General features: G+C 32.0%; 4 protein-coding genes across 5 annotated transcripts; all 4 read left to right on the top strand.

The window, feature by feature from the left end:
• The first annotated feature begins 823 nt into the window (after positions 1–823).
• On the top strand, positions 824–16745 carry LOC148277531 (alpha-tocopherol transfer protein-like). Its single transcript, XM_088232780.1, has 7 exons — positions 824–942; positions 5088–5240; positions 5375–5534; positions 6552–6807; positions 8343–8453; positions 13651–13753; positions 16375–16745. The coding sequence occupies exons 2-7, from the start codon at positions 5096–5098 to the stop codon at positions 16521–16523; spliced, it is 924 nt and encodes a 307-aa protein (XP_088088906.1). The 5' UTR covers positions 824–942; positions 5088–5095; the 3' UTR covers positions 16524–16745.
• Positions 16746–19221: 2476 nt separating this feature from the next.
• LOC148277530 (retinol-binding protein pinta-like) lies at positions 19222–32634 on the top strand. Its single transcript, XM_088232776.1, has 7 exons — positions 19222–19356; positions 25815–25969; positions 26038–26197; positions 27467–27728; positions 30729–30839; positions 31698–31806; positions 32364–32634. Exons 2-7 carry the CDS (start codon positions 25831–25833, stop codon positions 32513–32515), a joined length of 933 nt encoding a protein of 310 aa, XP_088088902.1. The 5' UTR covers positions 19222–19356; positions 25815–25830; the 3' UTR covers positions 32516–32634.
• Positions 32635–35136: 2502 nt separating this feature from the next.
• On the top strand, positions 35137–38534 carry LOC148277529 (alpha-tocopherol transfer protein-like). The gene is made up of 6 exons (XM_088232777.1): positions 35137–35483; positions 36471–36630; positions 36789–37050; positions 37135–37245; positions 37334–37439; positions 38208–38534. Exons 1-6 carry the CDS (start codon positions 35345–35347, stop codon positions 38357–38359), a joined length of 930 nt encoding a protein of 309 aa, XP_088088903.1. The 5' UTR covers positions 35137–35344; the 3' UTR covers positions 38360–38534.
• A 1780-nt stretch (positions 38535–40314) lies between these two features.
• On the top strand, positions 40315–57475 carry LOC148277528 (retinol-binding protein pinta-like). Of its 2 annotated transcripts, none has more exons than XM_088232779.1 (7): positions 40315–40402; positions 43384–43530; positions 45511–45670; positions 48840–49101; positions 51310–51420; positions 53474–53579; positions 56459–57475. In XM_088232779.1, the coding sequence occupies exons 2-7, from the start codon at positions 43392–43394 to the stop codon at positions 56608–56610; spliced, it is 930 nt and encodes a 309-aa protein (XP_088088905.1). In that variant the 5' UTR covers positions 40315–40402; positions 43384–43391; the 3' UTR covers positions 56611–57475. The 2 variants fall into 2 exon arrangements, with proteins under 2 accessions (XP_088088905.1, XP_088088904.1); XM_088232778.1 differs by having other exon boundaries at positions 40318–40402; positions 43379–43530.
• Positions 57476–60948: the final 3473 nt, after the last annotated feature.

Here is a 60948-nt window from a genome sequence, read left to right as displayed (position 1 = left end):
AGTGCGGCGAGTCCGTATCGTGTTTTGTTTTATAAAGATAGTTTACTATGGGAACTAGAACCATCCAAACCCGTAAAAAGTACAGTTTAATCTGCTGTCTTCGGGCGCTCGGTATACCGACGTATTTGTATACAAATACAACTATTTTTGAAAACCGCAAAATGTACCGATACAAAAGAAAAATCTGATATTCTGTCAAAAAAATAACAAAATCGGTTCAGTTTTAAGGGAAAAGCGAAACGTTTTATTATGTGTTCTAACAAAAGGCCTTACATGCAGTTATCTTTTTCGCATAGTATCTGGGAGGCATCTGCCAGACAGTGACCGGAAACTATATTCAAATACCTATTTATCAAAATCTTCTGTCCTCACAATTTATGTAAACCGAAACACAAAAATAAAAATGTGTTCGTGTATCGAATTTGGAGGAAATACAATAATTGACATCAAACCATCGATTTAATCTATTATATATGCAAAAAAGTACTCAAATTTAGCAAAAACAATAGCTAAGCCAGTTCAGCTCGTAAATAATAAAAAAAAATAAAAATCCCCTGAACTTCCTCATTGGCCTGAATACAGTGACCTATATCAGATAATTCACATTTGAAAATCAGATTAAATTATTGTGATTTCATCGGGAATTGAACCTAGAATCTCCAGACATGAAGTAAGCATTTAAATTCTGACATCGACTCTTACCTGCACCGATCCAGTATTCCATTTTGTATAAACAGTTGGAAAAAAAGGTCGATTAAAGTTTGAAACTTTGTTTTATGAAATGTTAATTATTGTATTCCACGTTCTTACACGTTAAAGAATTAAAATGTATTAATTATGTGCATACATTTTTCCTCAGTACAAAGTTCTTCATATAAATAAAATTATCACTACTTCTAGTACCGTTTTAGGTTTCTTGGTAGGAGGTGCGTGGATATAATTGTAAGTATATTGATTAATAAAAATACATTATTTGCACTGTCTAAGTAAAGCATATGGCTAGCACACATTGTTTCCAGGCTTGTTTGTTGGCAACATTTGGTATGCTTCTTGTAGTTAAGTCCAGGACAAGAAAGCCTTGCCTTGTGAAGTAGGAAAGTGTGGTCAAGGTTCTAAGTAGACATATTAATATATGCCCAACCCAACCAAATCACTTTTACTGAAAGACAGTTAATAACTAAGGTCTGTTGCTTTACATAGTTTCAATTCTAATTATTTATTTACAAATATTTCGTTCACAAGTACATTTATTGAGACAAAAACCTCAACTCCATGGAACTTAAGTTCTGTTTTGAGTGCTCATCATCTGTGACATTAACCCATATCTGGAGGAAAAAATACTAAATATTGTATGAAATTTAGTGAAAATATATATTTTCAAAACGATATAAAGTGTGAGATTGTTGATTAAGAGAAATTTTATATTATTTTTGTTCAGGTAGATTTCTAATAAAATATACTATATTATCATTTTATGTTTATTTAACTAGAATCTGTCGGACATTATTAATTTCATATTTAAAATTCATAAATAAAGTTATAGAAATTTGTTGCAACAAGGAGGAAAAACACCTTTGAGAAGGGATATGGAAGTCTAGGCATTTACAGGGCTTATGACCTGGGACTCCTTAGAGAGGAAATCTATCCAGTTACTTCCTAGGGAGAAAATCCAGCTAGTTTGCAAGCATTTGGACATACTCAAAACATTTTTGAATTGACTACATGGTAAAAAAAGAAGTATAAAAATTGGAGTTGCCTAGTGGGTGAATTGGTTGAACCGGATGAATCTTACCCACATGATAAAGGTTTAAGTTCTTTTACTTCTTAAGAGTCAACATAGTTGAGGTAATGTGGATGTTCAAACAAAGGCGGAATGGTGAATGTTACACAGTGTCTGTAGTGGCCACTTAAACCAGCTAATGACAGGTCATAAGCCTTGTAAATGCCTAGACTTCCATTACCCCTTCTTAAAAGTGTTTTCCCTCTGTGTTGCAACAAATTTAAATATGAACAACTTCCTAGGAATGGAATCCAGCCAGTCTGCAAGCATTTGAACATACTCAAAACATTGTTGAAGTTATAGAAAGACCAACGTTTTGTAGCGGTGACAGGGCCAGTAGTTACATTGAAAATTTATTTTGATATATTATTTAGTCTCCGTTTTTTTCCAAATTATTTTACAATCTCCGTCACCGTCACCGCCATCGTCACCGTCGCTGTTACTGTCACTCTCATCGTCATCATAAACGTCATCACCATCATATTCGACGTCATTCGTTGTTACCGCTGAATCTCCGTTTCTGAGAAATGTCGCCATTAGCATTTGTCTCCAGATTCTTCTTATGGAGAGGCATCAAGCATCTGTTTTGTGATAAAGAGATATATATTGTCCACGCCCATTTGTGTCTTGAATAATATGCCTCTGTCTTGTGACATACCTCCCGATTCTTGGAAAACTTATATCGGGCCAATTTTTAAGTCTCGTAATAAGTCAAATGTCAAAAACTATAGACCCATATCAATGTTATATATTGTTCTGTTAATACTTGAATCTTTTATTACAAAAAAATAACAGCGGTTTTTAAAAATGTATTGATTTTTTTAATTGAATCGGCATTCACTTCGTAACACTTCATTATAAATTTATTTATTTTTACACTAATAATAATATTGCCAAATCACTATTTAATTCTAAGTCAAAAACAGAGCTGCTAAACAAGAGTGGCATTTACCAGATATCATGCGAATGCAAAAAAGTCTATATTGGACAAACAGCGCGAAATCTTAAAACTAGGCTAAACGAACACCGCCGTTGCCTGACCAATAATAATTTCTCGGAATTCGCGAATCATATAATAGACAGTAACCACTCATTTCATAATCACACCTTAAAACTCCTGCACCAAGTAAATAACAAAGGCAGTAACATGAATAATTTAGAAATTATAGAAATTCACAAAAATTTAAATTCTGAAAACAATCTAATTAATAATCACACATTCAACCACCCCTCGCCTTTATTGACTATGTTCCCTTTGCGACCACCCTCACCGCACTCACCCTCTTAGACCCGCGTCTGTTAACACTCTCTTAGCCGAGCGATGTCTTCCCACACATTAAATCTTAGACTTACTTATTGCAACTTCCACTTATGTGCTAAATTTTAAGAAATAAATTCGACTTAATGTTTTGTCCATGTTTTCATATCTGTACTTAAGATAACCATCCATTCATATGCCAACACCTTAGATAAGAATAAAAACCCCCTGCTCTAAGTTTCACTGATTAATATGTTTATTTTTTGTTTAGATTCGATGACATTGTGAACAATATTCTGTGTTTATTATGTTAGTTTTATATCACCCGTCGATGGGAGGAGTGCTCTCCCGAAACTATAGTTGTGTTCTTGTAAAAGAATAAAATTGTGTAACACTGATAAAAAAGTTTTATTTTCATAATAATTTATGTATTGATTTGATCAGCAATTTGGATTTCGAGCTTCCAAATCCCCTTCAACCAATTTTCTATCTTTTACTATTGCTATAACTAACGCTTTTGAAGACAATCATCAGGCTGATGTATCTTATACATACTTCTCTAGATCTTTTGATAAAGTCAATAACACAATTCATCTGGCTAAATGTCAAACTATTGGTGTAAGATATCCTTTATTATCATTTTTCAGGTCTGACCTATGTGAGAGAAAACAGTTTATTAAAATCAATAGTTTCTTGTCTTCTCCAATCACTGTTATTTCTGAAGTACCTCAAAGAGCCCACCTTGCTCGATTATTTTTTAATATTTTTATAAATTACGTTAACAATAAAATAATAACACAACTCGGTTTTTAACCACTTTTTTTTTCTACCCACCGGTTTCAAAGCTATACAAGCTTCTTTATCGAGGTATACTTAACTAATGAATTCTATCAATATTGTGCTTCACATGGAACAAAAAATCAAGTTTTTTTGTCTTGTAAGGATGAGTAGCGTAATTTGAGATGCATACGCTCAAAACTAGACAGGAGTGTACATTATGAATGTTTTTCAAAATATAAAATTCTGGCTTTTTGCTGATGACAACACGATACTTAAACTTATTGAATTTGTAAAATAAATGGTAGGACATTAAATGTCTTTTAATAAACATTGACCAATGTAAAATAATATCTTTCTTGCGACGAAAAAACCTATACAATTCAACTATAAAGTTTTTTTTTCTCCTTTACAATGGTTTCTTCAATAAAGCATCTTGCAATAACTTTAGATAGTAAACTCTCCTATCGTGGACACATTTATTATATTGTAAACAAACCTTTCAAATTTATCAATAAAATGAAGACGGACATAAAAAATAGTAATACCATCAAAACTCTTTATTACTCACTAGTTTGACCCCATCTAGAATACGCTTCTTCAAAATCGAGTTTGTCCATCACCGTGTTTTAAGAAAAGTGGTATGGTTGCTCTGATTGCAAAGACGTTATTATTCTTATTATAGAACAGAACAATTATTCAATCTTTTAATCTTTTAACATTGGAGAAACGAAGAACTGAGATGGACCTTGCATGCATTTTCAAAATCCTTAATGCTATAAGTGATGTCCCATATCTGTTGCAATAAATTTATTTTCATGTTCCTAATCGTGTCACCAGAAGTCGAAATCTGCTGTTTATCAAATCTTTTAAAAGCAACTCTTGTTTTTATGCCTCAATGTACAGAATGTGTAGATTAGTCAATTAGTCACATAACTTGGAATTCTTTGGGATAGATCTTCCGGATTTTCTCAGATCTCCTCTCAATTAATTCAATGTGGGATGAAGATGGATTGGCATCGAGTTCGTATATATTGATCGTGTTTTTTAATATATTGTATACCAAAGTTATATATTCATTTTGTTCAATTTCATGTGCATATATTTACATTGTTGTAATTGGTTTAGGACATATATGTAATAAATAAATAATTATCAAAAAAGTTTAATGCTTGGTAGGTAGAATATGGTAGTTTAAAGGTGTGTCAAAATATTATTTTAAACGATGATAAAGTTGTGATTCTTTTAATTCCGTGTTTTTTTTTCTAATAGCGATTAAAATGGCAGTCAGAGAATTGAATAGTGTTTTAGCAAAGATAGCTAAGGAACAACTAGGCGAGGGGGTAAATGGAAGTATCGAAGATGACATTGCGAGTATTAGAGAATGGATGTCTAAGCAACCTCACCTACAACATATAAAACTAAGTAAGTCATTCGGCATTGTGTCATATTAAAATATTTTATAGAAACAATTCTAAGTAAACGAAATTACAAAATTAAGTACATTATTTCCTCATGTTTTTTGAAACAATTTGAATAATGTTAAATTATTGTTTCAGGTGATCAATGGATATTATCTTTCATCAGGGGGTGTAAATTTAGCCTTGAAAAAGCAAAAAGTAAATTAGATACTTTCTATTTATTAAAATCCACCTTTCCAGAAGTTTCTAATTTGCTCGATCCACTCTCACCAAAAATGCAGAAACTTTTGAGTTTGGGGTATGCTAATTTGAACCATTTTAAAAACACCTATCAAACTCAGATTATTATTATTTCATTGTAGTCTTAACTACGTTTAAGAGTTGTACATGTTTTATAAAACATATTACCGGGAGATTAGAAATATATTGTAGTATTACCAACAATGTATTTAAGAAACAAATATAAGATTACATTGAATTGATTGACCTCAGTAATATCAAAAATTTCATGTAATTTAATTAACTGCTACCGACCGACATTATACTTTAAAAAAAATATATAATTAGTAAGCGTTCTTTTTGAGAAACAAATTACTAAATTTGAAATGGATTTTAATAAAGTTTTGTAGTTTATAAGTCCAGAGAACCAAATATATCAGTCTTATTCTCATTTTGATTACTCTATCACTGGAACCTGAGGACAGGCAAGTGCATGTGATAGTTGGTTCTAGAACTCACAAAATAAAAAGATCTATGGCAGGTATGTCGATCAGGAGCACGGGTACACACCAACTCTAATAAAAATGGATCCAATAAATAAGTTGATCACTTTATCTTCTTCTTGTGGTGCCTTGACAGGTCTTCCCGACGCTGGCGATCACTACAGCGAAAGCATCTCGGTCCTGCGCTACTCTTATATTCCGCAGCCAGGACAACTGCTTATTGGATGTACTCGCCATAGTGATTCCCGGGAAAAGATGATCAGAGTGGTTTCCCGTTGCTTAATCTCGTGGATTTTTCTGTTGGAGTTACCTTCCCTTAGCTGGTGAGCTCTGGTTTGGAGGCGCCAGTAACTCGCCTTTCATCCTCTCGTTATCTGCTGTGATCACACCGTTATGTGTATTATCCTATTGCTCAGGGTTCGCGACGTGGATGCTAACTAGTAGGACTAGTCAGAAGTGTTGCCCGTGGAATGCAACTGGTTATTCACAGCATTTTATAGAATCACATCCTCCAGCAAGATGTGACTCACTGCGACCCTACTGACAGTTTGAACCCTACTTTATAAGAAAGTAAAATGTATACATTTTTTCAGAGTAATTTTAATGCTTCCAAAAACGGGAACATCAGATTCTCCCAGAGTGAAGTTGTTAAGAATAGAAAAGATAAGTGGAATACCCGTGGATGATTTGATAGGCCTAAATCATATGATAACAACATACACCATTATGAATGATGACCACACAGTGATCTGTGGGCAATATAACATGGTAGATTTTGCTCAGAAGTTCACAGACTTGTTACCACATTTGACGGTCAATAGCGCTAAGAAATTGAGTGTGTATTCTGTGGTGAGTATTTGTATTTAAATGCGATTTCAATATCACTTAAAAAAATAAATTATCAAGTAATTAAGGTCTAAGATTTTTTTGTTACTTATAAGTAGCATAAAAAATATTTTTAAATTTGTCATTTTGAATTCCCGCTAAAACAGCCATTCCATTGGACACGCCCCCAATACGCCACGATTCATTTTATTTGTTCCCGGCCATTCAAACTTGTTTAAAACATTGTCACAAATCTTCAACTTCAACTATCGACTCCAAACGTGTCGCGTTTTTCTAGTGACATATTTAAAAAAAAAAATCTTAAATTTATCTTTAAAAATATTTCTCCACAATATCCACATTGACTTTGAAAATACAATTAATTATTCTAAATACATTTCATATATATTTATCGGTATTCGTAGGATGTGATGTTTCCCCGTTATGCCGCATTCCAATAAATTATTGTTTCAGTATTCTCTTTAATCATTATCATCATAACCATTACCTTTCGGCACCTGATGGTGCATAGGGCACTGCATTGGTACGCTAATCACGGCGTATTATGATATTTTTTGTTACATGAATGTAAGATGATCAGTCTTACGCTTCAGGTACCTACCAGTCTTTGTCTAAAAAATTCTAGTGTAAAAACACCCTTTTAAATAAATGTCAACCATGTCGGGAATCGAACCCGAGACCTCTCGCATGGTAGGCGAACGCGCTGACCTTTACACCGCGAGACCGACATTCTCTTTCTGAGCACTAAAAATCAATACGTCATGCAGAAAGCTCACAATGGGGAAGGGAGAAGATATTGAGTTGTAGTAGATATACAAAGATTTGACATATATTATCGTCGCTTCAGTTCGTATTTGTTCAACTGACAAAAACCAGCTAAAATAGGGATACAAAAAAAACAGGATACTCAGAACAATCTGTATCATAAAAGACTTAAGATGTTATTCTGTTGCCAAAAAACACAAGGGTTGCTGGGTGCTGAGTCAATCGCATTGTTTCGGGGATGGCGATGGTTTTTGTTAAAAACAAACAACATATGGGTAGATAGAAGAGATAGTCCGGTGAAAGCGTCTAGATGTTTCGTTTTTTGCATTACTTTTGTATATGTATGTTAAGTTTATTAGTTAACTAGATGTTCAAATTTTATTTGTACAACTTTCTTAAAATAAAAACGTGGCATATGATTTTTTCATTAAAAAAGAGAAATACGTCAATTTCCTAGAAGTCGTAAATGACTTGTGCTGGAAAAATGGAAACCAAGTTGGGGTATAGGAGCATTTGTACAATACAACCATGGGACCACAATTTGGTTATTACATTACACGTGAAAAAAAAATTATTAATACATTATAAAACTATCCGAATTGGTAAATGTTTCATTAAATTCAGTGTTTTTCATTGTTATTTGAGATAAATTAAATTTATAATGTTTCATGATGTGTAATTTATAATTTTCAATGATGGTCTCTTTTAAGATAATTTTTCAATTTTTGTAATATGTATATTTATATTTGTATAATTGAAACGAACATTTTTAGGAAGCTTTACCGCTGAGGAACAAGGGTGGCCAATTTCTTAATTGCACTCCTGGGGTGGAATCTGCGTTAGCCCTGCTGAATCAAATAATTCCCAAAAAAAGTCAAGAACGTGTAAGTTCATAATTACATTTTATTTCAAATCTTTTAATTATGTATTTTTGTGACTCAAAATTTAAATATGTATTTTTTTCTTCATTTTAATGTGTGTGTTTACACTTCTCTCTTTCTTTATTTTTATTTTTTCTTTCGCGTTGAAATCTATTGGCATCGAATGCAGTGGCGTCATTGATAACATATTTCTAATGAAGCTCAGATTAAGAGATAATATATAGTGTGAGTTTACAATACTCCAATCCTACTATATACTCGTACTTCTATCCATATGTTTAGTGAAGCTCAGATTAAGAGATAATATAAAGTGTGAGTTTACAATACTCCAATCCTACTATATACTCGTACTTCTATCCATATTTCTAGTGAAGCCCAGATTAAGAGATAATATATAGTGTGAGTTTACAATACTCCAATCCTACTATATACTCGTACTTCTATCCATATTTCTAGTGAAGCTCTGATTAAGAGATAATATATAGTGTGAGTTAACAATACTCCAATCCTACTATATACTCGTACTTCTATCCATATTTCTAGTGAAGCCCATATTAAGAGATAATATAAAGTGTGAGTTTACAATACTCCAATCCTACTTTATACTCGTACTTCTATCCATACCAACCGAAAAATTATATTTCGGCAATTTGTTCAGCGCCTCTAACGTGAAAAATCCCTTAAAGGGCACTTGTATTCACAAACAAACAAACAACAAACAAACCATCACGCCATGTAAGCAGAGAGGATAGAACGCCATATCACTCTATCTTGGCATACGGACCTCGCTTCCTCTACATTCATACATCTTCTTATGCACGCTCGCCGATTATTTCTACTTTTGACATGTCCATCTACAAGTATTTGATGGACTTGCTAGTGCCATGTCTTTCTCGTCCTTCCTTGTTTTCTGCATCCATCGACATTCGCATAGTAAATCCTTTTAGCCGTTCTTTCGTTGTCCATTCGCTCTACATGTCCAAATCAACGCAGCACCCCTTTCTTGATTCTGTCGATATGGCATATCTCAGCCTTACACAGTTCACGGATCTCGACATTTGTGCACCTATCATACACCGTTTTGCCACATATTTGCTCAAGGGATCGCATTTTGACAGCATTTAACCTACTTTCATCATCATTTTTCCAATTCCATACTTCGCTCCCATACATTAGAGTTGGCACTAGAACTCCGTTGTGAACTGCTAGTTTAGCCTCCTGCGATAAACGTTTGTTTGCCAAAGTAGGTTTCAGTGCACCGTTCACCCTGTTCCCGGCACTCACACTCCATTCAATATCTTTCTCGGTCTTTCCATCCCTAGTAAACATACTTCCAGATACACAAATTCTTCTACCTGATTCAGAATATCTCCGTTCACACTGATCTCACATTTAGTTATATTTTCATCCCTTTCAAAAACCATCACTTTCGATTTATCAACATTCATAAGAAAATCACTTTTATAAGTTACATGTCATATTAATGACAAAAATGTTTTTACGTGTCATAATAGACAAAAATATTTAATTTTAATAAAATAAACTTGAAATTTCTGTCTTCCCATTCCTTTCTATATTTTAGGGAGTAAAATTTCTGACAGTTGACAATTGACAGCTCGCTTAAAAGTCGCCAGAATTTATTTGTCGCTAAAAAAAGTCGTTTTCAATGTCAAAATGTCAATTAATCTAGCGACAAAGTCGCTGGTGGACGGTTGACCAGGGACCCACGCTCTTCTTCCTTCCACAAGATTATTGAGGCAAAGAAATCTTTGTATTCAGTTCAAATTTCTTGTTTGGATGTGTGATAAACAAAACTCACTTACACTCACAAACATGACGCCATTGAGTAATACGTATACACAAACTAGAAGCTCTCAAAAACATCGCTTCAGTTGGCTTAATATTTACGTGTGTCATCCCACGTATTCAAAAATTAACCTTATGCAATCGCAGTAAAGATGTATTTAGCATGTTTCAAAAACTGTAATTACGTATTTCGTGTTATATTATCCTCTGTTCGTTATTTTCAAGCAAAATTCAACCGTATCGTTAATTGAAATAATGATGTTTTTACTAACGACGTTTTTAATTGATATAGTGCGAGTTGATTGCATTGATACAGTACTGGGGAATAGCAATGATTTTTTGGTGAGGCTCTGCCTCACTTGTTTCACAGAGTCCTCCGCCTCTGATCGAATGTATTTATTGATAAACGAATGTATAGGAATAATGCTACTTCTATTTGAGTATCTATATTATTTTGTTTTTTTCGCTTAGGTACGTATTGAAGCTAAAAAAATGAATTATCATTTTTTTTATTAACTAGAAGAAGGAAATCACCTTATGGCGTACAAATAAAATAATACAAGAAAGAAAACTGCTAAATAATGGTTCTTACATGAATATTCTAACAGTAATAATTGTCAAGACAAACACATGTTTCCTAAATAATTTATTCATGAAATTTAGATTACTAAAAATATTATTGAAATATCAGACTTTTTCAGTCGTTATTTTTATTACATGTGGATATGCTAAGAGGTTTTTAAATTATATTTTTTTCCTGAGTAAAGGTCCATTGTAAGACTTGCGTCAGAACAAAATCTCAGTACGTAATAATAGGTAGATACTGCAGACGGATACATTTTTATCCGTGTCAGGGCGGGTCGAAGAATGCTATTCGGTAGATGAAATAAAAACGTAATCTGTGATAACGTTATTAATGATAGCAACCGAAAATCCTGAAAAGGGAAACATAGTGAATATAAGTTTGCCTCATAATGTAGTTGTTGGCGCATTCATGCAAGAGGTTCTATTCGTGAAAAGATCGACAAAAAATATTGATGTGATATGTGGTTTTTGACAGCAGTATTTTATGGAATTAATATTTTTGTGACTGGGTGTCGGAATTAAGTAATTTTTAAAAATAATGAAATCCATAGTTATTAAATTTATATAAAATACCCATAGAATTAAGAATAGTTCAGAACGAGCGTTGAAACATATTTAAATACATCAGACTGTGTCCAAAAAACCTCCCACTTTGCCCCACTTTCACCGCGCAATGTTGCCAGACCACGAAAAATATAATCACACTACAAAAAATATAAGATAATTATATTTTTAAAAAAGCAATTTATTAATTTATCTAAAATTTTATTGTACACGAGGAAAGATTGATTGACACAACATACTCGTAGAACATAAGTAAACGGTCATTTAATAAAAGTGATTTAATTTATGAACTTTAATATTCTTCAGAGACTTTTTGCCGAACTTTGTTGACAGAAATTTCGATACATGTTGGTTTTTTAGTTTCGTCTATTGTAGCGGTCGATATCAATGCATATTTGAAATTTGTTTGAGCAGAAAGGTTTATAATATTTGAAATAGTGTTTGTGATATTATGCAATGCTATTACCTTGAAAGGAAGTATTTTTGCCTGACAGTAAATATTCTTGACATAGGAATCCCATTTCAGACGAAAAATGCTTCTCATAGCTCTGTTCTAAAAAAAATGAATATTTTTGTTGGCACGTTGATATTTAGTACATCATACTAATGATTTCTTGTTCAATACGGAGAAACAACAAAGTGCGTGCGTGATAGTTTTGTTAGTTTTCATAAGTTTTATCAGAATCAATAATTAAGGTAACTTTTTACAGTGAATCTTTAGTATTTTTTTCGTAGTTCGTTTTAGTTTTGAAAGCTTTATTCTTCTGTTTTAGTATTTTCTCTTTAGCTTTTCCGATTTATTTAATGAAAACAATAATAATTATGTTTTTTTTAAAGTTTATTTTATTTAATTTAAATATGTCAGTATGCATGTGAAAGGAATAAATATGATCACGAATTTAACAATGTGAATAAGTTGGTGGAACTCACTTGGACAACATAATTTTTAGAACTTAGATATTATTAAAATTTCCATTTATTGTAGTTTCTGAAAAATAAATAAAACGTTTGAAAGTTTTACAATTATTAAATTATTGGTAATTGAAACTAGGTATACATTTAAGGCCCACCCTATACAACTCGGTTAGGTTACGAAACCGTCGGAGATAACGTTTCTTTTTACAAACCATAATCGATTTTAATTGTGTTTAGTTGATATTTTTTATTTATTTGACACTTTATATTACATATACAATAAATATACATATAAGGGCGGGCATATTGCCTTAAGGCAATTTCTTCCTACCTACCCAAACCGTTTAGTTTGAGAAAATTATAAATACATGGACATATTGAATCTTACAATTTTATACAACAATTAAAAGCAAAGATTAATAAAAATAAATATACATATAAAACAAAATAACACAATACTATGAAGAGAGGCGAGGGGATGGGAAGGAAAAAAGAAGGATAAAGGAACAATTTAAATATTTAGATGGTGACATTTCAATATTGACTTAAATGTAAATAAAGAAGGGGCCTCTCTAACATTAGTGGGTAGATTATTCCACAATCAAGCGGCTACTTCTCTGAAAGAGGAGGCAAAAAAATTAGAGCGATGACAGGGTATTAAAAGGATTCTCTCGTTACTAGAACGAAGAGATAGTCCGTGTTGTGTAAGATGTTGGATGAGCTCTCTCAGATAAACATGAGAAGTGGGATTATTTAAAATATTGTGAAGAAGTGATAGAATGTGAATTTTTTATCTTGTTGATAGGATACCCATCTAATTGAATATAAAATCTTGGATTCTCACTTCGATATTTCGAATATAAACGGTTTTTAACGCAGTAAAAATGAGATATTTCATGTCATAATGATAACACAGGCGACGCCATTTTTAAATTTTCTTCAAACAGAGAAAATACCTTTAGTTAACTTTAGCGACTATTTAAATGAGATTTATAATTTTATTTGCGATAATCAGCTAAAATGTCCTAATAAACGTGATTTAGTAGGACATATAAGCTAATCAGGATTTACAAGGAGAATGTGAAATACCCCCGAAATGGTATTCTTTATCAAAAAATAAAGGAAAAACAATGGTTTCAGCTCTTTTACTTCACAAACATTAACGGATAAAAGAATTGAAGGAATATAGATGTTCAAATATGAGAAATATGGTGAATGTTACACAGTGTGTCAAGTGGCCACTTAAACCAGCCATTGACAGGTCATAAGCCCTGTAGATGCCTAGACTTCTATATTACCTTCTCTTCAATGGTATTCTTTATGTTTTCAGCTACGCTATCACCGAACTTTGGATGAGTTGCACCAAGTTATACCAAAATCTGAATTGCCTGTCGAATATGGAGGAGAAAACTACACAATACAGGAATTGATTGGTAAAAATTGTAGTATTTCCTTCATTAAAAAATTGAAAATCTTTATAATTTTTCATAAATCTATTACTTGTCTGTAAAGATTCGCATGAATATTATCTTGAAATAGCTCTTCATTATCAGCCCTCTATTTTTCAACGGTGAGCATAGGTCTCTCTTAAATATCCACATCTTCCTGTCCTGAGCCAACCGCATCCAACAATTTCCTGCTATCCGTATTATGTCATCAGACCACCTTGCCGAGGCCTGCTGGCACTTCTTCTGCCTGTTCTGGGTCGCTATTCCGGGACTAAAGCCCATCTAGTCTAGAGTTTGCGGTTCTGGCTGTATGACCAGCCCAGCTGCATTTCTGATTGGCAACCCTGTGAAACAAACCGATGACCTTGAATCTCGCTTTTAACCATGTATCGGTGCTTCTGTCTTTTGATGAAATACCCAGCATTCTCGTTTCCATAGTCCTTTGTGTCACTGATAATTATCAAATTAAAATTTGTATAATTAATTTTGTATTAATACGAAAGTTCCACAGCCATACATATTATGTACAGGGAGAACTCAAGCATTATCAAGCATGAAGTTATTTGAATATTAAAAGGCTTTTACGAATATTCACGTTTTTTTTCAGATATTTCTTGATAAAGCTCCATAGTTAATTAATGTAAAAATCACCCCAAAGGCGCTGTATAATATACATCCTAACACATCTTGCAGCTACCAAGCGCATAGGCTATAGGTATCATATAATTAGATTTTAGAAACATACAGAAGCTAGATTGCAACATGTCTTGCAGCTACAAAGCACGCGGACGGTAAGAAATCTAGCCCCCATTTTCATTTTACAAATATGTGACTGGTGTGGTTTTAACAAAATCACAGATAAATTCTAGATTACGACAAATCCTGCAGCTACAGAGCGCATGGACAGTTAGAAATCTAAACCCTATTTTCTACAATTGAAGTTTATGTTAGTTGTAAGTGGTTTATGTTATTAAGTAAAAAAAATTACATAAAATCTAGGTTTTCATTATCAAGCGTCTTGCAGTTACAAAGCGCATGAACAGATGAAATTCTAGAAACTAATAATGTTTTTTTTAAGTTACCATTAAAAAAAAAAAAATACATCGAGCAAATAAGCAAATAAGTTCGGCAATTGTAAATATACATCGGCACAAAATGTTAAAACAGTAAAATAAACTAGAAAAAATGAGCATTCCTTGGTACCTACATACATTGTTTTATTAGACTAACAGGCGCAGTTGCCTAAATTTGCATTTTTGGGACTGGTAAATTGTTTATAACATTTCAATATTTTATACTGTTTTTTTAAAAGGTTTTTTTGGGACATAAGAACATTTTTTTAGATCCAGTACTTAGGGAGAGAACATTTAATTACACTTGTCTGAAAAACAATAAATTTTTATAGAACAAAATTTTTTATTGAACTGAAATTGAGATTAAGCAATATTAATTATTAAAAATAAACAAATACATGTTGGTGGCAAGAGGTAAAATTAGTAGTTCACAATGAAGTCCTGGTCCCGATTCTAATGGCCCGACTCAATAGGCTTGAAAAAACAGGGATGAAAGTAGGATTGATTCTATCGGAATGCGACCTCTCAGGTGAATGTGTGGTAAAACGATGTACGATAGATGCACAAATGTCAAGATCCGCATATAATGTATAGCTGGGATAGGCACTTTCGACAAAATCAAGAAAGAAACTCAGCGCTGATTTGGACATGTAGAGCAAATGGACAGCGAGATAACGGCTCAAAATATTTACAGTGCAAGTGTTGATGGATGCAAAAATAGAGAAAGACCGAGAAAGACATGGCATAATTAAATCTTACAAATACTTGAAGATGGACATGTCAACGGTCGGAATAATCGAGAAAGCGAGATCTGCATGCAAAGATAGAGTAATGTGGCGTTTTACCTTCTCTGCCTACTCTTACGGAGAAACGGCGTGATGGTTTGTTGTTGTTGTTGCATTATTTAAAACCTGTAAAAAAAACATTTTCCGTATTTTTTAGTTTGTAAATTTACAATGTTAAATTATATATCTTGGAAAATAAAACGGAATGACAGATTATTAGAATCATGTAGTGATCCCGTGGCTTTTATTTGTTGCGGACTCACGGATCATAGATCCGAGGTTCGAACCCCACTCAAAAATGACCCAAAATTTAAATATTTGGGTAAACCATAAGAACGCAAATATTTATTTAAAAAAAATTAAGACAAAAGTTTTGGGAAATACAACTAGTAACACATTAAGTAAGCACAATATCTTATATTTTATAATAGGAATGTTTAAATATATGCAGATCCGTGACAAAGTGTTTAAGGATACATACATAAATATTATATTTCTGTTTTGCCATTAAAAGGTCTAATAAAACTAACTGAAATTTTACCAAGAAGTTTTATTGATATTTTTATTTTCTCTTACGAAACTCCTGCGAATGTATAATTCATCGTGTTTTTTTATTTTATCTTTCATTTCATAACTAAATAATTTGTTTCACTACATTATAATTAAGATTTCGTGCCGACGTTTTTTATTACAAAATGACACTTTGCAAAGAATGAAATATATTTTTAAAAGTTTTTTAATATTTCAGATGAGACAAAGAAGAAGATGGAAGACGCGAGAGACTTCTTTCTCCAAGAACTTGAAAATTATTCAGATGAGAGTAGAAGACCTGGAAAGCCAAAAACAATGGAATCATTCGGACTTGAGGGTTCCTTTAGGAAACTTAACATAGATTAGAATCAGAATTTTAAGAAAATAATTTATAAACATGATTTTATTTTTCAAAAAAAAAGTAATTTTACTTAAACCGTATGCTGATATTTGTCGGGAAAATATTAAAACTATTTTTAACAAAGAATAAACAATCAAGAGTGTCCTTCGGTATTTGTTGTATTTTATATAAATGTTTTGGGTCAATTGAAAGTAAAACAATAAAACTATTTTTTTTAAAGAAAAGGGTAGCTAAAAGTTTTTTATTCAATTCTTGCGTTGGCTATGGTGTAAAATGAGTCAACAGAGTAAACAAGACTTGGTATATCTCTCTTATTTTTTTTAAGATTAAGTTTTTTTTTCTTAATCTGCAAATGGACATTTTTACATCGGATTTGGAAAGTTAAATTTGTATGAATTTGTACGGACTTTAGTCTGTTGCGAGCTACTTGTCTCGTTCACCGGCTACTTGTCTCCCCGCAATTACTAAAATGCCTAGATGTACGCTGACATACTGCACAAATCGATCTGGAAAAGCGATGGTTTAACCTTTCAGAGGTAAGTTATGTTTTTATTTTAATCAATACATGTTTTGAATATCTCTTTTAATGTAAAAAAACGTTGTATTAATATGTTACCAGCTATCTCCTGTCTCTGTTTTGCTCAGTTTGTCTGGCGTATAGTGAAACGATAAGCAAAGGTGACGCGTATGCGGAAGGGATTGACATACTGAATAGAACTTAGAGTAGACCGATGTCAACAGTCTGTGCTTTTTACTGTACTACTTGTTTTGCTTGTCAAAGTCGACGTAACATGACGTGATGATACTTGCTCCCTCCACGTAAAGAACTTGAAACAAGGAAGACAGAGACGCTGTTTGTGTGATAGAGACAACAGCATCCAGATAGCATGATATATACATTAACCACGCATAAGACAAGGTATATATCGTGAGGGTTTTTCTGTTTTGTTTAATTTAGTCAGTTATTGGCAGTGCGCGGGAGCGCACATTAGTTAAATGGCCGACAAAATTATGATTTTTCATATATTTTACCATAACAAGCCCGTTGAAATTATTAATTGTATATTAATTGTCAGTAGTAATACTTAACAGTACGTCTCTTTGTTTTTTTAAAAGATTATCAGCTATAAGTTTTAGCACGGTCTTTTAAGAGTTAAGTTAAACTATTTTTTTTGTTTGTTTTTAAGGCGTAACAATAATACTACCTTTTTATTATCAACCCCTTTCCGCACCTAGTGGTGCATAGGGCACTGCATTGGTACACCAATCGCAGTGTATCTTGACAATTTTTTTTTTACATGTAGATAAGATGATCAGTCTTACGCTTTAAATACCAGTCCAGGGAATATGCAATATTTTAGTGTAAAAACACATTTTTAAATAAATATTTTATATCAACCATATCGGGAATCGAACCCGAGACCTCTTGCATGGTAGACAAACCCGTTAACCATTACACTACGAGGCCGACCAATATTATCTTTATATATATGATTCCTCTGTACGTGTGATGTCTAAGAACTCCTCCTAACCGATCGACCGGCTTAACCGATTAACGTGCGGTTTTCAGAGAAATATATATCTTAGCGCTGTGCGTGTTTGTAGATATTAAAATCTTCAATCTAATATGTAAAAAATAAGTATGAATCATAAATATTTTATTTATTGATCTAATAGGGTTGCATTAAAGGAGAATACGTTTAAAAAAATGGATATATGTTTTTTTGTGTATAAAAAAAGTTTGTTTTTGAATGTTTACAAACAGCATTTGTTTTTTGTAGATCTCAATAATATTCTTTCGTTAAATTCCTTATAATTTCTACCCTTTTTTTTTACTAAATTTTTGGTAACTTTAAAATAATATTAAATTTAACACATCTTTAAAAATCGTATTCCTATAAAAGTACACCCCCTGTTGGTGAAAAGACCTATAGTTGACATTTGCAAAAAGAATGCCATATTTGAATAATATAATATTTTATGTTTTGGAATTCAACAAAACAAACAAGTACCTAGGTACCTACTTAAATTCAATATTTGAATATTAACCATTTTTAGTTTTAGAATTAAATCACAAACAAGTACCTAGGTACCAACTTTCGGGCAGGACAACGTCTGTCGGGTCCGCTAGTGTTATATACAACACAAAAGACCTAACAAATTTTTTGGGTTATTTTTAAATCTTTTTTTACGTAATATTCTATTTGGATAATGGAATAACTGATTGAATAACTATTAGGCGGTGACATATAATATATAAGTGGGTAGATATGATACTTAATCGTATCGCCTCGTTTGCAGATATATGTGAAGACAGTGGAATTACTTCTAGAAAAGCAGTTTACAAATTGTATGTAATGTTAGCTAATTTAAATGACTTTTTTTCTTTTTAAAAAATTTATTTCAACAGAGAGGGAAATTTTTTTTTTTTTTTTTGAGAAGGGAATATGGAAGTCTAGGCAGATAACTCCCTAGGGAGAAAATCCAGCCAGTCTGCAAGCATTTGGACATAATCAAACATTGTTGACTTTTTTTATCTTTAATTAATCTCTTTTGTACAATATTTCATAATGTATTGATAATAAATAAAATGCATTTTTCGTAATGTTCTCAATACCGCTGTTAATAACAAATGAAATTTGAACGTGTAGCATGAACAGTATCATCAATTTATCGGTAAGTGTACTTAATTATAGCAATTGATAACGTTGGTATCACTCTGAAATGGCGACATAAAAATTTAGCTGCCAGACACCTGTGCCTGAACTGAACTGAACTGTACGTGTGCGTACTGTCGAGAAGGAACGACACTTAACTCTTATCAGAAGTAAATCAAAGGTAAGATAATTCTATCTTAGTGATCTGTACACTTTTGATAAAACTTTTACCAAAAGCAGTCATTTTGCATGTTTTAAACACTGCCAGTAGATTCCAGTTTATTCACAAAAATTTATCGAAAACGTACAATTTTTATTTGAGAAATCACTTACTTTTTATTTTACCACACGTAATTTACACAATACTACATTATGTGCAATATACTACTTCTACTTCTACCATCACGCCATTTCATACATACAATTGTATATTTTTTCAAATTTATTAATCTTTAAGTAAATTACCTACATATTTACCTGATATTTTTAACACTTTTATTTCAACAAAACCTATTAAAATAACTAATGGTTTTTTTATATGTTGTTAGAAGAGTTCAAATAAAAAGTGCAACAAAAACTTTCACACGCAACAAACGAGTAGTGCCGACGATTTTAGACTTCCTAAGGCGAGATAGACTATAAAATAACGTCTCTTCAGTTCGTTTTTGTCTAACAGACCAAAACACAAATCTGCAGAAATAGAGCTTTAAAGTATTTTTTACAATATAGATGTAAATAATGACCATAACTTTTGTCAAAATTCGTTAAAAAACACCTTAAACCATAAAAAAAAAAACATTTTTAATTTTAGAAATTAAGGCTTTCTCAGAACTCTTGTACACTTAAAAATTGGTTAAAAATGGTCTGGTATACAAAAAAAAACTAAAACGACGATAAAACAAGTTGTTTTATAAATGCTTTAAAGTATTTAATGATTTCCTAAAAGTATCAGAAAAGCTAGAAACGTCTGCATATTTGGCAAATATTGCAAATTTTATATTGAATTATATATGTGTATATAATTATATATGTGTACTAAACGTTATACGTTAAATGAGTTTATAAAATGAATTCTGATTTTACGACTAAATAAAATATACAATACAATATTCACACCTTTACCAAAGTCAACGTTTTTGTTCACAGTATTATATTTTAATATTTTTTATTGAGTTATAAGTCCTTATTCCATTAGATCAGAGTCCTTTGTTGAGTTGGTACGAACAAAAAACTAAAAGTTTGTAATAATGTTAATATATATTAGTATTTTAACACTCCCCGACTTTTTATGTCTACTGGTTTCGAGACGTACCTCACTACACCAATATGCAAATACTAAAATACAGTATCACCTTTACCGTCACGGAAGTAAACATAGTATTTACGAAATAAAAGATAATTAGTTGAAAAGACGTTTATTTGCATAATATGTACTCGTATATTGAATTCAATTGAAGAAGCCAAAAAATGTCGCATGCTGAGAATCTCATGGGCAGATTAATTTAGGATTTCGATATATTTAATGGATATTATGATCTTCCATCAATGCAAATTTTAAATGAGTGCAGTGTGTTTATTTTTCGATATTTAATAATATTACATTATTTTATACGAAGTTTTAAAACATTGTTTAACAACATGTTATGTAAATGGAAGACATACATTCATTATGCATTCTATTTACCTACTTACAAGTGACAGTAAAGAAAGTGACAGTTATCGAAAAAAAAACATTAAATCTAAATACAACCTTATAACCATCTCAAACGCCAGCCTTAACCTGTTTAAGTGCTCGTCCTCATCAGAAACTGTTATCTCAAGCTCAGGTGCCTTAATTTCCTTACATTTCTAATATTAATGTTCGTGGACAATTTATTGTTACATGAAGTGTTGGTAGAAATTAATATTTGTACTGAGAACTGACTGACAACTTCACCGCTGACAGCTAATAGTTAATATACTATATATTCATTGATCTATGACCACAAATATCATAAACGTCAGATTTATACCATAAACTATATAATTTATTTTGAACCATATCAATAGACAATAACCAAGTTGGAACTTAACTAAGTTAAAAAAAAAAAAAAAACAATATTATAAAAAAAACTGAAAGACAACGATATAATACTAATATGGCTCCAAAAAAAGATGTACGGAGAATTGTCCAAATTTCTGAATCTCCTCAATCTCCAGCATTCTCTGTCAGTATGGATTTAAGTAATGCTATCTCAGAACTTCAAGCTGAGGTTCGCAGAATTGCCGATGGATATGAGGAGCTCAAGAGAACTATTTGTGTTGATGTTGAGTTAAAGCTGACAGAAATCTCATCCAAACTATCCAAGATAGATGCACTTGAATTAGAGGTAAACAATTTGAAGAATGAAGTTTCAGTGCTAAAACAAAATGCTGATAAAAATGAAATATGGGCCAGACAAAACAATTTGGAAATAAAAGGAATCCCTCATCGTAACAGTGAAAATAATTAAAATACAATAATGAAGATAGCACATGCAGTGGATTGGCAAATTAGTCCGGATGATATTGACTTCGCAACGCGTGTGTCTGCGAAACCCCCAAATCAAAGTAAACCCAAATCACTTATCATATTTTTTTTAAGAAGACATATGAAAGACCGATTTCTCCACGCTGTCCATGTCAAAAAAAACTTAACAACTATGGAAATCGGTATCTCTGGTATTCCACAAAATAACTACTGCAACGAGCATCTGACAGCGGTGAAGAAGAAACTCTTGTTCCAGGCAAAGACAATCTCCCGACAACTTTGGTTTTCTTATTGCTGGGTTAAAAACGGTTTAATTTTTGTAAGGCAAAACGACACATCTCCTCCTATCAGGATTCAAACAGAGTGGGATGTTCAAAAGTTGGCCAGGCCTTGATACCTTTTCATTTAAAATTTTATTTCTTGATTCTTTTCTATTTTTTTTTCATCTGTACTCAACATCTCTTTTATAATGTCGTACCCCTTTAATATGCTTGAACTCCCCAATCCCCTTTGTATAGCAGTATTAAAATGCAAACTACTTTTTGAATCGCATATCAATAAAATTACCCCCAAAGCATTGAGCATGTTAGGTTTTATAATTCGAATGAGTAAACACTTTGATAATCCAAAGGCCCTTATTGTATTATATTATACATTTGTCAGAAGCCATTTGGAATACGCCTCTCAGCTATGGAATCCCCAGTATGCCATATATATAAGTAGAATAGAAAATATTCAAAACAAATTTATAAAGTACCTTAATTACAAAACCGGTATTTCTTATGTATCTACTCTCACTGCCTCCACCTTCCAAGGAATCATTTCTCAACAATACCGCAGAGTGTGTGCGGACCAACTACTGCTTTACAAAATTATGACAGGAATGGTTGACTGTACAGAGCTGCTTGGTTTAATAACAATACATGTGCCAGCCAGGATTTGTAGACGGTACCACCTGTTTCATGTACCAATATGTAAAACATCGTATGCTAAAAATGCTTTTTTTCTTAGGACTTTTTCAATGTACAATACAAAATTTAAAAATATAGATTACACAAACATCACTCTGTCAGATTTAAAATTTACACTAAAAATGTATTATGTAACTTAGTAGACATTATAATAATAAATATGTACATCTTCCCTCCCCTCCTTATCCTCTCTTCAAGCATTTTTGTCCTTATCCTGCCCAATTTACAGTAACTTAATGTTCTTAAAATAAATATTTAAAAATTCTTTGATTATTGAGTACATGAAAATAACATTTTTATATGTATAAATTGTATGTATTTAGTTGATATGTAATATATTTTCTTTACTAACTTTGTATACTATGTGGAAATCTGTTATTAGTTCTGAGTTTATACACTATATCTGTTTGTTTACTAAAAATATGTATGTAGAACTGTTGATTTCCCAAATAAAATAAAATGAAATAAAATACTTAAAATGAATAAATAAAAACCACAGATTGTCAAATACTCTCAACAATATCACCTTTATCTGGCAGGAAACAAAACAGTAAGGAACTTCAGTGGCTTTGAAAAAAATTGTATTTTCTAATACTATCAGACTGAGCCAAAATAATGTTGTTTTATTTTTATATATCGTGTTACCCATCGCAACGATTTTTTTAAGTTTTGTAATTTCTTAATTACTTCGCGCGTGACTTCACAAGTTCTCTTCGGTGAGTTTTCCTGACTGAAAATCTATCACAAAATTATCATTGGTGAATTGAGAAGAACTTGTGACGTAATTTTAAATAGTTTATTTTTATTATTTATTTCATACGTTTAAGAGAAACTTTGAGGTACATTGTACAGTTAAATTAATGCTCTTATTTTTACTGCGTGTAAAAAATCATTTTTTATATCCAATTTCCGATAGAACCAAACTTCCTTATTAATAGGTAACAAAAAAAATGCTTTCACAAAATCCCCTCCAAATATGGGAAAAAATATTTATTGTATTAAAATCAAATATTATTTTGGTTCATCAAAAATTCTTATTTATGTAATATTGATAAAAAATATAATCATAATTATTTGAAATTTGTTTACGGAGATGATAATGATACGTTTTTGTTTAAATTTGCTACAACAGAGACGGAAAACATTTTGGAGAAGATAATATGGAAGTCTAGGCATTTACAAGGCATATGACCTGTCATTGGCTGGTTGAAGTGACTCCTTTACACACTGTGTAACATTTACCATTTTTCTTATGTTTAAACATCCACATTCCCATAACTCTTCCATCTTTTGACTTTTGTAAAGTAAAAAAGCTGAAACCTTTGTCATGTGGGCTAGAGTTATCCGGATGAACAATTTCACCTACTACAATGAAAGCATCCTCCCCTTTCCCGAAACTATTCATAAAGACTTTTGTCTTTCTTCAATTTCGCAAATTCACTATCAACTTTAAAAAAAATAATGAAGCAAAATTTTTATATTTCTTCACAATTAAACCGCGAAAATAACAAAACAGAATTTTTAAATGCTTTCATTGTACCCCTCACTGCAGTATTGTCGATTTGTGATCAATCAAATACACTTAGTCAGTACTATCACCCTTTTCTAATTTCCCAGTTTGACAGTGAAAGAATACACTGTTTCAAATTAAGACCGCGGTTGCATGTTCCAAATTTTGCTTTGAAAAGGAAGGAGAACGTAGTAATACAAACAAAACATATGACACAAAACCCAAATACTTACAGGAAACATTCGAAAAATTTGCGCTATATAACATGCAATGAACCAACAGAAGAAAAACTAAACGTATACCAAACCATATGAGTTCATCAAATTATCAAGAAACTACTGGCAAAGTCCTAACACAGATCTAAACATGATCCCTATCAATTCCGGAACAATTTCCTCTCGTTATAACACTGATCCCTCGCAATACCACTAATAGACCTAATTCCAATAGTAGGATTAATCCTGTGCAACGATTTTAATCGTCCTAACAACCTCTTAGACCTTGGAGCAGACGAAACAAGTCTTAATAGATCATGGTCAGCGCGTGGTTTTGTTGAGTTAGTCAATTTGCATTTGTAATTTACCACTTTCCTTCTATGGGACAAGAACACCACAGACGGATAAGAGTTCAGTTCAGACAGCCGATGCTAGTACTCAAGTATGTATTTATTAATCTATAACAGATTTAGTTCTCGCGGTAGGCCTTTACCCAGTTCCTCCCAATTTTCCGCCCATTTGCTCACAAAATAGAACGCTTTGACGTTTGTTGGATTAGCCAATAAGCTTGAATTCCACATCGGCCTCATCACCTCTGTCAAGAGTGTCAAGCCGTACTAGGCAATGCCGCAGAATGATGAATGTTACACAGTGTGTTAAGCGGCCACTTAAACCACCCAATGACAAATCATACACCATGTAAATGCCTAGACTTCAATATTTACGAAGCAAATTGACTTCTAATTAACTCTTAAGAGAGGAAATCTAGCTTGTTCGCAAACATGTAGAGATACTCAAGACATTGTTCAAATTTGTTGTATTTTGATATTTAAAGAATACTCTACGTTTTAGAATAAACATTTGTTTAATATTTTAAAAAAATGTTTCATCCACTTAATGTAAATATTTCCGAAAGTCAAATAAACGTACCTGCACAACTACATTTGAGATAAAGATATCAACTAAGGTTGATTGATTTACAAATTAAATGATTTACTTATCAATAATCACATGGCACGTGACCCAACGTGTTCACACTATTTACGTTCGCCAGAGCGGTGCCCGGTCTACTTTAAATTTGATTTAATTTTCTTGATTTTATTGGCCGTGGGTGATAGTCAAAGATCAAATATAAAAATTAAATACAATCATTCATTGATCATTAACTGTCTAAATTTCTGATGCTCGGTTCGCATACTCAAACGGCCGGGTGACTAATTTTTCGTATCAGGGTACATTTTTAGATACCTGAAGATTTGATACTTATAATTAGGATTTTTGCTTCGGTGTCAAATTAGGTTAATACAATGAAGTAGAAATCTCGTCGTTAAAAAGCGCGTTTTTTACTGTTAATCTTTGGCATATAATATTGGGGCAAGATAGTCACTTTGACAAGTTTTATTTATTTTGTTTTACGATTTTCTTTGATTTTAGAAAAAAGAAACATAACATGAGTGTGAGAGAATTGAGTCCTGAGCTAGCCAAATTAGCTAAAGATGAACTAGGAGAGGACCCAGCAAGGATACCAGCGGATCTTCAGGCCATTAAAGACTGGCTCGCTAAACAAAGACATATTATTGCAAGAACCGGTAAGAATTTCAAAAGGAATGCTGGATCTTTCTGAAAGATAAAAATAACAAAAAAATATGTATTTCAGATGATCAATGGCTTATTGCGTTTCTTCGTGGCTGCAAGTACAGTTTAGAAAGAACGAAAGAAAAGATCGACAATTACTACACGATGAAGACTATGATTCCAGAAATAACAGAAGCGTGGGATTCAAAGGACCCTAAATTTCAAGAGCTCATGAAATTAGGGTACGTGTAATTACTTTTAAGATCGATATTTAAACCAACGCGTATTAAAAGATTTTTCAGAAAAACAAAATGACAATCGTGAAGCAGTAACACCTAATAACATTCTCTTGACCTTTTCAAATTATTTGGGTTAAAACATATTGAAACTGACAATTTGAGAAAATTGCATGATCAAATAAGGTCACATGTCGCTGCCCTAGTTCTTATACGTTCAATAAACCATTTTTAATTTAATTGTGAATGCCAATATGTTCATGATCATTCATGTAGCTAAAGAATTATTATTGTTTCTGATGTTTGAAGCACTTACTTTGTGGAACATTATTATTTAATATATTAAAATAAAATAAAATCACTTTGTTTTTATGAACCACTTATATTTTTTATAATTTGACAACCAACTAGTTTCGCCAATACTATGCCTTCTTCAGGGTTAATTACAAACTTACATGACATATATAATTTTATCTCAGTGGTGGTAGAGTGGGCGTGGCTACGGGGGTAGAGAAGAGAGGGGGTTTGTGTGTGGATTTAGGGAGAGGGAACATATTTAAAATGGGACTATTACTAAGATTTTTTCGTACCACTCTACCTTCACTGTAAAAAATATATATTTGTTATTTTAGTTTGTAATTGACCCCGAAGAAGGCATAGTATTGCCAAAACTAGTTGGTTGTCAAATTATAAAAAATATAAGTGGTTCATAAAAACAAAGTGATTTTATTTTATTTTACTGTTTTATATATTATTGTTTCCGTTATTAAATCTCCACAAACTAATTTTGCTTATCTGACTTTAAAAATAAAAATAATGTCTCTTGTAAAATTTGCAAAATGGTCTATTGGACATTCGAAAACTAGAGAAGGGATATAACTGCTAACAATCACAGAAGATTTATACCAATAACGACGCAAAACCTACAGTTTCAGTTAAGTTTTTTTCAGTTTTAAAAATACAATATTTACGAACTTCATAAAAAAAACCTAGGCGTTTTCAATTTGGACACAAATGCCCGATATTTTCTAAAGCTCTGCAATGCTATCATCATATTCCACACCCAATTGTGGTAATTTAATGAATGCCCATTTGAGCAATTTGATAAAACTTGTTAAATGTCCAACGATTCCTGATGATTTCTGTTTAAAAAAATTTTTTGTAATTGTAAGTAATTAATAATATATATTATGTTTTCAGTTCTAGTTTTAGCACATTTCACAAATTCCATAGATGCTTCTGATAGTCACAGATAAATCCTAAGCTATATTTCAGGGTTTATCTAGTTCTTCCCAAGCCATGTACTCCCAACGGACCGAGAGTCATCTTCATTCGTCCTGGGTGCTACAACCCTGAGAAAATCAGCATGTTGGACAACATGCGCCTTAACGTCATGATGGCAGACTTGCTCATTTTAGAAGATGACCACAGCAGTACTGCTGGCCAGAGGTACATTGTGGACATGAAGAACGTTGGAATGTCGCATTTCACTCAGATGACTCCATCTATCATAAAAAAGATGGTAATGACGGGACAGGTAAAAAATAATTCTTTTCTTACCTTTAAGATCTTAAACCTCGTCCGGGTGGATGAAGAATTTAGTTTCGTGCGTGAAATTAAATCAAAATCTTTGACGATTGAAAATTCTGAAAAAAGAAATTGATCGCAGAAATGTACGCTTTTAAGTGTATTGGTTGGCATATTCGGTTACCACGCTTGAGATCCAAGGTTTGATTACTGGGAGATTTGACATTAAATATTTGTTTTCGAAGATGGTTTTAAACTAAAGCATTTCATAATCCCTAGACTGGCACCTGTAACAATAAATATACCACATTTGATTTAACAATTTAGTGCATTTTGCACCATTGGATGCGGATAAAGGGTATGATGATAAAACTATTTTTATATTTATTTATTAATATACACGGCACGCAGTGCTTTTTACCTTAAAAAGATACACATTAAAAATAATATAAACATTTTAATATAATGTGAAAAACTTAAAAATTAAATTGAAAAGTATTATTTTACATAAATACTGTATATGTAACACAGCAGTTTTGTATAAAAAACATATTAAGGTATAAAAAAATAGTTAAACAATGTGTGCAGATAAAATAACATGTGTCAGAAAACGGTAAAAGATATTGTGCAGTTTGTTAAAAATTTTCTTAACAAATCTTGGGCCATTCTGTGATGATTTTTTTTGTAATCATGCGCACTCGGAGTACGTTAATGGTTTTGATTGATCTGAAGACTACAACACCTTCAAAATGGATCCGGGCTTTCGATGCGAGGCCAACTCACATCAGAAAAATTTGGCCATCTCTTCTAAAAGGAAAGATGGCTTACCCATAAATTTTCGATTCAAATCTACAATAACAACTTATTTTCGGGTTATATTTTACCAATGTTTATTGCCTAAAAAAGAAATGCCTTAAATATAGTACATATTTTTTTAATATTTATTTGGAAGTTCAACAAGAATACATACAATACATACATTTTTTAAGTGAGCATAACTAACGTTCTTTACATATATTCTCAATTATAGAACTTCAACATCTTTCATAAATTATATAAAATAAGAGTGTAAATTCAATTTAAGTAATGGTAAATATTAAGTTTAGTGAAAGTTAAAAATAAAGAAAGATTTTTTTTTTTTTTTAAAGAAAAGAAAAGAGAAATTAAAAACATATAAGATATAATAAAAAATACTAAAATTAATTTACATACACAAAACTAAGGATTAGGCATTTGATCTAAGATACATAGTAATGTTTTTTTTTTTTTTTTTTATGCCTACATATTACATATTGCACTTAAATAGTTTCGATCATTATAAAATAATAATATGTGAATTACTCACTCATACGGGTAGTTGTTTACTTTGCCACAAATGCCTTCTTCATGAGGCAAATATGTCGGCAGCATTCGAACTGGTGGCAAAATGCATTTTACTCGAGAAGTAAAAGTGGAAATATTTAATTGGCCATCTCATGTCTATGGCCATCTCTCCTGGAATAATCCCATGTGTAATACGCGACAAAATATTAATAGAGTCAAATCCTGCACAAGATATTGTATCATTTTCTAGCCCATAAAAAACCTCCTTTATTTGCAGATTAAGGGGCATAGACACCGCAAAAAAAAGCATTGGTACATTGAGTGCAGCGCGCCTTCACATTTTTTTTACATACTGATAAGATAATGAGTTCTTATTTTATTATTTCGACACTCTGCAAGCGCGTGTTTATAAAAATAGTAAAAAAATCATCGGCATATAATTAAAAGACACGTAATGTTTATACTAGCTTCATCAGAAAATATTGCGTTGATCTCAATAATTGCCCGAAAATAAATAGGACGAATCACAATACGATGACAATCATTATTGTAAGAAAGAAATAAGCATATTTATTGGCTTCAAATGTATTTCCGTTTAACTCATTACCGTAGATACGGTACTAGCTGGCTGCTATCAATGAATTATTTAGTTAAATTACATTTTTTTAACCTTTTTTGCATTTACTAATAAACCCTTATTTTTTTTTTCAAAGACTACTTTTTTATGTTTTTTCCAAAATTAGTTTAACCCTTGTTTGGTTATGATGTAACACGAGTCTACATAGGATACAATACTTGATATATATCTATCTTATTTATTTGAATGATGAATTTGTATTATTCGTTATTCTCGAATGGACACTTTTACCTCGGATTTGGAAAATTAAATTTTGTACAAATATGATGGATATTTATCCGTACTAGGCAAATAATGAAAGTGACACCAATACCACAAATAACATGTTTAACTGCATAAGAAAGAGCACGATAATAGAACTTGTAACAAGGAAAACAGAGACGATGTTCTATGGCCGGTGTTTGTAAGAAAGGAACAAAAACAGAAGAAGAAATTCCAATCGGTTATTGGCAGTAAGCGGGAGTGCACGCTAGCTATATAACCAGCGTTTTATAATTTTTAATTTATTTTCCCATTATTATTTATTTTGGAAAACGAATTATTTAACAGCATGTCTCTATGTTTTTTTTTCAAATATCTGAAATTCAGAATATTCTGTCTTTTGGTTGAAGTAACACGATGTTACATTACCGCATGTAAAGGAATTTTGTAGCACAGTCTTTTAGAAGTTAAGAATCCTACTCACTAGGGAAACCTGTTGTAAAGAGGACTGTCAGTGTTAATAAAAAAAACAATTATCCATTTCACATGTAATTCGAATATTTTTTTAATTTTCCATCTTAATTTTCTTCAGCCAGATTTTGATTTCTCTTTTCAAATATCGTTTGTTTTCAGTCAACTTAATTTTACGTGGAAGCATATTAAACAAATTGTCAGAAAAATAACAAAATGAAACGAGTCACATTATACAGTCTTGTACATTTAAAAAACGAAAATAGAACTAAATCTAATAAAAGTATTTTATTTTGGATACCTTACAAAATTTCAATTTTAGTCATGACATACACTGATTGAATCATAAAAAAGAAATGACATTTTTTTAATTTACAGGAATCGCTACCCATAAGGCAAAAGGGAACTCACCATATAAACATGCCTGCGGGAGTTGAAAGTATTTTTACCCTATTCAAGTCCTTTATGAACGAGAAAAATAAACAAAGGGTACTTATTTATTTATTGTATTTATTGATTATATAAATAGCTCAGACAATAATAACAGTTATATGAATAAACATGTAGAAGAAACTGTACAAAAAACTATGTAGCGAAAACAAACAAGGGCAATAAAACAATTATGATAATATTAATAATTATGATATTTTTAAATGAACCGGAATTTACTTCGTAACACTTCATTATAAATGAATAATTATGGTTTTTCAACAAAAAATAACAATTTCTTTATTTTTATATACACATTTAGGTAATAGATTTCTCTGAATCATGTCTAGTCTGCCTAGTTAGGAACAATCTATTTTAAGGCAGACACTTTTATACAAAATGAACAATAACATGACAACCTTCTAGTTGGTTCATTTTACAGTTATACTATATTAGTTTAAACCATTTATTATTGTGTAATCTGTTTTTGAGTAAATTTTCCGATTTTTCTTCACCTCAACCGAGTAACTAATGTTTAACTATTTTATTTAATTGAATCTGGGTCATGATTTTGCAATGTTTGGGTAACATATTAAATATTTTGGGGCCCAGAAACCTGAAATTTCTTTGCCCGAATTCAGAGTTTGCGGTAGACCCCATGACCCATCCTCTAGTTTGACTTCTGGTAGTGTGAGAGTGTTCCTTTTGGGATTTGGTTGAATAATTTGCTTTCACAAACATTATTATTCTAAAAATATATAATTGTCTTATATCTAAGATCTCAAATTTCCACAGTATCCATAATGATTTTGAAAATACAAATAATTATTCTAAATCCTTTTCATATATTGTTATCGGTATTCGTGGTACGTGAGATTCCTCTATTCCTTTTGTTTCAAACATTTTATATTTTTACAGGTTTTTGTACATAGCGCGGAAAACATCGATGAGCTGTACAAAATTGTCCCAAAAGAAATTTTACCAGAAGAATATGGAGGCAATGGTGGAAAAATACCCGATATAATTGGTAAAGCAATATATTTACTATGGGAAAATATTAAAAAAACGAACGTGGCAAACGTCTGAACAAAATTACTTGAAAATAAAATGTACAATGTAGTGTGATGTTGTGGTTATGACACTTGAGTCACGCGCGGAAGGTTCCGGGTTCGATTGCCGGGAAGAACACAAAAAAAATTCTCACGCCAGGGTTATCTGTGCAATTCACCGCTATAATTAGGTCTCCTGGCCCTTTGTGGTTCAAAAAAAAATTCTACCACAAAAATGTAGAAGATTGTACGAATTATTTGTTTTTTTTTTTTTAATAAAAAGAAAAATACTTGAGTCAAATTTTCAGACCATTTCCTTAATGTCGTAAAAAACTTGTGCGGGAGAAATGGAAATCGAGTTGTGGTGAAGTGGGATTTGAACCTGGGACCTTTTAGTCGTGAGTCCACAATATGACCACGGAGAACCTCAATCCGATTCAAGTTATTAGTGATATTTGGCAATATTATTTGAAATAATTATCAGTAATTGAAAAAAAATATATAATATTAATACTTGTTTTGTAATTTTAAATAGAACACTGGAAAAAGCAGATGGAAAGTCACAGGGACTGGTTTATAGAAAATAACAACTTTAAAACTGATGAGAGCAAAAGGCCGGGGAAACCTAAGACTGCAGAGGCCATGTTTGGAATCGAAGGATCCTTTCGACAGCTTAATGTTGACTAATTCCAAATAATTTAAGAATTTTTATACATGTAACAAATAAATAATAAAACAATTTAAAAATGCCTGAGTTTGAAACAAAAATATTTGAATACAATAAAATTTTTTATAAACCAAAAAAAGAGTCGTGTTTTTCATAATGAGGAATTTCAGCCCAACGAGAAATTGGATACAAAAATTAGAAAATGATATGGCAAAATTTTTTGAAAATGTTTGAATGGGTTTTTTATTCAAAATAAAAACACACTACTTTAAACGTTGTCACTGGTTCGTATGAACCAACCAATAATATGAGAGCTGTTAAGGATATCCAGTTTGCTTACTGTAAACGAACCAATTGGAAGAGCTGACAGAGAAGAACCTCTGACGTCACACGCGGAGTTATTTCAGAAATACAAAATTTAAAAAAAATCATAGCGCTACCATACGATAAATACATTTTTTTTGTTTATTTCATTAGTCTATCAATAAACTAAAAAAAAAAGACACTGAATTTCCTCATTGCTAAATTCATAAGCATTGTTGATAGTTAAATTTTTTTGTTGAGGTGAATCGTTTCGTCTTAAGAAAACAAAGATGGGGAAAAGTATTCAATTCAGCGGCACAACGATTGTTTGACTTCTGACAGTTTCGTAAAGTTATTTAACTCATAGCATTTCATACATTTTTTGTGATAAATGTCATGATAATAATAGTCATGGTTTATAAAAAAAAAAAAAACATTTTTTTATCTACTACATACACATTTAGGTAACAGATTTCTCTAAATTATGTCCAGTCTGCCTTACTAGATACAACCTGCTTTAACTCTTGCGCTCTTCAATCCGTGCCTCATGTCTGAGAATAGCGATTACGCCTGATTCCAGACATGGCTCGTCTGTGGACAGTCTCCTTCCATCTGAAACGCTCTTGTGCTCTTCTATAGGCATTCGTCAGTGATGATTCTGATAACTTAGTTACTGTGCCCCTCCATCTTGTCGGTTGAGGTCCACGCGACCTTGTTTCTTCGACTCTTCCCAGGAGAATAGTTTTCTTTAAACTATCAGAGTTTCCACTGAAAATATGCCCAAAGAACTGCGGATTCTTTTCTCGCACATAGATATTAGTTTCTGGAGAAAATATGCATTCGTACGTCTGGCCGTCCACGGAATCCGCAGCATTCGCCGCCAACACCACATCTCGAAAGCTTCGATTTTTTTATTTTCAAATTCCCTCAGTGTCCAACACTCCACACTGTACATGAACACTGAGAAAACCAAGACCTTCACCAGTCTCTTTGGTGTTAATGGTTATACTGCGATTCTTCCAGATCTTCACCAGCCGACTCATAGCACTTTTGGCAATACCAACACGTCGCCGTATTTTACCTTCACACCCACCGCCATCGCTGATGAGATAACCTAGGTAAATGAAATTGTTGACCTATTCTAAGTTGCGCAATAAGGATAATGGCGCTACTTTATAAAATCGATCAATGATCATAAACTTAGTTTTGCTTATATTCATTGAGAGTCCTAAATCTGAACTAGCAGCATCTATTCGGTCAATTAGTTCTTTCATTTCAATCTCTGACGATGCAATAAGTGTGTTGTCATCACCATATCTCAGGTTGGATAACTTCCTTCCTTCAATTATGAACTTACTTGTCCAGCCGTTAAGTGCCTTTCGAATGATATATTCACCATGTTTATTAAACAAGACGGGAGACAAAACGCAACTCTGTCTAACGCCTTTTCGAACTGGGAAGTTATCGGATAGTTCATTGTTAAAATTCACAATTGCTGAGATAAAGCAAAATAGATAAAACACTACGATTGGTGTACCAACCCAGTGCGCTATGCACCATTAGGTGCGGAAAGGGAATAATGACGATGGCTTGTATGAATAATAAATTTATATTTTTTATTATTTATTATTATTATTTTATATCACTATTTTCCCAGTGTTTTCCAACGTTGATAAAATATAAACATATTGCATAAAAGGTGTTATCGTCTAGTAACTGTATCTTTTTGAAACTTATATAAATAATGGTTTTATCAATCTGATAAGTATAATCTGTATCGATACCGAATAAATGTAATATATAACACATGTCACTAAATGAGATAAAAGTTGAAGCAAGTTTTAAGATAAAAAGTCATATGCTTTTTTTTATTTGAGCACAGATGGAAGAATCACCCGCAAGAAATAACCTCATAAATCAGCTAATGACAGGTCGGAAGCCCTGAAAATGCATATACATGCTTCCATACTTCCTTCTCAAAAATGTTAGTTTGTCTCTGTTGTAGCATGTATTTTTTTTTGTTCATAAAGGCTTTTAAAAGGTCAAGTAATTTATAAACTTATAAGTTACTATTTGGTTAGAAGCAAGTCTTAATGTGTTGTATTGTATTTTTTTCGCATCCTTGTTGGGCCTGTTGGCCAAGAGGCCTAACACAGTGGTAACTTATTGTACAGAACACTTCAGTGATCTCACCGGGAAATGAACCCGAAACCATTTGTGTGTGAGTCAAGCATCTGAGCTATATCACCACCGGAACGCTAAACTTACAACACCATTAATTATAGATAATTGCAAAAATTTTTTTCGATAAAAGTTATTTTATCTTTGTCATTGAAGATTTTCCTGATACAGTTTTATATAATAATGTCCAAAAGATAACACAGTTTTAGTCGTATCGAAATTCTCCGCAAGCGTTAATGCATAGCAAAATCCATTTCTCATTTTCAACAAATCGAAATAATTTGTTGATTATTGTCAAGTGTTTTGTGGTTTAAATTAAAATAAAGCGTGCTTATTGAAAACTGCTCGTGTAAATATTGTATGAAATGGGGATAAGGGAGATTAGCCCAGAGTTAGCTAAAATTGCTCAGGATGAGTTAGGAGAAGTGCCTTCTAGGATACCAGAAGACCTCCAAGCCATAAAGGATTGGTTGGTAAAACAAAAACATATAAACGCAAGGACAGGTAATAGTTTGATTTGATTTAAAAACAGAGAACAAAAAATTACGAATTTGTGACTAACTATAAAATTGTTATGTATCGAAATAAAATGATTTTTAAAAACCCGTTTCAAATTTAAGTATTAAAACTGGTAAATAAAAAAAGTTAATTAATATTTCATATTTAATAACTTTTCCAAAGTCAAACCAGGCAAAACAAGCTTACATTATATGCAAACCAAAACTACATTGAAAGTTTAAAAATAATTATTGCAATTCAATGAATTGCAATAATTAGCCTAAATAGTTTTTTGTTATAATTTTTTTAACAATTACAAGTAATGTGCTTTAAGTATTTGGGTAATAAGCCATCCAGCAGCAACGACATCAATGAAGAAGTAAGAGAACAAACAAACAAAGCCGCTGTAGTGGCTGGATGCTAAAGAAATGCTGTATGGAGAAACAAACATATGCTGAATGAGAGCAAAGTACGCGTTTATAAAACCTGCATAAGACTTATCAGGGCATACGGCATTGGAATAGGGGCCGACACCTCTAGAACAAAAAGTCTCCTTTGAACGAGTGAAATGAAAACTCTCCAACCCATTGCGGGAACGACAATCCGAGACAGAGTTAGAAACTCCGAAATAAGAAGGATCTGCGACGTCAAAGATGTTGGGCGATGGGGAAGTTCAATAAGACGTTTCTGGAGAGAGCATGTGGAGAGAGCAGATTCAAAAAGACTGGTAAATATAGTGACAGGTGCAATACCAATACCCCGGAAGACCATCAAAAAGGTGGCGGAGTAGTTGGACGTCCGCATCCCAGGAACACCCTCCGAGCAATAACAGGACGCAGTCCTAGAGAAATCAGAAGAAAAACATTTTTTTAAATATATAAATTTAATTTATAAGAGCTAACACAATAAAATTAAAAGAAATCAGATTAACTTGTTTAATTAATTCTAGCAAATTTTGCTACAAAAGTATGGTTAAGATTGATATTTTTTTAGATGATCAATGGCTGATAGCTTTTTTACGTGGTTGCAAATACAGTCTAGAAAGAACAAAAGAAAAATTGGACAATTATTATACCATGAGAACAATGGTGCCCGAAATCACAAAACCTTTGGATCCTTTTGATTCTAAACTGCAAGAAATGATCAAATTGGGGTAAATATAATTACTAGATTAAATAATACTAGAAATAGATTATTCGACTCACAAACTGTATTCATTATCACCTGTCCCAATTATTGTTATATTTTCACATGTTTTATTGTAAGTAACGTTATTATGAAATTTCTTCATGTTTATGTAATTGTTTTTAGAGGTTGTCTCGTTCTTCCGAAACCATGTTCTCCATCTGGAGCGAGAGTAATTTTAATCCGCCCGAGTCGCTATGATACCAACAAATACGGTATTTTCGACAGCATGCGCCTCAACAATATGTATACAGATATGCTGTTGTTAGAGGACGACCACACAACCATTGCTGGGCAGCGAGTCATTATAGATCTTAAGAATATTGGCATAGGACACATAACGCAGATGACTCCATCTAGCATTAAAAAAATGGTCATGACAGGAAAGGTATTACGACTTAAACAAATGTGGTTTTGCAAAACATTGAAAAGAAGCAATTAAATACTCTGTTTTTTTTGCATTTTTTTAAAGGAATCATTGCCAGTAAGGCAGAAAGGAACCCATCATATAAATACACCACCAGGAGTTGAAACTATTTTTGCTATATTTAGATCTCTGGTGAATGACAAAAGCAAACAAAGGGTACGTAAACCACATTCAATTTAATTTTTTGCAGCTAGAATCGTGAGTGACAGAATTGTAAATTTTCATTTTTGTCTATATATTTCAGATTTACGTCCATAATGAAGATATGGAAGCTTTACATCAATTTGTACCAAAAGACATTCTGCCAGCAGAATATGGTGGAAATGGTGGAACTGTACAAGAAATAATTGGTAAATATTGATTAATCTATCCGGACCGAAGGGGGAGATTCCAATTCTTTTATGAAAACTATTTGCGCTATCCTTTTTGCAATCGTGAAAATAACTAAAATAAGTATTTTTCAATCGTTTAATATTTAAACAACAAAAAGTCGTAAATAATACAAGGGTCAATTTCACTTTATGTACACATAAGCATTCGGCAAAAATTAATAAAATACACGAATGAGTAAAATATGTGTACATGAAAACATGAATAAATTATTGCACGATCATAAACAATTCCAACTTTTTGATTTTGTGACGCTATGTACAAGTGGGCACTGGGGTCGTTTGGTCCCCCCGTTCGGAATTAGTGTAATTTTTCAATGCTGAGTGAGGAAAAGGTTAATGAGATCTAAGTTTTTTAAACAAAGAAAGAAAACATTATTGTTAACGGAATATGAAAGTCCGGGCATTTACAAGGCTTGTGACCAGTCATTGGCTGGTTTAAGTGGCCACTTTATACACTGTGTAACATTCACCATTTTGCCTATATTTAAACATCATTACTTTTTCAGTTCTTTCATCTGTTGTTTATGTTTAAACATCCGAATTTCCTCAAATCTTCTATTTGTTGACTATTGTGAAGTAAAAGAGCTGAATCTCACCCACATGATAAATGTTTTCTTCCTCTGTTGTAACAAATTTATATCTAAGGGAGAAATCCAGCCTGTCTACAAACACTAGAACAAACTCCAAACATTGTTATTTTTATTATGTTTTTGTTTATACTTTCAGATTATTGGAAAGTTAAACTAGAAGATCACAAAGATTGGTTCTTAGAAAATTTGCAGTTTAAGACTGACGAGAGCAAAAGACTAGGAAAACCCAAAACTGCTGAAAGCGTGTTCGGAATAGAAGGGTCTTTCAGACAACTCAATTTCGATTGATTTTCAAAAAAAAATCTGCCAAGAAATTTAACATATCTGTAAAAGTGGTTTTTGTGTACGCAATCTTGATTGAGTATCAATAAGTCAAACCGTAAACAAAAACTTTCTATAACAAATAATAAATAAAATTAAACTAAAAGTCGTTTTTTTTACATATTCCCGTTAAGATTCACATTATATTTTTTCTCTCACTATTTCATCTTCATTTTCTCTTCTTTCTATATTTTATAATAAAGATATTGACAAAAGTAATTATAAGTTATTTGAAGTCCTGATAATGATGATGTAACCTCGCAACCGATCGACGTGGGTACTGATGAAAATTAAATTGGTTTATGCACATGTATTAACAAATAGGTGCGAAATGCATACCACGGTGTAAACAATATTTGGATATTAAAAATGTTCACAATTTTGCCTATGTTTGAATATCTATATTTCTTTAGTGATTCCATTTGTTGACTTTGGTGAAGTAAAGAGCTGAAAGTTTTGTTGATGTGGTTGAAATTTATCCTAATTAATTATTTCACTTACTAGGCAATGCTTGAAGATTTTTTTATAAAGTTAACATATGCAAGAATTTTTGTTACTTTCAATGGTCAATGATAAAAGTCCTAAGCCCGGGCTTTTGTGTTTTTTTTTTCAAAAATGCTCTATGTCTTTGTAAATAAGTCTGAACTTTCGAAGCCGAGAAAACAGTAATTAATTAATAAGCTTTATCAATATTTTTATCCTTAGTATTTTTATTTTCTTTTACCGCTGTATTTTATTTTTACAATTTTAGATCTTAATCTTAATAAGTCCTAGTAATTTTAGTAAATATTTATGTAAAAGTATTTGTACCTATATATAAGCATTTATTTATTTTCAGATTTAAATACGTAAATTTGGTTCTTTTGTTTAATTATTATTTTATTTTTTAAATCTTGTTTTAGTAACATTAACGAGCACCTACCATTTTTTTTCTAAAAACATTGAATCCGTAATCGAAGTACAAATAATATGTTTATTATATTTTTAATATTTGAATCATTTACTTTGTGGTAAAACATTTCACTAAAAGATATAAAATATTTCTAAATAACCACTTACTGACTTTTCTATGTCTACCGGTTTCGAGACGTTCCCGTCTCTTCGTCAGGACGAACCAACATGCAAAACACACTATACACCTTCAACAATTGTAATGGTCACCATGAACCTATTAAACTCACGTCCCACCCTTCATCCCCACGCCCTTTTTTAACTATTTCTCAAACAACGTAAAATATGTTCATAATCTAATTAGTGCCCGTTTATCCTAATAAGTGAATGCGCTTATTAAAATGCACGACGTATTATATTTTTGTGCAACAACTATGTTGTAGGTGTATTGTGGGTTTTGAATGTTGGTTTAATTAGTATCCTGTTAAAGAGACGGGTACGTTTTGAAACTTTTAGACATAAAAAAGTCGGAGGGTGGTTAAATACAAATATTTACTAACATTTAGAACATGTTGACTTTTTAATTTCACTATTATTTTTTCCTCTTCTATTTTATATATTCAAAATATTTTGAACTATTTAATCTTGTTTTAATTGAGGTTTTATTTATGTCTGCACTCTGTGATTTAAATTTTTATTAACACAAATGTCTGTGCAGAAGATGAGAAATTATTAATTAATTCTTTAAAATGTCGTATTTTAAAATGTAAAATAATATTGCTATAAAGCTTGTGCAATTTATTGAATAAAGACTGAATAAGATTTAAAAATATGAAAAAATTCATTCATAACATATCTGATAGTTATCTTTGAAGTATAAAGTTTAGTAGCAAACGTGTTACAAAACTAGGGTTTTTTTTATCACATCAATCATTTGATTTAACGTTTTATCACCTGTCTTAATTGTATCAATTGATAGGATATCGTTATCACTGTATCTATCTCTATATTTACTTAGTTGAGCATTGGCTCCGGTTGAGTGATAGTTAAACACTTTGACCCTGAAAACAGTATTTCAATATAGTAGATCCAGTTGAAACAGTGTCATTCTAAAATAAGGTAGGTTATCTAGATCAATGCATTATATGAAGTTTAATGTTTGTAGTTGAATGAATCCAGAATTAAAAAAAAACTCAATTTATTGCAACAGAGAATGAAAATATTTTTGAGAAGGGAATATAGAAGTCTAGGCATTTATAGGTCTTATAGTCTAAGGAAAATTTAGCCTGTCTGCAAACATTTGGACATACTCAACACATTGTTGATTAAACTAACGGGTATAAGAAGAAGGAGGAATGGTCAAGATGAATGAATCTCACCTACATGATAACGGTTTTAGCTCTTTTACTTCACGAAAGTCAAAAAGAATTGAAGATATGTGGACGTTTGAACATAGGAAAAATGGTGAAAGTTACACTGTGTTTGAAGTGGCTACATAAACCAGCCAATAACAGGTCGTAAGCCCTGTAAATGCCTAGACTTCAATATTCCCTTGTAAAAAGTGTTCTTCATATCTTTGGTGATTTGTCAAGTTACGAGATGTTAATTGCAACAAATTTAGATCTAAATTACTCTCTGAGGATAAAATCCAGCCTGTCTACAAACATTTGGACATGCTCAAATCATTGTAAAAAAAAATATGTATAAATATCTAAACACCATGAAAACACACAATCATTTATCGTATCTGTTACGTATTTATTAATGAATCACTTCTATTTATAATCTAATAACATTACAAATATTAACTGAATAGGTACCTATATATTATAACATAATGTGTACTGAGCGTAAGTAAATACGTACTGTTTTTTTTGCATATTTGCGAGTCATTACAATTGATATTTTCCCTCTTTCTCTTTTTTTATTTTTCGATTTCCTATTTGTGCAGATGTTGGGCTACTAGGAACTTAGTGATGTAGAAGTGCCAAATAATCTACGATAGTGGTTCGTTTCTCCCCCCAATATCTGCACAGTATGTGCTGTTCTTATAATATTATTATGTGCTTTTTTACTATTATTTTATATTTACATAATTTGAGATGGATACGATCAAAACTTCTAGCGTTTCCATCTCAAATTACGTTTTCTATCCTTATAAGACAAAGCGACTCGATTTATTAGTTCCATACGAAGCACAATGTTGATAGAATAAAATCAAATAGAAATCATTCGTTAAGTATACTTTAATAGAGATTAGTCTTAGAAGTATACTTTACCGGTCGGTAGAAAAAATTGAAAATAAGTGGTTAAAAACAAAGTTCTTTTATTTATTTTATTATAATGAAGGACCACAAAATTAGTGTTTCAAATATATAATTTATAAAGGATACTTATTGTTCATTCCGAATTTAAAAAAAGTACAATTTTAAAAGATGTAATATTTCAACAATGAGCAACGTTATTAAAAAATGAGTAGGCCGTTACTGATTGTTCTTTAAAAAAAATATTTTCATCGAATATTTAAAAATATTTACATGAAAACAACATTTTTATTTGTATAAACTTATACGTTTTTAAGTATAGAATATGTTACATATTTTCTTTACAAACTTTGTATACTTAGAGAAAATATGTTATTGGTTCTGAGTTTAAACACTACATCTGTTTTTTTACTATAAATATGTATGTAGAACGGTTGGTTTCCCAAATAAAATAAAATAAAAATAAAATCTATGAATACATTTTTTGTGTATGCGCATATATTATTTTAAATACCAACTTTTGTGACTACAACATCGTATTTAAAAAAAATGTAAATGAATGCCTTGATATGGATTATGCTCATTGAGGTGTTTATATAGATAATAAAAACTAAAACGTTCAATTTGAAATAAATAAATAAAATATTAGATCCCGATTAAATATATAATTTTATCGGGAAAATTCTTATTGATAAATTAAAACTCTTATTTATAAACGGCACATCAACTAGAGGGCAAAAACTAGTCTCCATATATTTTTTTAGAAACAACTATTATAACTAGGAACATAGTATAAATATGCAAATAAATGCATAGATATAGGTTGAGCACAGTGAGGTGGCACATATAGAAAAAAAAAAATAGTATTGTATAAAATAAATAGACAAATAAAAATAAACCATGTAGGATTGTGTTGATTAATCCGTTTTCATTAATAATAATGTTACAATTTTTATTATACTCGTATATAAAGTGCTGTATAGACATGATAAAAAGTGACTTTTAATATAAGTTGATAAATATCGAATCGATAAGTATGTCTACCCAAATTATTTTTCAACATTTGTTCTAGAAAGCGTAGTGAAAAAAATTAATTATTTTAGAGTTATTCAAATTAAAACATGTCCTCATTATCACCTCATTTTCAAAAAGCTTTTGAAAGTAGGTTTTATCTTTAAAAAAAAAAAAACTTCTTACCAAGCTCTTTCCTGCATCCTTTTCAATATAAATGCAAGTTTATTTTTTTATATATAATTACGCATCCACACAACCTCACCCTCTCCCTCATTCATTCCACACGCTCATACACACCCTCCTCACACATGAACACAAATGTCACACACTTACAATTACGTAAATTCTTTTCTTATATATTATGTACTATTAGATTTACAGTGGAATTTTATAATTGGCTGTAGTATTGTAAATATACTACTACTTATTTTTTTATGTCATAACTGTAAAATTCCAAAATTAAATAAAATAAATTATTTTAATGAAAACACTGTCAAAAAACTCTGGATTAATTCAGAAGCTAGTAGGTCCACATGGACATTGTGGTGGATTGTTGTGGACATACTGGGGTTCGATATTTATCAACTCACATGTGGTTTATCTGATGATGTTTAATAAACAGTAATTGAAAAAAATTTACGCTTTATGACATATTTGTAAAGGATTGAAACAACTGCTTCATCGATTATTATTTCAAAGTTACAAAATAAACAGTGAAAACAATTTCAAAATATGCGTTGCTGAAAAATATTAACAAAGTTGCTGAAAAATATTAACAAATAATATTTCTTAAAAATGATAGTTGCTCTCTTTTAAGTACAGAAAACACAATGGGAATAAGGGAGCTGAGTCCAGAACTATCACAAATAGCTAAGGATGAACTGGGGGAGGTGTCTTCCAGGATACCGGCTGATCTACAGGCCATTAAGGATTGGTTAGCGAAACAGAAACACATCAATGCCAGGACAGGTAAACACATATGTTAAGAATATTTCAACATGCTTCAAACTGAGATATGCCTTTTTAGGTTTATAAAAAAATCTTCTTAGGACACAGTTTGACAAATATTTTATTTTACATGCCTAATTTTTTAAAGGCTCGTGGTATAATTTCAATATTGCTGAGCCCGTTTCATTTGTATTTAAGTTCTAAAAGTGTCATTAAAATTATTCAGATTCTATTAGGCTTTAAGTATTTTTGTGGCAATGAGTATAAACGTCCATGAACCCTTTGTTCTCTAAATATATATTTAAAAGAGATTCTGAATTCTTTATTTTTGAATTATGTTATTTATAGCTTGAAAACGATAAAATATTATTTAAGTTTTTTTTTAAATTCTACATTTGAAAAAAAATCGAGGTTCAAATTTTTACCGTCTGGGAATTACAATATAAAAGTTGTTATTTTTCTTATACGATATCTTTACAAAAATATATTATAAAACACCTTTATAATCAAACCATTAAAATATTTTTAAAATAAAAGAACTCACTATGATTAAAATATTGAGGTTTGTAAAGAAATGGTAATTTTACACAATCAAATAAGTGACAGCTTTACGCAAAACTGATCCTTAGAAATCATTTTTTGGAACTGATTACCTCAAAATGGCCAAAACTACTTAAAAATGACAAAATATGTACCGAAAATGATTAGTTACATCAAATGTGTTCTCATGATATTTTACACCGGAACAAATTTGCGCCGCCACACTATTGCGCTGCTCATGCTCCTCGCGCTGCCACCCTCTCTCCCGATGTAGCCCTCTCCGCCCACACACTGCTCTCCTCGCGCAATTAATTGCAACGTTTCGCACTTCTCACTTGAGTTTCTATACAATGGACAATGAAACTGTGACAGCGTGCGCGCTATGCATTTTTAGAACAGCTAATTTTATCAATGTATATTAATATGGAATATTGGAATATTTTATGTTTTTTAAATATTTTTTAATAACTAAAAAAATAAAAAATACCCTTTCTTTTACATAATATTTTCTTTTCTCTTTCTTAAATTACACAAAAATATTATACCTGTCTATTTATTATAGAAGCGAAAATTCATAAATATTTCTTGTCATGCCTTTGTAGGATTTTTTGTTCACTATTTTTACCGTTAATATGTATTTCATAGCTTTGTAATTATCCTTTATTTTTTAATACGTTGTTTCACCTCTTAGGTATATTGTAAAAAAAAAAATTGATACAAAGTAATATACATCATTCAAAAATGACGCGTGCGTCTTATGTGAGCGTCCGATCGTTTGATGCGTACTGTGACCGCGCGATCATGTGGCCATCCACTCGCACTCATATTGCCGGTTCTTTGACTCGCGCTCTAAAAACCGACAAAATAGGGAGCGGTAGGCACGACGAGGAACATGATGTTACTACACTCAACTCTGCCTCCTTTCCTCGCTACTTCCTATACCACTCGTCGAGTGTGTGTCAGGCCCAATAGAGAGAAAAGAGTTGATTAATACTGGATACTCTCTGGCAATTTTTAAAATTATTTTTGAAAAAGTTACATCAATTTAAAAAAAAGAATTTTTTTTTTTCATTAATTAATTGTTAGATGGAAAACCGTTTTGAGATGGAAATATTGAAGTCTAAACATGAACAGAGCTTATGAACTGACATAAGTTGGTTTGAGTGATTACCTTATGTTATAATCATTTTCATATCCGCACCCAGTGGTATGTGGGGCACTTCATTTGTACTCCAATTGCGCATCTTCATCATTTGATACAAAAGATGATCAGTTTTACACATCAAATCCAGCCCAACGACTTTGAAATAGATATCATTGTGAAAATAAATGTTTTAACTACATATTTTACCTCAAACTTGCTAGAAATCGATCGCGGGACCTCAGGCATTGAAGGTAAAAGCTTTTACCTTTTTAAATTGTAATTGCAGTTGACTAATATTTTTTTATCGTTTATTTCAGATGATCAGTGGCTCATTGGTTTTCTACGAGGATGTAAGTTTAGCTTAGAAAGGACAAAAGAAAAATTGGACAACTATTACACGATGAAGACGATGGTACCTGAAATAACAAAGGCTTATGATCCGATGGATGCCAAAACACAAGATATAATAAAAACGGGGTAAAAAAATATAAGAATAAATCTATTTTTACAACTATAGGTAGGTAGTAAAAGTATTTTTTTGAAAACGCTACTTTTTTATGTCATCCCAAGTAACTCTGTATTTTTTTCTCGTATCATTATCAAGTGTTCCTGAGTAACGCTCATCGGTCGTCAGTGCTGAGTGCGCGGTCGTACGTAGTAGGTACAGTTTACCCACAACATCCCGCACACCGCATCTGAGGACATAAGTCTCCTTGCAGGTGACCACATACACGAAAAATTTGCCCAAGCGAGAAAAGCTGCCCGAAAGAGATCCCTGTAATCTAGTAGCTTTAGCATCTTTTTGCCGAAAGAAAGTAATCCATAAGCACATTATATGTATTTAGATTTATTTCAACAGAGAGGGAAAAAGTTTTCGAGAAGAAATTTGGAAGTCTAGGCATTTACAGGGCTTATGACCTGTCATTGGCTGGTTTAAGTGGCCACTTTACACACTGTGTAACATTCACCATTCTGCCCATGTTTGAACATCCACATTTCCTCAACTCTTCCATCTGTTGACTTTTGTGAAGTGAAAGAGCTGAAACCTTTATCACGTGGGTGAGATTCATCCGGCTGAACCAAATCACCTACTAGGCAACGCCTGGAAACAATTTTCCAATTTTTATACTTCTTCTTTTACCAGGTAGTAATTCAACAATGTTTGATTATGTCCAAATGCTTGCAGACTGGCTGGATTTCCTCCCTAGGGAGTTGTTCATAGTTTCCAGGCGTTGCCTAGTAGGTGATTTGGTTCAGCCGGATGAATCTCACCCACGTGATAAAGGTTTCAGCTCTTTCACTTCACAAAAGTCAACAGATGGAAGAGTTGAGGAAATGTGGATGTTCAAACATGGGCAGAATGGTGAATGTTACACAGTGTGTAAAGTGGCCACTTAAACCAGCCAATGACAGGTCATAAGCCCTGTAAATGCCTAGACTTCCAAATTTCTTGTCGAAAACTTTTTCCCTCTCTGTTGAAATAAATCTAAATATGAACAACTCCCTAGGGAGGAAATCCAGCCAGTCTGCAAGCATTTGGACATAATCAAACATTATATGTACTTCATTGGCTTGAGAAAATAGGGAAGTGAATTTTTCACTGACTGTGATTAAATTGATTGGACATGATCAATTCGCCGAAATGATTTCAAAACTTTTTAAAAGCTTTGAAATTCTTTTTGGAAGCCACCAGATCTGTACATCCGACCGGACCTATAACAGGGCCATGGATACTAGCGAGAAGCTCCATTCGGTAATCATAGATAGAAGGAAAGGGACAAGATCACTAGAATATTACACTACTAGATTGATTAGAATATCCGCAGCAGCACGAAGGGGATTCAACTATATTAAAAAAAAGAAAATTGATTCAAATATTACGTAGTAGGTACAATCGTATATGTCTGTACTTCGCGGTGATCAGCATGATACTAAAACGACTCGGGCTGACAGTTCGGCGCTGGCTAGCCACGCGCCGACCGTCAGCGCCGATGGTCGACGTGAGACCGGCCTAACTAATTCAATATGAATGTACGAAAAAACAAAATATATCGTTCCTTGTTTGTCAGTTTTTAATCCATTTTTTAATCTGTAACAAATTTTTAGAAATTTAATAAATTTGTAAATTCTTTGAAAAAGACAATTTTATTGAAAAGTGAATGTGTAAATCTAGTTATACACAGAAATATAACTTTAAATTAAATAAATTTTATACATAATATCACATAATATTTCCAAGTTTTCGAAAAAAAATAATTTTGGGACATGCAGATAAAAATATGTATTTCCAGAAGTATTTATATTTTAAACTATACTATTATTTACAAAAGCAAAATAAAAAATATAATACATTATACATCAACAACTTATCGCAAAAAATGGGTATGGGTAGGTAGGAAGAAATTGCCTTAAGGCAATATGCCCGCCCTTATATGTATATTTATTGTATATGTATATAAAGTGTCAATAAATAAAAAATACAAATAATTATTATCATAGGCTTGGCTTGGCTTATCTTCTATATCCTAAGCTATTATGGGTAATGATAAAGTACATTATATTAAGTAAAAAGCATGAGGTATTAAGAATTACATTTACGTAATACAGATTAAAAGTATGTGATTAGGTTTTAAAAATTATATGAAACTAAATATTATATAATACAAATTAAAAGAGTATGAAAAACTGAAAAAAATATCATGTGAATACAAAATACAAGCTAAAATGGTATGAAAATTAATAAAAAAATATCTTGAGATAATCTTCTTTTTGAGCATGTGGACATCACCAGTTGCTTCCAGGAGACCATATCGCCAGCCAGCACTCTCGCTTCTTCCCATGTCAAACCAGCGCCCCTTAATTCCGCCGAATAAAGTCTAAAGATCGTCATTGACGGCCTTCCAGGACAGCGTGAGCCCGCAGGTTTAAAGAAGAGGCAACTAGGGTTTAGGTTCTCCTGGGGCATGCGCAGCACGTGTCCGAGCCAGGTCCACCGCCGCATCCTCAAGACGCTCGTTATAGGAGGCTGCTGCGTCCGTTCTTAAAGTTTTTTTGAAGTTCAAATTATATAAAATAAAGTTTAAAATCGTGTAAAATTATCAAGACATCTATTGAATATCACCTGAATTATTCGAATTCAGAGTAATTTTTAAAAAATTAGGTGGACATCACAATACTTATCTTTGTTTAAATGTTTACACGGAGCTTTGAGAACAATGACGACATGCACTTCGCGGGACAACCATGTTTCAACTAACTGCGCGCGCGCACGGTGAAAGGTACGCGAGTGGGGATGGTAAATTTTTGTTGCTGTGACATTTTTTCGACTCAGGGATTTTTTTGATATTTTTAACGTCACAATGTTTGTGCGCCGGTTGCTAGAAAAATTCCAAGAAAGATTTTGCTTAATCGGTCTGGATGTTGCGGTGTATTTTTCAAAACATTATTTGTTTCCCACCTGCTGACAAGCCTCTAAAATAGAAGCTTTTCGAGTCAAACTTTTTCAGATTATTTGAAATAAAAAAACTTTGTTTAAATAATCATACTTTTTACACTTAGTATCATTAACTACTGTTAACATCCATATTAATTCAAGTAAAAGAGTTGATTGGTCAGTTTGTCTAATGGCTTCTTTTCATATTTTCAGGGGATGTTTTGCTCTCACCAAGCCGTGTTCTCCCGCCGGTCCCAGGGTGATCATTATCCGCCCGAGATGCTACGATCTCTCTAAGTACACCTTACTCGATAGCCTCCGCCTTTCCAACATGTATACGGACCTGCTATTGTTGATAGATGACCACACCACTATTGCTGGCCAGAGAGTCATTATTGACCTGAAGAACGTCGGCATAGGACACTTATCCCAAATGACTCCTTCCATTATAAAGAAAATGGTTATGACAGGAGCGGTAATAAAGAAATAATTATGGATTATTTATGTTCAAAGCATTAACTTTGTGGTTACGAATTTTAATTAATGTTGGTAAATATAAGTATAAATACTTAAACCACTTACCGACTGTTTATGCCTACCGGTTTCGAGACGTACCCGTCTCACTACACCAACATGCAAATAACGAAATAAACTTTCATCATTACCGTCACCATAGTTTATATTGTTGCCAAATATTTGCAATATGTTTTTCATTCTTTATTTCAATTCTTAATTTTTAATTACTCTTACAAATTTTCTTCATTTTTAATATTATTTCCATTTGTAAATACTCACTACAAACTACAAACTTCAAAATATATTTTTTTCACTTAAATTTTAACTTTTAAACAACTTTCATTTATGTTTTTCTTTTTCCTTCTCTTTTTTATACTTTCATAATTAACCTTACATATAATTGCTTTATAATATGGAAACTTCACTGGTCCATTAGAATAAAGTCTAATTGTGTAAAATATTAAACTTTGTAACTGTACTGTATGTTTCCTAAATAAAAGAAAATAAAATAAAATAAAAAAAATAAAATATAAAAATAAAATATTCAAAAAAATACTTGTATTACATGCAACGATAAAGGATGGTGATGTTTGCATCCCCTTTAGCTGCGTATGCAATTTACGTATTTTTTCGTAAATATGATATTTTTGCTACGGGGGTGGTAAAGGTGAAAATGTATTTTAGTATTTGAATGTTAGTGTAGTGAGTGTCCTGACGAAGAGACGGGTACATCTTCAAACCAGTAGACATAAGAAGTCGGTAAGTGGTTAAATACTAATATTTACTAACATAAATAATAAGTTTATTATAGTCATCTATCATATTAAAGTCATCTGTACCATTATTGGTTATTTATTGCAAGCCAAAAAAGTACACTAATGTAAGCATTACTAAGATCGACAATCAGATGAAAGGATATTCAATCTTTGCTTCATTTACCAGTTTCTTTGTTTATTCTTATATGCGCTTATCCGCTTTTGGCTTTTATGTAATTAGTTTTAGTGAGTCAACTTTTCTGTAAATAAACAAACAAACCATCAAGCCGTTTCCCCGTAGGAATATGCAGAGAGGCTAGAACTCCATATCACTCTATCTTGGCATACAGAATCACTTCCTCTACATTCATACATATTCTCATGCACGCGCGCCGATCATTCATACTTTCGACATATCCATCTTCAAGTTTCTGATGGACTTGATCGTGCCATGTCTTTCTCGGTCTTCCTCGTTTTCTGCATCCATCAACATTCGCATCGCAGATCCTTTTAGCCGTTCTTTCGCTGTCCATTCGCTCTACATGTCCAAACCAACGCAGCACGCCTTTTTTAATTCTGTCGATAATGCATGTCTCAGCCTAACACACTTCACGGATCTCGACATTTGTGCACCTATCATACATCGTTTTACCACACATTCGCCTGAGGGATCGCATTTTGACAGCATTTAACCTACTTTCATCATCATTTTTCTATTTCCATACTTCGCTCCCATACATTAGAGTCGGCACTAGAACTCCGTTGTGAACTGCTACTTTAGCCTCCTGCGATAAACATTTGTTTGCAAAGTAGATTTCAACGCACCGTTCACCTTGTTCCCGGCACTCACCCTCCTTTCAATTTCTTTCTCGTTCTTTTTATCCCTAGTTAACATACTTCCCCGATACACAAATTCTTCTACCTGATTCAGAATATCTCCGTTCACACTGATCTCACATTTAGTTATATTTTCATCCCTTTCAAAAACCATCACTTTCGATTTATCAACATTCATAAGCAAATCGCTTTTCTTTCATACATCGTAGACTTTTGTTACCAAGAAAGGCAGGTCTTCTATGCTGCTAGCAAAAAGCACGGCATCATCCGCATACAGAAGACAGTTAACAGTTATACCACTCATTTTTGCTTCCATTAAATTTTCTGTAATGACGTATTTTTAAATTTGTTTTAATATTTCAAGTAAAAAATTTGACACGCGATTAAAAATTTCCATATTTATAAAAGCGCCTAAAAAAGTTTGCGATGTCGTTCGGTAAGTTTTTTGTCAGGAGAAAAATATTACTAAACGCAAAGTTTTATTCCTTTTGAGTGGTAATTAAGCTTATTCAAGATCAAAATTCATAGGATTCGTATCAATTTGAGATATAACATACAAAGAAAATTCTTTTTAGGATTCACTGCCGATCAGACAAAAGGGTTCTCACCACCTCAACACACCTCCTGGAGTTGAAACGATATTTTCCATTTTCAAATCTTTGGTGAATGAAAAGGGCAAACAGAGGGTAAGAAAGAAATATTTTATTATTTTATTTTATATAAAACTTATAACCTATTCGGCAGTACCAAATAAAATGTTGTAGAAAAAACAATTAGTCGTCTTGAGTCTTGTCATCGACGATTGAAACGAATTATGTCGTCATTACTTTACTTTTATTGATCCATTCAACTTTTTTTGATACTTTTTGTGTGCGACCAAAACAGTTTTCTCAACAGCACGATAATACTGAATTCAACCAATCTGCTAATTTTATTTAAAGTTCCATAGCAAAATAAACGACAGTAAAAAACATGGTAAAAATTCAATCAGTATGATAATTCTCTAAAAAATAATAAAATAAGCAATAAAACATAAAATGAGAAAGTCATTTGATGAAATATCTATAAAAAAATAAGTTTTTAAAGAAATATATATATTTATATAAAAGATATATGTAATATATATATATATTAATATATAAGTATTTTAAAATATGATTTGTTTTATTCTGTGATTGTTGAAAGACATACGAACCTAAAAATAAAGAATTAATTGAATCTAGTAAAAAAGCCAATATTCAATTTCAATTTATTTATTAAATACGTTCATGTATAATATTACAATACATTACAAAATACACCATTCAAAGAGAATTTGAGTGTAAAAAATAAAAATACTCAGTAATTACAGTAAAGGTCAAACCGCAATAGAGCGATAATGCGCGGCACTGCACGGCGCGTCGCAACAACTCGAAGCATTATTTTTACTGTTTTGGATAAAATAAACTAACCGCGCTACAGCTGCGCTACACTGCCCGGCACTCCATACAAAGTTTTGTCGCGCAGCGTCGCTGAAGTGCTATGACGCTGTAGTGCTGATTGACCTTGAGAGGAAACAATTGTTTCTGAACTTTCTTTGAGCAACATGAAAAATGGCAGTAACTTAAATATCTACATGAGCTAGATTACTATATTTTGAAAAAGTTAAGATTATTCATAGTTATGAAAATAGACTTACAGGCAGTGCCACATTAAAAGATCCCGGGCCCTAGGCTTCTAGAAGTCTGGGGCCCCATTCTAGTGACTGAGCAAAAAAAAACCTGTTGGGGCCCCTATGTGAATAAATACATACTACTAAATACTCCATTTTTGCTTTTCTGTTAAGGCAGTTTTTAACTAAGAACATGAAATAATTTCTGATAAATTTTCAACCCCCATAGGATCCCTCGGCCGGGGCCTAGTGCAGGGGCAAATCGTCAAAATAAGAGATTATGCTCACCATTATATTTTACTTTCGATAATAATGTTTTATAGAAACTATATTTGTGGGGAAATAAATAAAATAATCGTTCACCTTATAAACATTAAAAATAAGATAAAAAGTGCGGCTAGCGCCAAGCTCATTCTCAGTGAACAATGAAACCAGCCGATGACCTCAACTTATTTCTCTATACAAAAAAAACTTTATTTTACATCTTTGACTTAGTTTGGTTTTTTTTGTACTAAAACAAGCTTGCAAATTACAAATATTGTTTGAAGATTCTGTATTTAGAAACAAGTATTTTGAACATTCTTTTCAAGGAATATTTTTATTTAATTTGATTCCGTTGACAGATAATGTATCACATAGGACATATGGCGTTCAAAGTAGCCGTTTTGGCATTATTTATTTTGAAAAAAATCAGCCAGTGCTCAGTGTTAACAGTTGAATCATAATGAAAATATCTGCTGAATATTTTTTGAGTAACTTTTGTACAAGTGTTTTATACAAACTTTTGTAATTGTTAAAATAGTCGAGAATATAGCTAAGTATATCGCTAAATTAAAAATAATTGTTGTTTGAGTTAATTTTCACAGAACCACCGAAAAGCCATTGATAATTTTATTACTCATATATTATGTGCTTATATTATGTAAGTACAAATTAATGAACATTTTTTGCAGATCACCTATTCCAAAAATCACCGCTCACCACTGGCCTAGTGGGCGTATAGCGGTAATGTGGATCTGCCCATAGTAATAGCCTGTGAACATGCAAGTTGTATACTTCCAGTAATTTCAGTGTTTGTGTTTTTTTAGATTTTCATTCATAATGAAGACATGGAAGGTCTGTACAAGTTTGTACCGAAGGAAATATTACCAGCAGAATATGGCGGAGACGGGGGAACTATTGATGAAATGATTGGTAAAACGTTATATTGTTTAATAAAAAAATTACACACTGTTTTCTCAGAAGAATCATGGGTGTGCGGTGTTTTGACTTAGTAATAATGATGATTTAAAAGAACGGTCGCAGCAAACTCCGGTGAACAACAAACATCATTACATGTATACAAGAAGGAAGCTTTTCGATAATTCGAAATGATATCTCTTAGATGAATGTGTAGAAAAAGGATGTATGATAGGTGCGCAAATGTCGAGATCCGTGCCTTATGTAAGCTTGAGACACGCATTATCGACAAAATCAAGAAAGGGGTGCTGCGTTGTTTGGACATGTAGAGCGAATGGACTGCGAAAGAACGGCGAAAAGGATCTACGATGCGAATGTTGATGGATGCTGAAAACAATGAAGACCTAAAAAGACATAGCACGATAAAATCCAACAAATACTTAAAGATGGAGATGTCAAGAGTAGGAATAATCGGCGTGCACGCATGAGAAGATATATTAATGTAGAGAAAGCGAGTTCTTTATGCAAAGACAGAATGATATGGCGTATTCTTCTCTCCACCTTTTTTGGTAAATTAGACAAGAGTGGACTGGAGGAAATATTTCATATTCTTTTTTTGTTATTATTTATCAGTTTTTTCAATTCCTCAACAAACAAAAAATAACCCTTAAGATAAAAACTGAACAGCAAGTAATTTATTATATTTTTATTTGGGAAAAAAACAACAGTTTTACAAATCATGCATATTCATAGAAAACAAGAGAACATAGAAACAAAAAAAGTAAAAACAGTCAATAGTAAAAACAGTCAAGTAATAAGAGAACGGACGTAGCAAACTCCGGTGGAAGCTGTCATCAAGCGGAGGCGATATGGTTGGCGTGGCCATGTGCTGCGGATGCTTCCTGAAAACTCTAAACACGCTTGCCTACTTTACAAGGCATCAGGTTCTCGATGTCCTGGATGTTCACTGTTGACTGCTCGTCGGCAGTTCATGTCAGAACTACGAGACGTGAACCTGACTTGAGAGGATGCACAGGAGCTGGCAGCCGACAGAGATGCCTGGAGGATCTTCGTGGACACCATATGCCCCAACTAGGGAGCGGACATGGAATAATGAAGATGATATAGATTACAGGAGTTAAATATTAACACAACTAGTTTCAGGTATTCTGGTTACCCATCATCAATGCAATTATAAACGCTATCTTCATCTGTACATATCGAGTCGGCACTTAACTTCTGTACTATATTTATTGACCTTGGTATGTTCTACCGACTGTTATTTCGACATCATATCATCGAATCTAACCAATGAATGACCCTGAAAATTTAGTCCGCGTTCTTTACTTCATTAAATCAAAAATAGTTCACATTTATATTTTAAATATACTTTTGTGATAGAAAGTCCCCACTTAAAAGGGATAACAAACTCCAACAAATCCCAATTCAGGAAAAAAAATCTCGCCTGAACATAATTTTTATATGACTTTTGACAATTACCAAGACGGTAAGCTTAACGATCATCTATATTTATCTACCGAGCGATAACAAAACCGGTTTTTTAAAAAACAGATGAAAAAATATAATGACTAAATTTGTTTTTTATAATAGTAACCTAGATGCTCTATGTTATTAAGGCAGAATATAGACGCATTATTAGTACATCTAGGCGTTTGTTTTCAAAACAGACGGTTATGTTAGAATTTAATTCAACTTCAAAATTTACTTATTTCTTTCTCATGTTTTTAAAAGGCTATTAAGAAAAACAGTTCCAACCACAGAACGATTATAAATTTCAATAAATCGTAAGCAAGGAAAAATTGCTAGGCGGAATATTTTTTTTGTCATTTTTAATGCGTAGATTTGCGTATCGGGGAGTACTAGACCCGTCGGTATCAACTGATGTACTTCAAAACTCGAAGGTGGGGTATTGGTAGTATATCTTCGTAATCGTTCATTTATCTTCAAGTATGATGTCACAGTGAAGCTATGTCACTTTGCTACGTAGATATACATATGTACCGTGGCGTACGCTTCCCCTTGTCGATTTACCTACCCAAAACTATCGATTTACCTATCCTATCGATTTACCTACCCAAAACTTACAGGTCGGTTGTGTATCTTCGTAATCTTTCGAGAGAATTTATTTTAAACTATACCGTCTTGGTAAAGGTATGACGCCATATTAGCTTCTCATCATAACTGCGACCCAGGTGTTACTATCAACTAGTGTTGTTATAATATTAAAATCGTATGTGGTCTATATATATAAGTATTTTATCTTAACAATATTCAAAATGTTATTCCACAAAGTATATGATAAAACAATTAATAATTTAAGAGCCTATATTAATCAAACTTTCTCAGAGATATGGAGTATTAAATAGGTACATTATAATAACCCTGTAATAAAAAAAACATTTTTAAAATTGCATATAAAATACGTTTAAGTGTATTTAAAAAAAAGTTTTAAAAAAATACAGATGTATAAATAAAATTAAAAACAAATTTATTCAAAAAACATAGTAATGAACATACATACATACATATTATCTTACACACTCGTATAACTAAACGGATGTAGTATCAATGCTTATAAGGAATCTATGTAAATTAAGGTGGACTCTGTTAATGTCATATTATAAAATAGGATAATATTACTTTGTAAATTATGCCTTAATCAGGGGGCACGTAGTAACTCAGACACCTGGCGGTAATAAAATAATTAAAATAAAAAGTTTTACTATGAATTTAGTTGAAAATAAATATTTCCAATATCAGTAAGATGTTAAAAAACATAACTTACTTATTTAAGTAATGTTTTGAAGGAATTAGATACCATTACGCAGAAATGGATGACCACGAATTTTCATATTAGCCGTTTCTTTTTTCAGCTCACTGGAAACAAGAAATGGTGAAACATAGGGCCTGGTTCATGGAGAACGAACAGTATAAAACTGATGAGAGCAAGAGACCAGGGAAGCCCAGGACCGCTGAAACCTTATTTGGGATTGAGGGGTCCTTCCGTCAACTTAATGTAGACTAAAATATTTAATCCAACCAATAATCGATCGCCAGCTCTGTAAACGCCTTGACTAATCTGTGGTAATTTATTAATATAAGTGCATTTAGCCAATGCTGCAATGCGTGGTAACACATTTCAGGTCATGCAAAAAAAGATCCCAGCAGAATGCTTGCATGAGGTTATCCTGTAGTTTGAATGATTTAATACCAAAAACACGTACGATTTTCGCTCAGATATGTTTTTCTTTTGTGGCCCCAATAATGTTTAATGTCCCGAAAGAACATATAAAGTTCTTCAAAAATCAGGAGAAGTGTACTAGTTTGAATTTTGTCTGAGAGAAGAGGCCATTGCAAGAGACTGCTGCGAATTATTGAATGGATTTATATATTATTATACGTGTTGTGTAAAAATGCTTATTAAAATTTATGGTTTTGTTATAATTGTTTTTTTAGTATTTTTTCATAAAATGCATGCTTCCGCTTATGTTGTATCCCAACTCAATGAAGAACTATTGGCCTTATAGAGTAAGGGATATTTTTATATCAACAAATAAATAAAATTAAATACTTTTTTTCACCACAATAGGCCAGAAGGTTTTTATTACAACGGTGAATTACAAATATCTCAGAACATAATTATTTTTTGTTTTCTCACCGCAAAAGGAAGTCCTCGGGAAAATCAAGGCTTAATATGATAGAGGCTGCTTATACCCGAAGTTGCGTATTTGTCGATAGACTTAAATAAAAAAATAATTTAATCTATGATATTTATTTATAAATGTACATGCCACATAGTGCGTAGAAAATCACTTCAAATAATATACAGAAGATAAACAAAAAAAAGGCGTGAAAAGTTTATATGTAGATACTATTATAACACAGTGGTTTCATGCAACGAACACGCTTACATATTCTCCAAAATAAATCATTGAAAGGCACATAAAATTTAAAAGTTAGAAATTTTATTTTAACAAAAAGACATATATCTGTAATCATTTAACAAAAAAAATAAAATGTAATTATACCAAGTTAAAGAAGTTTTTTATTGCTTTTAATGTTAAAAATAAAAATCTAAAAAAACATTATATATATTCACAAAAAGTAGATAACAAAATAAAAAATATGTATTATAGGTACATAACTATAGCCTAACAAATGTAAGTTACCGTTCACCATCTTTAAAATAAGTTAATAGAATTCATTTATATAAACAATTCTTTATTTTAAAAATATCAGCAACGTCAAAAAAGTTATTGCCGAGTACATTCAGAATAACATAATAAAAGTATACCGTTCAATTGTTTTGGGCAATCCCATGTAAAGTTGACAATCTTGAATAAATTCAATAAATCTATAATTGTTTTTCTCTCAGTTAGTTAGTAGTAACCAGTTTAAAGTGTTTAATAGAAAGTCATGGTTAGTAAATTCATATCTGATTCTGAGTTCATAGTTAACGCATCTTAAAAAAAATATTTAGAACTATTTTAAGAGTATTTTGGTGTAAACTATGATACGGAGGCCACGTAGTTGAGTTGTATTCCAAATGGTTTCTAACTTAAGCTGTATTCATCAATTTCTGTATTCATCAAGTATTAATATTTTTAAAGTCCTTTGTCACTATTAAACTTCTTAGATTTTCACGGCCGTTAAGATGCACAATAAGTTTTTTCTGGGTTATTATGCCGTGTGTCGTTCGTACTCTCTACCGACGTTTCGGATCGCGTTACAGCGTCCATCATCAGGGTTGATGTTGGTTGGTGGTTGATCAACATCAACCCTGATGATGGACGCTGTAACGCGATCCGAAACGTCGGTAGAGAGTACGAACGACACACGGCATAATAACCCAGAAAAACTTATTGTGCATCCTTTGTCACTCGCAAAATATCACGTTGAAGGATTTATTGGCTATGCAGTTTATGTGACTGATGAAAGACAACTTTAAATCAAAAATGACACCTCGATCTCGCACTTCAGAAACAATAAATAATTTATTGTTTCCAATCAAATAATCAAAAAGGATATGATTTTTTATTCTAAAAATCGCATGACCTGGCATTCATGTTTAGTTGCAGTTAATAAGTGAAACAATCATTGACAACAATACACGATAACGAGTTAAATAATCATTGTCAGTGTTAATGACTTCATGTCGTCAGCGAACAACAACACCTCAACATAATCGAATATATCTATTTTGTTATTTACAAAGATAATAAATAGTATTGGACCCATGTGGCATCCCTGCGGAACACCACTTGTTGCAAAAAAGGAATGGGATTGAATGTCACCAATTTTCACTGTATGTATTACTGTATGTAGCCAATGACAGGTCATAAGCCCTGTAAATGCCTAGACTTCCATATTCCCCTCTCAATAATGTTTTCCCTCTCTGTTGCGATAAATTTCAATATGAACAACTCCCTAGGGAGGAAATCCAGCCAGTCTGCAAGCATTTGGACATTCTCAAACATTGTTGAATTAACTACCTGGTAAAAGAAGAAGTATAAAAATTGGCAAATTGTTTTCAGGCGTTGCCTAGTAGGTGATTTGGTTCAGCCGGATAAATCTCACCCACATAATAAAGGTTTCAGCTCCTTTACTTCACAAAAGTCAATAGAAGAGTTGAGGAAATGTGGATGTTTAAACATGGGCAGAATGGTTAATAACCAGTGTGTAAAGTAGCCACCTCAACCAGCCAATAACAGGTCATAAGCCCCGTAAATGCCTAGACTTCCATATTCCCTTCTGAATAATGTTTTCCCTCTCTGTTGCAATAAATTTAAATATGGCAAAAATTAGCTTTGCAGACAGATAAAAACGCACGTTTTCCTTCAAAATCAAATTTTCAAAAATGTTCTTTTTTACATAAATGAACGTTTTACGTACCATACAACCCTCTTCATATAAAATCAAACTAACCATTAAAAAGTACCAGAAAACCAATTTTGAGAGCGATTAAAGGTGTTATATTATTACTAATTGTATTCGTGTTCAAACTTTAACTTTAGATATCACTCAAATTATGTTTTGGTCACATAACACCTTTATATACGCATCTCTTCAATTAATTAAAATATAAGATTTTTCTTTGCGTGACGAAAAACGTTTTTTCTTGATCAACAAAACATATAAATACATTAATTAAACTCAACGTTGCCTTATAGAACCAAGTTTTTTTCATTTAAAATATACCTACACAACATACACAAGTGAATAAATATGTTCAAAGTGCAAAGTAGAACCATGAGGCCAAGCAACCCATAACAAGAAGTCAACAATCAGGTTATAAAGGAAACAGTCGGCAATTGATAAGTTCAGAGTGCAATTTAAAGCCGTACCACGTTGTGCTGACCGAACATATTACAGTTTATTTTAATGCAATATTAATAATAAATAAAAAATATCTGGAACACTTTTTACTTTTTCAGATTTCTTATTTTTTGTTTGTAAATTTAAAATTAGAATCCAAGAACGTAATATACATCATCCGAATACATAAAGTGTCGTAAATCATTTTATTTTTATATTAAACAACAGTTGTCATATGAGAATACAGAGTATTAAAAATAAAACAAACTTCCAGTTCAAGTATTTCACAAACATAATGAAAGAACATGTTACAGAGTTAAGAGAAAAAATGAATTAAATAGACATGAGAAAAAAAGAGCACGTAAGAAGGTCAAGGGATGAGGAAATAGAGTGAAGGAGTAAAGGAAAGGGCTTGTCATAATATAGTTGACCGATTCAAAATTTTGATATAATAGTAACATAATTTAAAGAAATAGATTACACAAACATCACTCTGTCAGATTTAAAATTTACACTAAAAATGCATTATGTAATTTAGTAAACATTATAATAATAAATATGTACATCTCCCTTCCCCTCCTTATCCTCTCTTCAAGCATTCTTGTCCTAATCCCGCCCAGTTCACAATAACTTACTGTTCTTAAAAATAAAAAAAAATCTTTGATTATTGAAATATATTTACGAGTACATCAAAATAACATTTTTATATGTATAAACTTTTATGTATTTATTTAATATGTTATATATTTTCTTTACTAACTTTGTATACTTTGTGGAAATCTGTTATTAGTTCTGAGTTTATACACTATATCTGTTTGTTTACTATAAATACGTTTGTAGAACTGTTGATTTCCCAAATAAAATAAAATAAAACATAATTAAAGGAACATAAACTTATTACACACTGACAAATGTTCCATTTTAGTGTTTCAAAAAGTTTTTTTTATGAAATAGACAATTGCACGTTAGACTGATTATGCCTAGCTAAAATCGACAAAATACCTCAAAACTGAACCAAATTTTTTTTTAGAAAGAGTATCATAAAGAT

This window comes from Micrasema longulum, unplaced genomic scaffold, assembly GCF_059751315.1.
Source record: "Micrasema longulum isolate JH-2025_06_02 unplaced genomic scaffold, ASM5975131v1 h1tg001018l, whole genome shotgun sequence".
Lineage (NCBI taxonomy): Eukaryota > Metazoa > Arthropoda > Insecta > Trichoptera > Brachycentridae > Micrasema > Micrasema longulum.
Note: the sequence above shows the minus strand (reverse complement) of the source record. Positions and strands in the feature narration are given on the sequence as shown.

Excerpts from the sequence above, each read along its gene's own strand:
- LOC148277531 (XM_088232780.1), top strand. The coding sequence starts at position 5,096 with ATGGCAGTCAGAGAATTGAATAGTGTTTTAGCAAAGATAGCTAAGGAA. Across the intron at positions 5,241-5,374 it reads CCTACAACATATAAAACTAA|GTGATCAATGGATATTATCT; the intron begins GTAAGTCATTCG and ends TTATTGTTTCAG. Across the intron at positions 6,808-8,342 it reads AATTGAGTGTGTATTCTGTG|GAAGCTTTACCGCTGAGGAA; the intron begins GTGAGTATTTGT and ends GAACATTTTTAG.
- LOC148277530 (XM_088232776.1), top strand. The coding sequence starts at position 25,831 with ATGAGTGTGAGAGAATTGAGTCCTGAGCTAGCCAAATTAGCTAAAGAT. Across the intron at positions 25,970-26,037 it reads ACATATTATTGCAAGAACCG|ATGATCAATGGCTTATTGCG; the intron begins GTAAGAATTTCA and ends TATGTATTTCAG. Across the intron at positions 30,840-31,697 it reads ACGAGAAAAATAAACAAAGG|GTTTTTGTACATAGCGCGGA; the intron begins GTACTTATTTAT and ends ATATTTTTACAG.
- LOC148277529 (XM_088232777.1), top strand. The coding sequence starts at position 35,345 with ATGGGGATAAGGGAGATTAGCCCAGAGTTAGCTAAAATTGCTCAGGAT. Across the intron at positions 37,051-37,134 it reads AAATGGTCATGACAGGAAAG|GAATCATTGCCAGTAAGGCA; the intron begins GTATTACGACTT and ends ATTTTTTTAAAG. Across the intron at positions 37,246-37,333 it reads ATGACAAAAGCAAACAAAGG|ATTTACGTCCATAATGAAGA; the intron begins GTACGTAAACCA and ends TATATATTTCAG.
- LOC148277528 (XM_088232779.1), top strand. The coding sequence starts at position 43,392 with ATGGGAATAAGGGAGCTGAGTCCAGAACTATCACAAATAGCTAAGGAT. Across the intron at positions 51,421-53,473 it reads ATGAAAAGGGCAAACAGAGG|ATTTTCATTCATAATGAAGA; the intron begins GTAAGAAAGAAA and ends GTGTTTTTTTAG. Across the intron at positions 53,580-56,458 it reads AACTATTGATGAAATGATTG|CTCACTGGAAACAAGAAATG; the intron begins GTAAAACGTTAT and ends TTCTTTTTTCAG.